Source organism: Sorex fumeus, unplaced genomic scaffold, assembly GCF_029834395.1.
Source record: "Sorex fumeus unplaced genomic scaffold, SorFum_2.1 ptg000073l, whole genome shotgun sequence".
Classification (NCBI taxonomy): domain Eukaryota; kingdom Metazoa; phylum Chordata; class Mammalia; order Eulipotyphla; family Soricidae; genus Sorex; species Sorex fumeus.
Window position 1 is genome coordinate 367,635 of NW_026606130.1, and position 72,089 is coordinate 439,723.

General features: G+C 42.1%; 1 protein-coding gene and 1 pseudogene across 1 annotated transcript; both read right to left on the reverse strand.

The window, feature by feature from the left end:
• Positions 1 to 23,118: 23,118 nt before the first annotated feature.
• LOC130038090 (histone H3-7-like) lies at positions 23,119 to 23,478 on the reverse strand. Its single transcript, XM_056130031.1, has one exon. It carries the CDS (start codon positions 23,476 to 23,478, stop codon positions 23,119 to 23,121), a length of 360 nt encoding a protein of 119 aa, XP_055986006.1.
• A 7,486-nt stretch (positions 23,479 to 30,964) lies between these two features.
• Positions 30,965 to 31,043, reverse strand: LOC130038238 (uncharacterized; annotated as a pseudogene).
• Positions 31,044 to 72,089: the final 41,046 nt, after the last annotated feature.

Genomic DNA, 72,089 nt, shown 5'->3' on the forward strand with positions numbered 1-72,089 from the left:
TAAAGTGCCAATAATGTTTCCATTTATTCCTGTTGCATGCTAGCATAGCCCAATCGCATCTATTCGTTCTAGAAACATGCAGAGCCTCAAACCGATCATTCAGGGTCTTGACGAAGAAGTCTGACCAACTTGTAGGTGGGCGTCCATGGGATCATTTGACGTCCTGTGGAATCCAGTCAGTAATAGCTCTAGTCCAGCAGTTGTCTGTAAACATCATTACGTGTCCAGCCCATCTGATTTTTGATGCCTTGGCAAATGAGACAGCGTCCCTGATTCTTGAGCATTGACGGAGATCAGAACTCCGGATTCTATCTCTCATTTGAGTGAATCGTGATATTCCAAGCATAGCTCTTTCGATTCCTCTTTGAGAGACCCGAATAGTGTTCTCATCCTGTTTTCGTAGGGCCCAGGTCTCTGAGGCATATGTTAATGCAGGAAGAACAGTGGAATCGAAGAGATGTGCTCGAAGTTGGAGGTTCTTTGTCCTCAGTTATTTCTTCAAAGCTCTTGAAGGCATTCCAAGCTGCTTTCTTCCTCCTGCGCAACTCAGGTGCCAGGTCATTCATTATGTTGATTTCTCGACCTAGGTATATATAACTGTTGCATTCGGAGATGGTGGTTCCGTTGAGAGTGAATGGAGCGTCAGGAACGTGGCTGTTTCTCATAAAAATTGTCTTCGTAAGATTCAGCTGTAGTCCGACCTTTCCACACTCACGGTCGAAGTCGGTCAGCATTTGTGCCACTTGGCTGATGTTTGGTGTTATTAGAACGATGTCATCAGCAAAGCGGAGGTGGTGTAGTTGCCGATCATTTATCTTAACTCCCATTTCTTCCCATTCCAGTTGTCGCATGATGTTCTCGAGGGTACCACTGAAGAGTTTTGGTGAAATGGTATCACCCTGCTGAACCCCTCTCTTGACATGGATGATTACTTCTTTGTAGAATGGTGAGATCCTGGTAGCGAATCCGTAATAGAGCTCATGGAGGATCCTGATGTATTGAATTTGTACGCCCTGATTGACTAGGGCTTCAATGACTGCTTCCATCTCAACAGAATCAAAGGCCTTCTTTAAATCAATGAATGTTAGACAGAGCAGCATCTTGAACTCCTGAGAAACCTTAATGAGCTTAGTAATCGTGTGGATATGGTCGATGGTACTGAATCCTTTTCAGAATCCGGCTTGTTCACATGGTTGTCCTTCACCTAGTGTTCTGCTAATCCTATTCAGGATGACTCAAGTGAACAGTTTGTAGATGACAGATAATAGGCAGATTGGGTGATAGTTGCAAATGTCGTGGATGTCTCCCTTCTTGGATAGTAGTACAGTCTTGCTGGTTTTCCATTGGGATGGAACCTTGCATTCAGACAGGTAGCGTGTGAAGAGCCAAGCCAGTGTATTGATGAGTACTGATGTTAAGTTCTTCAGGTGTTCAGGTCTGACCTTGTCTGGGCCAGGTGCTCTTTGTTTCTTTACCGACGAGACGGCATGTTGGATTTCGGAAGGGAGAACATTGGGAACGACATATCCATCATGTGGAATGTGGTATGTGGGCAAGTGGACGTGGCTATTAAAGAGATCTGAGTAGAAGTCACAAATAATCTTCTCCATTGCCCTTCTGGAAGATGTGATAGATCCATCAGGATGTCGGAGGGCAGTCATCTTGGTCTTGTAGTTGGTGAAGGACAGGCGGGCATTACAAATGCTTTTCCCGGCTTCTGCCGCATCTACCAGCACCGCTGCTCTCCTGTCTTTGAGGTTATCCTTGATGGCTTCTCTGAATTGTTTTGCCAGCTCGGACGTTTGCTTGCGGTTTCCTGAGGTATGTGCCAAGCCACGTTGGCGAATAAGTTCAAGTGTTCGAAGAAAGGCGGTTTTTTTGTGGTTATCTCTCTCTTGGCATTCCTCGCACAATCATGGAAGTGCTGAATCATTCGATCGTATTCCTCATCAATGTTGTCAATGACGGCATCTTCCCATGTTGCCACAACAGAGCCAAAGAGTTCCCAGTTGGTAGTCATTCTGGTAGTTCTCTTCTTAAACTTTGCATTCTTTTTATTATTATTATTAATTTTTTATTAGTGAAACACCATGAGGTACAGTTATAGACTTATAAATTTTGTGCTTGGGTTTCAGTTATACAATGATCAAGTACCCATCCCTCCACCAGTGCCCATCCTCCACCACCACGGGTCCCAGCATCCCTCCCACCCCCCATTGCCCCCGTCCCACCCTGCCTCTGTGGCAGGGCATTCTTCCTTGTTCTCTCTCTCTTCTTTTGGATACTGTGTTTTTCAAGAGAGGCATTGAGTGGTAATCATGTTTGGTCTATAGACTACTTTCATCATGCTTCTCCCACCCTGGGAGGATCCTCACAACACCCTTTATTTGGTGCTCTCTTCTCTATCTGAGCTTCCTTTGCATTCTTTTCTCCTCGTTCTGTGAGGTAGAATTTTGCACAAAGGAGACGGTGGTCTGATCCCGTTTGGAATTTTGGGACAACAGCAACATCGGTTAGGCAAAACCGCTGATTGAATATGATGTGGTCTATTTCATTGTGGAACCGTCCACCGGGAGACTCCCATGTCCATCGTTTAGATTCAGCCTATTGGAACTGTGAGTTACCATGGAAGGTCTTGATTGACATGATGAACTCAGACAGTCTGTCACCCTGTTCATTCCATTCTAGGCCATGGGTCCCGATGTGGAGTTCATCAGCTGATCTTCTTGGTCCTATCTTGGCATTAAAATCACCGACAATCATCTTGTAGAAGGTGTGGTCTTCTTTATAGAACTTCTCCAGCTCCATGTAGAATTTCTCAATTTCTCTTTCACCATAATTGGATGTTGGTGCATAGACAACAAAGATAGAAACTTTGGCAGTGAGCCACATCTATTCAAGTGTAATCATCTGATTCGGTTTGTTAGGCATTCGAATGAATCAATGCTCATGGCTAAGTTTGTATTGACAAGGATACTGACACCACCGATGACTCTTTTGTCACATGTTCCAAAGAACAGTTCTTCTCCAGTGTTGAAAACGGCGTGATGTGATTGATGTCTTCTTGTTTCGGTCAAACCAATGATGTCGTACTTGATCTTTCACGCTTGTACCATCAGGTCCTTGATGGATGCATCAGATGTCAGCGTATGTGCATTAAAAGTACAGACAATCATTTTTGTCTTTCTTCGTTTTGGCAGCCTATTTCTGCCTTTGGATTTTATCAACCTCTCCTTCCACATCCTTCTCGACTCTGCCTTATTCAGCATCAGGGGAATGAGATTCATTTTTTTTTTACTGGATTTGGCATATCAACTTTGACTATGATAATCCATAAACTGGAAGGGGGGGTGTTTTCATTTCCTAGTGTCCTCTTCTATTTCTTAAAGCAGTGTTTTGCAGTTTTCTTAGTTTAGGTCTGCCACTTCCTTAGTTAAGCTGGTTCTGAGGTACTTGATTTTCTGAGGCACAGTTGTGAATGAGATTGTTTTTTAATAGCTCTCATGTCTATTTTATTATTTGCATTTAGGAAAGTCAAGGAATTTTTCGTGTTAATTTTAATTGCCTGCCAGTTTTCTATATAAATCTGTTGATTCTATGAAGTATTTGTAGATAGTTAGGGCTTTTGGAATATGTAACATGTCATCTTCAAAAACTGAAAGCTAGATTTCTTCTCCTATCTGGATGCCCTTAATATCTTTTCCTTGCCTAATTGCTACGGCAAGTATTTTCAGTAATGTATTAAAAGAAGTGGGCAACCTTGTCTTGTGCTTGATATTAGGGGGAATGCTTTTAGTTTTTCCCCATTGAAAATAATGTTTGATCACTTCTCGGCCTTTTGACTAAGATCAAGTGTGGAAATAATGTCTTCTGTCAGTTTGTAGTAAATGACTTTGAGTATGTTGATGAAAATTTATTTAATTTCCATTTTACTGAGAGTAGATTTTGGTCATGGATAGCTGCTGGATCTTATCAAATGCTTTTTCTGCAGCCATTAATATGACCTATGATTTTATTTTTTATTGTGTTAGTACAGTACTTGAATTGAGTTGTGTATGTGAAGCCATCCTTGTATCTCTGGGATAAATCCCACTTGATTATGGCATATAACCTTTTTGATGAGTTGTTGGATTCGATGTGCTAGTAATTTGTTGAGGATTTTTGCTTCCATGTTTATTAGGGATACTGGCCTGTAATTCTCTCCTTTTTTTGGTGCAGTCTCTCCGCTTCTGATACCAGAATAATGTTTGCTTCGTTGAAACTGTTTTTGGAATGTTTCTATTTCTCCAATTTCTTGAATATGCCTGAAAAATATTGATAATAGCTCTTCTTTAAAGGTTTGTAGAATTTACTGTTGAAGAAATCTAGGCCTAGGCTTTTGTTTTGGACAAGACATTTGATTACCGTTTTGATTTCCTTGATAATGATAGCCTTGTTCAGTTGTTCATTATCTTCTTGTTTCAGCCTTAGGAAATTTTAGGAGTCCAAGAATTTATCAATTCCTTCTAGGTTATTTTGTTTTGTGGCATAAATATTTTTGAAGTAATCCATGATTATCTTTTGAATTGCTGTAGTATCCATTGTGATATCTCCTTGTTCATATCTGATTTGGTTAATTTGGATTCTCTTTTTTTTCTTTCTTTGTGACATGTGCTAGTAGTTTATTGATCTGTTTATTTTTTTTTCAGAAATCTGGTCTTTTTTGCATTTTGGCTATATTTATTCTAATTTATGAATTCATACTCTGTTTTTATTATTTCCTTCCTTCTGCCTGCTTTGGGCTCATTTGTCACTTTATAGTTTCTTTTTTTTATTTCACATCGTATCTTTATTTTTTTATTAGTGAAACACCATGAGGTACAGTTATAGACTTACAAATTTTTGTGCTTGGGTTTCAGTTATACAATGATCAAGTATCTATCCCTCCACCAGTGCCCATTTTCCACCACCCAAAAGGAGAGAGAGAGAGAGAGAACAAAAGGGAATGCCCTGCCACAGAGGCAGGGTGGGATAGGGGGGATGGTGGGTGGGAGGGATACTGGGACTTTATAGTTTCTTAAGATATGGAGTTTGGTTATTAATGTAGGCCTTTTCCTTTTTTAACGTGTCTTTTGCTGTGCCTTGCAAGTTCTGGCAACTTCTCTCCTTGTTCTTGTTTGTTTCCTAGATTCTGACATCCTCTCTGTCCCACGAGCTGTTCAGTAGTGGTCTATTTATCTCCATTTCCATTTGTAATTATCTTCTATTTTAACTGCACTATGATTGGAGAAGATAGTTTTCTTGACATATGTTTTCTATCCTCTTGACATTATGAAGGTATGCTTTGTGATCTGGCATGTCATCTCCCATGGAGAATGCCTGATGTGCATAGAAGCATAATGTATATTCAGCTTTGGGGGGATGAAAAACTGTATATATCTACTAAGCCACTCTCTTGTGTTTCTTCCTACAAAGTCAAAGTCACTATTTTCTGGATGAATTTTAGTTTAATTGATCTATAACATAGTAATAGAAGAGTGATGAGGTCTCCACCTACTATTGTGTCACTTTCAATGCCTTCCTTCGAATCTATTAACAGTGGTTTTTAATATTTTAGTATTTTTATATTAAAAGATAAAATATTTTTAATTTTTTAGAAGTGTGAGTTCTTACAATCATTGAGAAATGACCCTCAACATGTTGACTAACTCTTTTAAGCCTGAAGTCAATGTTATCTGATTCAAGTATGGTCACCCAGGCCTTTTGTGGGTGTTGTTTGCTTGAAGTATTGTCTTCCAACTTTTGATCCTGAGGCTGTGTTTGCCTAAGTCCCTGAGTGTATTTCTTGTAGGTAGCAGAAAGTTGGATTCAATTCTCTAATCCATCCTGCCATCTATGTCTCTTAATTGGTGTTTTAGGTCTTTGACAATGAGTGAGATTATTATCATGGAGTTTGTGCCATATTTCTCTAGAAGTTTGGTGTATTTGTGAGATCTATCTTGTCTCACAGTAGATTTATCCTGTCTTACCGTAGCCATATTAGTTTTTGTAATGACGATTTTGAGTCTTTGTTGTTCCTGAGTAGTTATTTATCTGTGAAATTGTGTATTGTTCTTTAAAATATTAATGTGATTTTGACTGGCTACAGTTTTCTTTGTGAATCATTTATTTCATTGAATTTTTGTTTTACTATATCTCACTATAGTCTTTGGACCTGCTTGATCTCATTTGATAGATCTTCTATAAGTCTTTTGTTTGTTTATCTTTCTTTGTTTATCTATTTGTTTACCTATTTTTTCTTTATCTTTTTGCTTCCAGTGTTCTATCTCTTATTGTGGTTTTCATCATTCTGAAAAGGATGTATCTTGGAGTCTTTTAGTTGGGTTCTTTTAGCTGGTACCCATTTGACTTCATGAATCTGGGTGCATATGGTCTTTAACTCTGGAAACTTCTCAGTGATTACTTCTTTGACTATTATTACTTCATCAAAATCACCTTTCTGGGTCTTTGGAACCACAAAGAGTGATATATTGTTATTCTTCAATTCATCCCAAAGTTCTCTATATTGCTTTTCATTTCTTTTGAGTTTTTCCCATCTTCTGATGAGGTCTGGAGGTTGTCTGCATCTTATCTCGGAGCTCACTAACTGATGCTGAGGCCCTTCAGTGAGTTTTTTTAACCTAAAATTTTACCTAAAATGTCTTTCGTTCTGTCATTTCTGTTTATATTTTTCATTTCTGTGTCCATATACTCTCATGGTTATTCCAACACCAATCCAACCACAATTACACCTTCCCATCACCATTATTTTGAATTTTTCCACCACCACCAAAGCTACCCCACAAAACAGATCCTAAATAATTTATTTTGGATTGTTTGTTATTAATAATCCACTAAAATAATCCAAAAAAGTACCCATAAAGGAAAGCATGTGAAGATCATTGTATTTCATCCTGGTGCCATTAAGCCCATGTATAAGAGATTACTAACATCTTGTTACATGTTGAGCCTTGTGTACTAATTTTTTATTGAAATCAGTTGTCTTCTACTTTGCCTTCCATAAAATGTGGTGTACTACTCTTGGCACATCAGCGGGAAAGATATCACATAGCTGCGCGCTCCAGGAATTCTAAAATTTTAAATAGGGTGATACAGCCGGAGTTACTTTTTTAACTGTATGGTGTCTTTGAGGGCTAAAGTGATAGCACAATGGGTAGGGCGTTTGCTTTACAAGCAGCCAATATGACCAACCCGAGTTTGATTCCTCCACCCCTCTCGGAGAGCCTGGCAAGCTACCCAGAGTATTTTGCCCACACGGAAAAGCCTGGCAAGCTACCCATGACTTATTTGATATGCCAAACACAGTAACAATTGTCACAATGGAGACATTACTGGGCACGCTCGAGCAAATTGATGAACTATGGGAAGACAGTGGTGTCTTTGAGGTCCAGAGGCATCTCTGCAGTAGATTGCTCTCTTCCGAGATTTGTTTGTGAATCTCTGGATCATGGCCATTAATGAGATTATATGGTGCCAGAGGCAGTTTATAGCCAGAGGCAGTTTATAGCTGCCAGGCTCCCAGAGGAACATGATCATGATTGGAGTGGGAGCCAGAAGTTCAAGGCAGAAACAGTTAAGACATGTGCACTACATGGCGAGGCAATCTGCCTTTGACTGGGTGACTGCACAGGGAAGTGCCTCGTGCTTTGGGCCTGCTTTGGAATATTCACATTGGATTGTGGCCTTAACATTCACTTGCAGAGGTCAGGAATGGAGTCAGAGCAAGAAAAGGACATCAGAAATGGGGAACAGAGAGTAAGTTCTGAAAATCTTTATAAGCTTTATATGCACGCAACTTGAACTGGAAACACCACTAGGTTTCCAATGTGCAAGACCCCTCAATCACATAGTGGGATGCCAGAGACACTGATGCATAAAACAATGTGAAAGGATGAAAGGAATGCATAATCCATCCTGTGTCATGATATTTTGAACACCTCCTAATTTGAATAATCTATTTTCTGGTTGGTAGTATTAGGCCTTGAGATCATGTCATTAGACATAAGCCCCTTGTAGGGCATTTTGACACTAAGGTGGCATAAGGATCCCATTCTTGAATTTTCCCACAAGGTTCTCCGGGGCCAAAAGAAGTTGCCTTCAGCTCAACACAGATTAAGGGGTGTTTTGCTGGCAGATACAGTGCTCCTCCATTTTGAACCTATGAATATTGAGTCTCAGTAAAGTTCTGCAACATGGACCCACAATTATTTAAGCCAGACTGAAAAATTAAGTTGCTGTTGTTCAATGATTTGTTGAAATTCTACTCTGGTAGAAGGTTTGATGTTAGCACATCATATGGATGTTTACATATGCTTAATACCATTTACAATCATAGTGTCAAAAATTGAAACAGGTCATTAGTTAATTAAACTGTTGCCATATACAGTCAATCAAATGGATTCCTTACTATTTCCCTAAGAGAAGCCCCATCTTTTAAAATCATTAAAATCACTTTAATAATAGAAACTAAGATAGGACTTGGTAAAAATCACTGGGTACTGACAAACTTTGGGAAATAAGAAAGAGATGTGTTGGGTCTTAAACATAGAAGTAGTAGGAACCCCAACATTTGATGTTGAGTGGGTCTTATAATCTAATTTTTTCCAGTTCTGCTGTTCAGAGCATATATACAAAAGGTATTATGAAATCTTTGTCATAAACTTCAAAATCCCTATAAGAATATTCCCAAGAAAGTATCTATAACAAGAAAATTGCACCAAAATTCTGAAGAACTTGAAAAAGGACTTCAACTAGGCTCATTTTCTAGCCTTGTAGTTTTGTTCATCTTTCACTTTGTTTCCTTGAATTTATTGAATTTATTAAATTCAATTTTGAAGTGCCACTTTTCAAGTGTTATATAGATTTTAAGTATCTAATCTAAACTATCTAAACTCACAAACTCCTTTTAATTCTTCACTAGGAAGTCCCTTTTTGTCAAACTGGCTACTAAAGAAAAGTTATAATAGTTGGAGTTCCTCAGAGCCCTACTAAAGCAGTAAGGTGATCTTGGTTAGATCCATAGGTGTATATTTGCACTATAAAGCTGGGGAACACTGTGATTGGGTGTGCTCCCTGTCATCACCTAGTAACTTCTTATGACCCAAAATTCTTTTCATGGCTACTGAATTTTCCCTTTTCCATTTTATGCTTTTTTCTTTCATATTTGTGAACAGTGTTTGCTTTTTTTCTTCTTTTTAAAAAATTTTTATTAGTGAAACACCATGACGTACAGTTGTAGACTTACAACTAACTTTTTGTGCTCGGGTTTCAGTTATACAATGATTAAATACCCATCCCTCCACCAGTGCCCATTCTCCACTTCCAGTTCTCCCAGTATCCCTGTCACCCCCCAAATCCCCACATATCAACCCAACCCTGTGGCATTCCCTTTTGTTTTCTCTCTCCTTTTGGGTGCTGTGGTTTGCAAAAGAGGCATTGAGTGACAATCATGTTCGGTCTATAGTCTACTTTCAGCATGCATCTCTCATCCTTGGAGGATCCTCCAAACACCCTGAATTTGGTGCTTCCTTCTCTATCTGAGCTGACTTCCCCCTACCATATGCGGCTGGCCTCCAAGCCACGGAGTGAATCTCCTGGTACTTATCTCAGCTATTCTTGGGTGTTAGTCTCCTATTTTGTTACTTTATATTCCCGAGATGAATGCAATCTTTCTATGTCTGTCCCTCACTTTCTGATTCATTTCACTTAGCATGATACTTTCCACATAGTACTACTTGTATGTAAATTTCATGACTTCATTTTTTCTAACAGCTGCATAGTACTACATTGTGTAGATGTACCAAAGATTCTTTAACCAGTCATTTTTCTCGGGCACACGGGTTTTTTCCAGATTTTGGCTATTGTGAATAGTGCAGCAATGAACATAGAAGTACAAATGTCATTTCGAGTGCATTTTTTTACCTCTCAGACATACATTCCCAGGAGTGGTATTGCTGGGTCAAATGGGAGCTCAATTTCTACTTTTTTGAGAATTGTCTATACTGTTTTCCAAAAGGGCTGAACAAGTCGGCATTCTCACCAGCAGTGAAGGAGAGACCCAACACCAGTTGCTTTTGTTCTTTTGGATGTGGGCCAGTCTCTGTGGTGTGAGATGATACCTCATTGTGGTTTTGATCTGCATCTCCCTGATGATTAGTGATGGAGAGCATTTTCTCATGTGCCTTTTAGCCATTCGAATTTAGTCTTTGAGAAAGTTTCTGTTCATTTTGACACCCCATTTTTTTGATGGGGTTAGATGCTTTATTCTTGTAGAGTTCAACCAGTGCTTTGTATATCCTTGATATCAACCCCTTATCAGATGGGTATTGGGTAAATATCCTTTCCCATTCTGTAGATTGTCTTTGTTTTCTGGACACTATATCTTTTGAGGAGCAGAAGCTTCTTAATTTAAGATAGTCCCATTTGTTTATCTCTGTTTCCATTTGGTTGGTCAGAGGAGTGTCGTCTTTGAAGATACCATTAGCCTCAATATCCTGGAGGGTTTTGCCGATCTTGTCTTCAATGTACCTTATGGATTTTGGCCTGATGTTGAGATCTTTAATCCTTTTGATCTGACTTTTGCGTATGATGTTAGGTAGAGTCTAAGCCCACTTTTTTGCATGTGGTTGTCCAGTTATGCAGGCATCATTTGTTAAAGAGGCTTTCCTTGTTCCACTTCATATTTCTTCCTCCCTTATCAAAGATTAGATGTTCATACATTTGGAGTTGTGTGTACGAATATTCCACCCTGTTCCATAGGTCTGTGGCCCAGACTTTTTCCAGTACCATGCTATTTTAATTATTACCTCTTTGTAGTAGAGTTTGAAGTTGGGAAGCGTGATGCCTCCCCACATCATTTTCCCAAGAATTGCTTTAGCTATTCGTGGGCATTTGTTGTTCCATATGAATTTCAGGAGTGCTTGATCTATTTCTTTGAAGAATTTTATGGGTATCCTTATAGGGATAGTGTTGAATCTGTATAATGCTTTGGAGAGTATTGCCATTTTGACGATGTTAATTCTTCCTATCCATGAGCAGGGGACATGTTTCCATTTCCTCATGACCTCTTTGATTTTATGGAGTAGCGTTTTGTACTTTTCATTGTAGAGGTCCTTTACCTCTTTAGTTAGGCTGATTCCGAAGTATTTGAGTTTCTGGGGCACAACTGTTAATGGGATTGGTTTTTTTTATGTCATTTTCCTCTCTCTCATTATTTGCGTATAGGAAAGCCATGGATTTTGGGGTATTGATTTTATAGCCTGCGACTTTACGGTACAAGTATATTGTTTCTAGGAGTTTCTTGGTGGAGGATTTAGGATTCTCGAGATATAGGGTAATATCATCTGCGACTAGCGAAAGCTTGATTTCTTCCTTTCCTAACTGGATGCCTTTAATGTCTTTTTCTTGCCTAACCGCTGTTGCAAGTATTTCCAGCACTATGTTAAACAGAAGTGGTGATAATGAGCATCCTTGTCTTGTCCCTGATCTTAGAGAAAAAGCCCTTCGTTTTTCCCCATTGAGGATAATGCTCGCATGGGTTTGTCGTAGATGGCTTTGACTATCTTGAGGAAAGTTCCTTCAAAACCCATTTTGGTGAGAGTTTTCATCATAAATGGGTCCTGGATCTTGTCAAAATTTCTTTGTGTCTATTAATATGATCATATGGTTTTATCTTTACTTTTGTTGATATGATAAATTATGTTGATTGATTTTTGAATGTTAAACCATCCTTGCATCCCCAGGATGAATCCCACTTGGTCATGGTGTATGATCTTTTTGATGAGTTGTTGGATTCTATTTGCTAATATTTTGTTGAGGATCTTCCCATTCGTGTTCATCAGGGATGTTGGCCTATAGTTTTCTTTGTTGGTGGTGTCTTTGTTCGCTTTTGGTATTAGGGAGATATGTGCTTCATAGGAGCTGTTTGGAAGAGTTCCTGTTTTTTCAATTTCCTGGAAAAGCTTGAGGAGAAGTGACAAAAGGTCTTCTTTAAATGTTTGAAAGAATTTACTAGTGAATCCGTTTGGGCCTGGGCTTTTGTTTTGGGAAGACTTTTGATTACCTCTTCAGTTTCCTTGATATGAATGGGTCTATTCAGGTATCCCACGTCTTCCTGGTTCAATCTTGGGAGATTCAGGAATCTAGGAATTTATTCATTTCTTCTAGGTTCTCTTGTTTCGTGGCATACAGATTCTCAAAATAGTCTCTGATGATCTTTTGAATTTCATTGGTTTCTGTTTTGATGTCCCCTTTTTCACTTCTGATTCGGTTTATTATGGTTTTCTCTCTCTTTGTGAGTCTTTCTAGTGGTTTATCAATCTCATTTATTTTCTCAAAGAAACAGCTATTGGTTTCGTTGACTGTTTTTTGGGTTTCATGTCGTTAATTTCTGCTCTTAGTTTTATTATTTCTTTCCTTTTGTCGGGATTCGGTTTCTTTTGTTGGTCTTTTTCTAAGATATCTTAGACAGACATCTTAGGTATCTTTTTTCTTTATTAGTGAGACTCCATGAGGTACAATTGTAGACTTACAAATTTTGTGCTTGGGTTTCAATTATACAATGATCAAATACCCATCCCTCCACCATTGTGTATTTCCCACCACCACGGATCCCAGTATCAATCCCACCCCCACCCCCATCCCACCCTGCCTCTGTGGCAGGTCATTCCCTTTTATTCTCTCTCTCCTTTTGGGTGTTGTGGTTTGCAAAAGAGGCATTGAGTGGCAATTATGTTTGGTCTATAGTCTACTTTCAGCATGCTTCTCACATCCTGGGAATATCCTCCCAACACCCTGTATTTGGTGCCCCCTTCTCTATCTGAGCTGCCTTTTCCCCTAGCATGTGTGGCTGGCCTCCAAGCCATGGAGCAAAATTCCTGGTACTAATCTCAGCCATTCTTGGATGTTAGTCTCCTATTTTGTTACTTTATGTTCCCCAGATGAATGCACACTGCACTCGGAACATTTTCCGAAATAGACTACATGCTAGGACACAAAACATACCTCAATAGAATCAGGAACATAGAAGTATATATCAACAATCTTTTCAGACCACGATGTGCTAAAGATAGAATCGAATCACACAAAGAACAGAGAAACAAATCAAACACCTGGAAATTAAACAACTCACTGTTGAACAATGAGTGTGTCAGGAAGGAAGTCAAAGACGAAATAAAAAGATACCTGGAAACAAATGAGAATGAAGACACGAGCTACCAGAACCTATGGACACAGCTAAAGCTGTGCGAAGAGGAGAATTTATAGTGTTGCAAGCATTCCTAAGGAAAGAAGGGCCTACATAGATCACCTAATTACACAGCTCAAGATCTTAGAAAAAGACGAACAAAAGGAACCCAATTCAGACGACGGAAAGATATACTAAAACTTAGAGCAGAAATTAACGACATGAAACCCAAAAAACAATCTGAAAGGTCAATGAAATCAAGAACTGGTTCTTTGAGAAAAGAAATAAAATTGATAAACCACTAGCAAGACTCACAAAGAAAGAGAGATAGATAGAGAACCCTAATAAACCGAATCATAAATGAAAAGTGGGACATCAAAACAGAAACCAATGAAATTCAAAAGATCATCAGAGATTACTTTGAGAATCTGTATGCTACGAAACAAGAGAACCTAGAAGAAATGGATAAATTCCTGGATTCCTGAATCTCCCAAGATTGAACCAGGAAGACGTGGGATACCTGAATAGACCCATTCATATCAAGGAAACTGAAGAGGTAATCAAAAGTCTTCCCAAAACAAAAGCCCAGGCCCAAACGGATTCACTAGTAAATTCTTTCAAACATTTAAAGAAGACCTTTTGTCACTTCTCCTCAAGCTTTTCCAGGAAATTGAAAAAACAGGAACTCTTCCAAACAGCTCCTATGAAGCACATATCTCCCTAATACCAAAAGCGAACAAAGACACCACCAACAAAGAAAACTATAGGCCAACATCCCTGATGAACACGAATGGGAAGATCCTCAACAAAATATTAGCAAATAGAATCCAACAACTCATCAAAAAGATCATACACCATGACCAAGTGGGATTCATCCTGGGGATGCAAGGATGGTTTAACATTCAAAAATCAATCAACATAATTTATCATATCAACAAAAGTAAAGATAAAACCATATGATCATATTAATAGACACAAAGAAATTTTGACAAGATCCAGGACCCATTTATGATGAAAACTCTCACCAAAATGGGTTTTGAAGGAACTTTCCTCAAGATAGTCAAAGCCATCTACGACAAACCCATGCGAGCATTATCCTCAATGGGGAAAAACGAAGGGCTTTTTCTCTAAGATCAGGGACAAGACAAGGATGCTTACTATCACCACTTCTGTTTAACATAGTGCTGGAAATACTTGCAACAGCGGTTAGGCAAGAAAAAGACATTAAAGGCATCCAGTTAGGAAAGGAAGAAATCAAGCTTTCGCTAGTCGCAGATGATATTACCCTATATCTCGAGAATCCTAAATCCTCTACCAGGAAACTCCTAGAAACAATATACTTGTACCGTAAAGTCGCAGGCTATAAAAGCAATGCCCAAAAATCCATGGCCGTTCTATACAAAAATAATGAGAGAGAGGAAAGCGACAGGAAAAAAATAACCCCGTTCACAATCATGACCCAGAAAATCAAATACCTCAGAAACAGCCTAAAAAGAGGTAAAGGACCTCTACAGTGAAAAGTACAAAACACTACTCCATAAAATAAAAGACGTCACGAGGAAATGGAAAAATATCCCCTGCTCATGGATAGAAAGAATTAACATCGTCAAAATGCAATACTCCCGAAAGCATTATACAGATTCACATGATCCCCATAAGGATACCCATGAAATTCTTCAAAGAAATAGATCAAGCACTCCTGAAATTCATATGGAAAAACATACGCCCACAAATAGCTAAAGCAATTCTTGGGGAAAAAGGCATGGGGAGGCATTACCCTCCCCAAACTCAAACTCTACTACAAAGCGGTAATAATTAAAACAGCATGGTACAGGAACAAAAGCAGGGCTGCAGACCAATGGAACAGGGTGGAATATCCGTACACACAACCCGAAATGTATGAACATCCTATCTTTCATAAGGAAGCAAGCAATGTGAAGTGGAACAAGGAAAGCCTTTTCAACAAATGGTGTTGGCATAACTGGACAACCACATGCAAAAAAAATGGGCTAGACCTCGACCTAACACCATTCGCAAAAGTGAGATCAAAATGAATTAAAGATCTCAACATCAGGCCAAAATCTATAAGGTACATTGAAGACAAGGTCGGCAAAACCCTCCAGGATATTGAGGCTAACAGTATCTTCAAAGACGACACTCCACTGACCCACCAAGTGGAAACAGAGATAGATAAATGGGACTATCTTAAACTAAGAAGCTTCTGCACCTCAAAAGATATAGTGACCAGAATAGAAAGAAAATCTACAGAATGGGAAAGGATATTTACACAATACCCATCCGACAAGGGGTTGATATCAAGGATATACAAAGCACTGGTTGAACTCTACAAGAAGAAAACATCTAACCCCATCAAAAAATGGGGTGATGAAATGAACAGAAACTTTCTCAAAGAAGAAATCTGAACGGCTAAAAGGCACATGAAAAAATGCTCTACATCACTAATAATCAGGGCAATACATATCAAGACAACAATGAGAAATCATCTCACACCACAGAGACTGGCCCACATCCAAAAGAACAAAAGCAACTGGTGTTGGTGTGGATGTGGTGAGAAAGGGTCTCTCCTTCACTGCTGGTGGGAATGCCGACTGATTCAGCCCTTTTGTAAAACGGTATGGACGATTCTCAAAAAAAATAGAAATTGAGCTCCCATTTGACCCAGCAATACCACTCCTGGGAATATATCCTAGAGAGGCAAAAAAGTACAGTCGAAATGACATCTGCACTTCTATGTTCATTTCTGCACTGTTCACAACAGCCAAAATCTGGAAAAAACTAGAGTATCCGAAAGCAGATGACTCATTAAAGTAACTTTGGTAATCTACACAATGAAGTACTATGCAGCTGTTAGTAAAGATGAAGTCATGAAATTTACATACAAGTGGTACTACATGGAAAGTATCATGCATTCATCTGGGGTATATAACGTAACAAAATAGGAGACTAACACCCAAGATTAGCCGAGATTAGTACCAGGAGGTTCACTCCATGGCTTGGAGGCCAGCTGCACATGCTGGGGGGAAAGACAGCTCAGATAGAGAAGGGAGCACCAAATAAAGTGTGTTCAGAGGATCCTCTCAGGATGAGAGATACGTGCTGAAAGTGTACTATAGACAGAACACGATTGCCACTCAATGCCTCTTTTGCAAACCACAGCACACCAAAGGAGAAAGAAAACAAAAGGGGATACTCTGCCACAAGGGTGGTATGGGATAGGGGGGTTGGGGGGTGGGTGGTATACTGGGTTCATAGGAGGTGGAGAATGGGCACTGGTGGAGGGATGGGTACTCAATTATTATAACTAAAACCGAAGCACAAAAATTTGTATGTCTACAACTGTACTTCATGGTGTTTCACTAATAAAAATTAAAATAAATAAATAAAATTAATTTCAATGCCTTTTGCTTTTAATTTAAAAAATTTAAAAAGTCAACAAAATACACTGCTACTGTCACTGTCCTCCCATTGTTCATCAATTTTCTTGAGCCGGCTCAGTAACGTCTCCATTGTGAGACTTTGTTGTTACTGTGTTTGACATATTGAATACATCATGGGTAGCTTGCCAGACTTTGCCGTGCAGGCAAGATACTCTGGGCAGCTTGCCGGGCTCTCCGAGAGGGGCGGAGGAATCGAACTCGGGTCGGCCATGTTGGCTGCGTGCAAGGCAAATGCCCTACCCGCTGTGCTATCACTCCAGCCCAACAAAATACAGATAAAAGAAATATATCTCAAGATAATAATGGCTATCTACTACAGATTCGCAGCCAACATCATATTCAATGGCAACAAAAGGAAAGATTTCCCTCTAAGGTCAGACATGATGGAAAAGTGTACACTTCCTGCACTATAGTTCAATATAGTTGTAGAAGTCTTTGACAAAACAAAAAGCAATGAAAAAGAAGTGAAAGTCATATAGATTGGGAAAAAAGTAAGCTATTGCTATTTGCAGACTGCATGATAGTATATACACAGAGAACTTTACAATTGCATTTAAAGCTCTTACAAACCCTAAGCCAATACAAAAAGTAGCAAGCTACAAAATCACTGTCACTGTCCTCCTGTTTTTCATCGATTTGCTCGAGCGGGCCCAGTAACGTCTCCATTGGAGACTTTGTTGTTACTGTGTTTGGCATATCGAATATATCACGGGTAGCTTGCCAGGCTCTGCCATGCGGGCGAGTTACTCTCGGTAGCTTGCCGGGCTCTCCAAGAGGGGCGGAGGAATCGAACTCGGGTCAGCCATGTTGGCTGCGAGCAAGGCAAACGCCCTACCACTGTGCTATCACTCCAGCCCATGAGCTATCATTATACAAAAATACATCCTATTTCGATATGTTAGAAATTAACTAGAAATAAGAAAAATTAAAAAGGTAATTCTATTTAAAGCAGTGTGTCCACAATGTAAAATACAGGACCTTTTCCTGTGTCCCCTGGACCAAGAAAGGCCCCACCTCTACCCACCTCTCAAAATCAGGACACACCCCTGTGGACCCATAATGCGGATGCTATCCTCTTTTGTCATCCAGATGTGTCAAGGGCTCCGACTCTCTTCCTGCCCCATTGCCTCTGTCACATGACCGCTTTTTAGGTCCTCTGGACCGAGAAAGACCTTACCCTCACCCACATCTCGGGCTCAAAACAGCACAGATGTATTAATACAGTACAATAATTCCACCTCTTCAACCCCACCAACTCTGGTTTGTTGGTTGTGATATTTTGCCTCAAGTATCTCTATAGTAACTTTCTATGCAAACAAAAATATGTGCACCTCTATGACCACTGTAATAGCATCTTTGGGCACAGAAATTGGTAGACTCACAGTTTATCAGGAGTATCAGCTTGCTGAAAAATAACAAAACAAACCATAGGAAAGCTGAAGCTCAAATCACAGCACCCTCATTAAAAAAATCTTTTAAAATTGAATTGCGTGAGATGCACAGTAACAAACTTTGTCATGACTTGATTTCAGTCATACAATGTTCTAACACCTGTCCCTTCACCAGTGTACATTTTCTATCACCAATATCACCAGTTTTCCTCCAACCACCCAAACCCCAGCCTGCCTCTATGGCAAACACTTTGCTTCTCTTTGTCTCCTCTCTTCTTTCTTTCTTTCTTTCTTTCTTTCTTTCTTTCTTTCTTTCTTTCTTTCTTTCTCTCTTCTTTGTTTCTTTCTTCCTCTCTCTTCTTTCTCTCTTCTTTATTTTTATTTCTCTCTCTTACACACTCCCTTTTACTGTTGGCATTATGGTTTGCAATACTGACACTAAGAGGTTATCCTGTATATCCCTTTACCACTTTTCATCATTCAGTTCTTGTCCAGAGTTATCATTTCTAATTATCATTACCAAAATGGTCTCTTCTCTGTCCTAACTACCTATCCACCCCACCCCCACAACTTGTGGCAAGCTTACAGCAATGGATCGGTCCTCCTGGCCCTCATTCTTCTGTCCTTGGATAGTATTCTCGTACTATGTTTTTTAATATCCCACAGATGACCCTCAAATATTTTTTTTAATTTTATTAAAGAGCCATGATTTATAAAGTAATTATAGTTAAATATTAGGCACACAGTAATTCGACATCAATTTCTCCACCAGTGTCAACTTCTCTCCTGCAGTGTTCCCAGATTTCCTATTTATCCCAATCCCCACTCCACAAACACCACACACATACACAAACACACACACACCTCAATTTGACAGGCACATTGAAAAGTTTCAGAGGTTTCTGCTTATATCTCATGTTTTCATTTCTGTGTTTTGGGTATATGGCTATACAATCAACTCTTTTTTTACAATTTTTATACATTTTATTTTCATAAAGCAGTTTACATTAGTTCATTACAGATAATATTCAAACACCCACCCAACCAGTGAGCATCTTCCCACCACAATAAGAGGGAAGTGTGTGAAGGTTGTATTTCATTCTGGAGCAATTTAAGTCCGTATACACCTAACTCATGACTAGATTAACTGAAGCCCTAGTGCCTGTTCACCCATTACTCCCCCTTTTACTACATTTCCTCATCTATATTCTTTTTTTTTTAATTTTTTTCTTTTTTATTTATTTATTTATTGAATCACCGTGGGAAAGGTTACAAAGCTTTCAGGTTTAGGTCTCAGTCATGCAAATATCAAACACATTTCCCTTTACCAATACTTATTTTTTACCATGAAGAACCCCAATAAAACCCCACCCCCACCCCTCCCAGTCCCTGTGGGGCAGATGAATTCTAGTTAACACTCTATCTGCTTTGATTAGATTCATTGTTTCAATAAAAGATTCACCACTATTATTTAGAGTTTACCCCCCCCCCCAAATCAGACATGCTGAAAAAGCATTGTGAAGTGATTTGCTTTCTACAGCTGGGTTCAAGAATTAAATGTTGGTTTTGGATTTCTGCTATTTTACTTATTGACCCTGGAAGTATTTCTACTGAAAGTCAGATAGTTAAGAAATTGGTTTCTGTGCTCTGGAGTCGTGGCCGTGCTGGAGAGCCGCTAGTGGGGGGCAACTGGTGGCCTCGGGCGTGAAGGGCGGACCAAAACGCCCCCCTTCCCATGAGGTTTTAGTCACCCCCACTCCCCCGGCTCATACCTGCTGTCCACAAGGCTCCCATGCGGCCACCATCTTTCTTTCCAGAGAGGAGAAGGCGACTGGGGCAACACCCTTTCCCCTCCGGACAGACATGATGGCCTGGATTAATGCATAGTCCGTTCACTTTTCTGCTCCAAGCTGCCGGGTTCTGCATTAAGTCCTTGTGCTTTTGGGGCCGTGGCCATGCTGGAGAGCCGCTTGCGGGGGGCAACTGGTGACCTCGGTAGGGCGTGAAGGACGGACCAGAACGCTCCCCTTCCCATGAGGTTTTAGTCGCCCCCACACCCCTGGCTCATACCTGCTGTCCACAAGGCTCCCATGTGGCCGCCATCCTTCTTTCCAGAGAGGAGAAGGCGAATGGGGCAACACCCTTTCCCCTCTGGCAGACTTGATGGCCTAGATTAACGCATAGTCCTTTCACTTTTCTGCTGCAAGCTGCTGGGTTCTGCATTAAGTCCTTGTGCTTCTGGGGCTGTGGCCGTGCTGGAGAGCCGCTCGTGGGGGGCACTGGTGACCTCGCTAGGGTGTGAAGGACGGACCGGAACGCCCCCCTTCCCATGAGGTTTTAGTCGCCCCCACTCCCCCAGCTCATGCCGGCTGTCCTCAAGGCTCCCATGTGGTCGCCATCTTTCTTTGCAGAGAGGAGAGGGCGAATGGGGCAACACCCTTTCCCCTCCAGCAGACTTGATGGCCTGGATTAACGCATAGTCCTTTCACTTTTCTGCTCCAAGCTGCTGGGTTCTGCATTAAATCCTTGTGTTTCTGGGGCTGTGGCCGTGCTGGAGAGCCGCTCATGGGGGGCAACTGGTGGCCTCGGTAGGGCATGAAGGACGGACTGGAGCGCCCCCCTTCCCATGAGGTTTTAGTCGCCCCCACACCCCCGGCTCATACCTGCTGTCCACAAGGCCCCCATGTGGCTGCCATCCTTCTTTCCAGAGAAGAGAGGGCGAATGGGGCAACACCCTTTCCCCTCCGGACAGACATGATGGCCTGGATTAACGCATAGCCCGTTCACTTTTCTGCTCCAAGCTGCTGGGTTCTGCATTAAGTCCTTGTGTTTCTGGGGCTGTGGCCGTGCTCCAAACTTAACTATGATTTTCAGAGAGAAACGTTGGGTGGTTTACTTCCCATGGATCACTTTGTATATAGAGAGATTACGCGGCCGTGCAGTTTTGAGGAAAAGTCCTAGTTCCCGCATACTCGAGCTGTGCTTGTAGAGGCTTCTGGTCACCAGGGTTCCATCTGGGGGAGGCGGGATGCGGTACCTACCCCATCTGGGACTTCCTGATGATCTCGGCTCTTTTTGTAACCTGTTTTTTTTTTCCTTCGGGATCTGTGGATCCCGCCCTCCATGTAGTCCTTCTCTTCGGCTGAATGCTGTAAAGATACCTCATCTATATTCTATATTCTATATTCCACAGATAAGTGAGATCATCCTATTCATCTTAACTCTTCTGGCTTACTTCACTGAACATGACATCTTGTAGTTTCAACCATGTTGCAGCCAATTGCATGATTTCATCATCCCTTGCAGCTTCATAGAATCCCCTTGTGTGTGTGAAAACAACTTCCATTTTCATAATACATTTATATACCATTGGACAAATAGGTGGTTCTGTATCTAAGCTAATGTACTGAGTGTAGAGATGAATAATGGTGTGCATATGTCCTTTTGAGAGTGTTTTTATGTCCTGGGAACAAATGCCCAAAGTAGAATTGTTGCATTATATGACATTTCAATTCTAAATTTACTGAGAACTCTCCATACTGTTTTCCACAGGTGTTTTACTAGATAACATTCCCACCAGCAGTGGATAAGCTTTCCTTTTTCACCACAATCCCACCACCACAGATTGTTCCTACTATTTTTGTTATGTGCCATTTTCACTGGTGTGAAATGGTATCTCATTGTTTTCTTGATTTTGATTTCTCTAATGATAAGTGATGTTGAGCATTTTTTGTTCATGTGTCTATTGACCAACTGCCTGTCTTCCTCTGAGAAGTGTCTATTCATTTCCTCTCCGCATTTGTTAATAAGGTTTTTGAATTTTTTTGTTGATCTTTGTGAGTACTTTACATATCCTGAATATCAAACCTTTATTTGATGAATTCACAGCAATTTTCCCATTCAGTTAGCTGTATTTTAGTTTTAGTCTGTGGTCTTTTTTCTGCCATGCAGAATATCTTTAACTTTATGAAGGCACCTTTGAGGTCAAATCTTGAAGTGTTCTGCCTATATTTTTCTCAATGTATTTTATAGTTTCTCGTCAGATCTCAAGGTCTTTGATCCATTTGATTTGACTTTTGTGTGAAGTGTAATATATGGATCCAGCTTTAATTTCTTGCAGGTAGTTATCCAATCTTCCCTACACCATTTGTTGAAGAGGCTATCTTTACTTTATTTCATGTTCTTAGCTCCTTTATTGCAAACTAACTTCCCCTATATATGTGGTTTTGTCATAGGGTATTCGATTTTAACCCATTGATCGAAGGGTCTGTCTTTATTCAAGCACCATGTAGCTTTGATTACTATAACTATACAGTTCCAAATTAGGTAATGAAATTTTCCAAATAAGGTAATGAAAATTCCAAATAAGGTAATTAAGTTACCTCGCAATTCTTTATTTTTCAGTATGATTCTAGCTATTCACAGTCTTTTTTAATTCTATAAAAACATTTTTATTGACTTTTATAGATCCTTGAAAAATGTCATCTGAATTTGGATGGCGATTGCATTGAATCTATATAATAGCTTTTGTAGGATAATCATTTTATTTCATTTTATTTTTCTCATTAAGAGTTTGAATAAAGGGCAATCTATAAGGTAGATACCACAAAACCATATCATATATAAGAATACTCCTTTGGTCTTTGCTTTGTGTCATCCTGATTCATTTTTAGTTGCCTAAAAAGTAAAGCCTGGAACCAAAATGCAGAATTAAGGCTCATTTATAAAAACATCTGAGTGACAGTATAGTTTACTAATAATAGGCAAATTAAAAACACATTTTTGAGTATAGGTATTTTCACAAAGCAACAGGTAAATACTCCCATCTCTAAATGACTATTATTTTTTCCATAAATTTTATATTCACATTAAAGTGAAAATTAACTTGGTGGTGAAATATAGTACAATGCTGCAATTTTCTGAAAACCATTCTTCCATGAATATACTGTCACTGTCATCACTGTCATCCCATTAATCATCAAACACTCGAGTGGGCACCAGTAGCGTCTCCATTTGTCCTAGCCCTGAGATTTTAGCATAGTAAACTTTATGCTCTCTCTACGCAGATGTGGCACACCAGCTGGATTTCCTTGGGCATAATGGTGATGCGCTTGGCAGGGAATGCGCAAAGGTTGGTGTCCTCAAATAACCCCACCAGATAGGCATCATATACTTCCTGCAGCGCCATGGCGGCCGAGCTCTGAGAGCACAGGTCGGTCTTGAAATCCTTCAATATCTTGCGCACCAGACACTGGAATGGCAGCTTGCGGATCTCACATTGTGCCACGGTGTCAGGCTGGTAGTGGTGCAGCTTCTTTACGCCACCCATGGCTTGTGTGTTTTTGCGGGCCGCCTTGGTGGCCAGCTGCTTGCCGGGTGCCTTCCCGCCTGTTGACTTGCACGCCATCTACTTAGTATGAGCCCTCTCGTTCTTCCCAACTCAGCTGGAGACTCCTTCAGGGTTAGGGAAAGGAGACCCATTTTAGCTACTATTGTTGGCATATTTGGTACATCACAGGTGGCTTGCCAGGCTCTGCCATGTGGGCTGGATATGCTTGGTAGCTTGCCAGGCTCTCCAGGGGGGGAGACGGAGGCTTTTGGGGCGATCTCTAATTGTCCCTGCAGGTGTTCCCAGTCTACCGAATGTAAGCTCCTGGTGACTGCCTGCTGTAACAATTTGTATGCTGACAACAGGCACCTGCCTGTGTCTCCGGGCAGCTCCTAGAGCATCTGTGGCCACAGGTTGATCTCCTTGAGGTTGATGAAGTGCACCTGGAGGTTGTTTAATGGTTGGCAGAGCAAGATCCTATCGCATAGGGTCTGTGCCAGGTCGAACACCTGTGCTGAGTCCCAAGTCACTCCGTGGTTGGCGGACAGCGTCCTGTAGTGGACAAGTCATTTTGCGGGTTACTGTCGCTGATCCATGCTCAATGGTGTTGTGACTCAACCCAGGCAGGGGAGGTGGTGATGCTGTGGCTGCCACCACAGTCTCCTCGCCCCGCTGACACCATTCTGTATTAATCCCACAAAGCAGCCAGTGATGTCCAGCAGGAATCACGTGCAGAGTTCCAGCAGGGATCACACGCAGAATTCCATGCTCGGTGTGCTGAGTCACGTGTCACCCAGAGCGAGATGGTAAGCCGGGTTTGGGAGAGCACAAGGGGTTCAACCTGCATCGGCGCCATCACAAGACTAGAATAGTGTCATAGTGCCAGGTGGAGTAGGCAGTCATCAGTGCAGGCCATAGGTTCCTGCCACCATCTCATGGCAAAGCTTCGTTTCCTGGACCCTTCCTCAGGACTTGGAGTTTCTCTCTGTGGACCATCTTCTGGATGTAGGAAGGTAGACAGGGAAGGGCCCCAAAGCAATGCAATTTCTCAAGATCAAGGGAGACTGGGAGGGTGGTAAGACTGAGGATGACCCAGTGCCACTGGCAATTCATCCAGTGAGAAAGTCCACAAGAACTGGCCCATCTCAGACTGAGACCCAATTCTTTCTGTGACGTCACAAATTCTGGAGCTAGTCAAGTCAATCTCTTCATCAGAGTTTCCAGATAAAACCTGTTGTACTTCACTGTGTGTCTCCTCCTGAAATTCTTTTCTGAGAAGCAAATGCTTCTAAAAGTATCCTAAGCTCCTACAGGGACTTTTCTTTCCTGCAAGGAGCAAGGCTCCCAGCAGGCAGACTATTATTCACGAATATAAATGGATGGAAAACCTTATGTAATGTTATGAAGTATCTCATAACATGGCTGTGTGTAACCCCATCAACGGCCAAGATCCAGAGACTATAAAACCAAGCTCCCAGAAGAGAACAACGCAGTCTCCTTCTCCCCATGCCTGGCTGTCGTCACTGGGGCCCCTTTAGGGGGTCAGGTTGAGTTTCCTTCTCTGCCCTGAGCAGAGCCCCGGCAGCTGAAGACCTCCGGGACCCAGCCACAGCCATGCTAAGACCACTCTCCACACACTTGGATGAGCCTCACACATGAGGGAATCCACAGAGGAACCCAGGTGTGCGGGACCCGGGGCTGAGATCTCCAAGCCTGCTCAGTTGGGAACTGGGCCTCCTCTACCCAGATCCCCCATCTTCCAGTAGCTAGACAGTTACACCAACCAACTGTCGTGTAACCCCATCAACGGCCAGGATCCAGAGACTATAAAACCAAGCTGCTTAAAGCTTATTGAAGACCTCTTATTGTCTACTTTTCTCTCTCAGAGAACCCAGCAGGCTAACAAGAGTATCTTGCCCGCATATACGCCTGACTGGGAACATCTGAAAAGGTGAGTAGAGGCTGCCCCCAAAGCCTCCATCCCTCTCGGAGCGTCCAGCAAGCTACCGAGAGTATCCCGCCCACATAGCAGAGCCTGGCAAGCTACCCGTGGCATGCTCAATATGCCAAAAACAGTAACAATGATGATCCTCATTCCCCTGACCGTGAAAGAGCCCCCAATATGCCATCGGGCTACACTAGCATGTGACAGGGATGAATGGAGACGTTACTGGTGCCCACTTGAGCAAATCAATAAACAATGGGATGATAGTGATAGTGATAGTGATTTTCTCCATTTGAATTTCTTCTTTGAGGAAATTTCTGTTCATATCTTCTCCCCATTTTTATGGGGTTGGGTGTGTTTTCTTTTAATGTTCTACCATTGCCTTATATATCTTTGATATTAACTCCTTAGGTTAATATCAAAAGTTTGGGGTGAATGGTTTTTCCAATTCAATGGGCTGTCTCTGCATTTCAGTCACTGTTTCTTTTGAGTTGCTGAAGCTTCTTATTTTAATGTAATCCCATTTGTCAATCTTCGCTCCTACATACTTGGTGAGCAGTGTTTCATGTTTGAAGATAATTTGAGCTTCCTTCAATGTCTTGGAGGGTTTTGTCTATGTTTTCTTCCATGTACCTCATGGATTCAGATCTGATGTTGAGGTCTTTAATCTATTTTACTCTGACTTTTGTGCATGGTGGAGATCATGTTCATTTTTTAAAACGTAGCTGTCCAGTTTTCCCAGTACCACGTTAAAGAGACTTTCCTTGCTCCACTTCATATTTCTTCCTCCCTTATCAAGATTAGGTGATAGTGTATTTGAGGGTCTGTGCCAGGATATTCAAATTTACTCCACTGGTCTGCAGGTCTGTCTTTATTCCAATAACATTCTGTTTTAATAACAACCACTTTGTGTTAGAGTTTGATGTTGGAGAAGGTGATGCCTCCCATCTTCTTTTTCCCAATGATTACTTTAGCTATTCATGGGGGTGTTTATTGTTCCATGAACAGGGGGTGTGCCTCCATTTTCTTGTGCCTCTTTTATTTCTTGCAGCAGCGTTTTGTAGGTTTTTTTGAACAGGTCCTTCTCATCCTTAGTTAAGGTGATTCCGAGGTACTTGATTTTCTGTGCTACAATTATGGACAGGATTGTTTTCTTAATATCACTTTCTTCTCATTCATCATTTGCATATAGGAAAGCCATGATTATAGAGTATTGATTTTGTAACTTGCCACTCTACAATTGTATATTATCTATTGTTTCTAGGAGCTTTTTGGTAGAGGCTTTAGGATTCTCTAAGTATAGTATCATGTCATCTGTAAATAGTTAGAGGTTGAATTTTTCCTTTCCTATCTGGATGCCCTTAAAATCTTCTTCTTCTTCTCTAACTTCTATGGCAAGTACTTCCCGCACTATATTGAGTAGAAGTTCAAAAAGTGGGCATACTTATGACTGGTTAAAGAAACTTTGGTACATCTACACAATGGAATACAATGAAGCAGTTAGAAATGATGAAGTCATGAAATTTACAAACAAGTGGTTCTACATGGAAAGTATAATGCTAAGTGAAATGAGTCATAAAGAAAGGGACAGACAACAGTAAAGTTGCAGGATATAAAATTAATGTCCCAAAATCAATGGCCTTTCTATATGCAAATAATGAAAGAGAGGAAAGTGACATGAAAAAAAATAATCCCGTTCACAATCGTGACCTAGAAAACCAAATACCTCGGACCCAGCCTAACTAAAGAGGTAAAGGACCTCTACATTGAAAACTACAAAATGCTACTTCATGTACTCCAAAAGAGGGCACGAGTAATTGAAAACATATCCCCTGCTCATGGATAGGAAGAATTAACATTGCAAAAATGGCAATACTCCCCAAAGCACTATATAGATTCAATGCGATCCCTATAAGGATACCATGAAATTCTTCAAAGAAATTCATCAAGCACTCCTGAAATTCATATAGAACAAGAAACACCCACGAATAGCTAAAGCAATTCTTGGGGAAAAGACATGGGGAGGTATTAACCTCCCCAACCGCAAACTCTACTACAAAACGGTAATAATTAAAACGGCATGGTACTGGAAAAGGGCAGGGCTGCAGACCAAAGGAACAGGGTGGAATATCCCTACACACAACCCCAAATGTATGAACATCTAATCTTTGATTAAGGAGCAAGAAATATGAAGTGGAGCAAGGAAAGCCTCTTCAACAAATGATGCTGGTATAACTGGACAACCACAAGCAAAAAAATGGGCTTAGAACTCGACGTAAAACAATGCACAAAAGTCAGATCAAAATGGATTAATGATCTCAACATCAGACCAAAATCCATAAGATACATCAAAGACAAGGTCAGCAAAACCTTCCAGGATATTGAGGCTAATGCTATCTTCAAAGACGACACTCCACGACCAACCAAGTGGAAACAGAGATAAACAATTGGGACTCTTAAATTAAGAAGCTTCTGGACCTCAAAAAATATAGTGACCATAATACAAAGACAATCTACAGAATGGGAAAGGATATTTACCCAATACTCATCTGATGGGACCAACCTGGCTCTGTCGGCAGCTGGTGGGTGTGATGCCTACCTACTGGAAGATGGGGAGTCTGGGTGGAGAAGGCCCAGTCCCAATCTGAGTAAGCTTGGAGACCTCAGCCCCAGGAACCGTATGCCTGGATTCCTCTGCCAGTTCTTTCATGCATGAGGCCCGTCTGGACGTGTGGAGAGTGGTCCCAGCATGGCCGTGGCTGGCTCCGGAGGTCCTCAGCTGCTGGGGCTCTGCTCGGAGCGGGGGGGGGGGGGAGAGAAACTAAACCCTACCTCTTCCAAGGGGCCCCGGTGAGGACAGCCAGGCTGGGGGGCAGGAGACTGCACTGTTCTCCTCCGGGAGCTGGGTTTTATAGTCTCTGTGTCTTGGCTGTTGATGGGACCAACCTGGCGCTGTCGGCACGACATCTTATTATCTTTCCTTTGGAGAACCTGGCAGGCTACAAAAAGCATCCTGCCCGCACGGCAGAGTCTGGCAAACTTCCCGTGTCACACTTAATATGCCAAATACCAATAACAATGATGGATCTCATCCTCCTAATCCTGAAAGAGCATTGAAATGGCTCTTTCAAAATCTCAGGGCTAAGTAGAAGGAGACGTTACTGGTGCCTGCTCGAGACAATTGATGAACAACAGGGTGATTGTGATCGTGACCCATCTGATAAGGGGTTGATATCAAGGATATACAAAGCACTGGTTGAACTCCAAAAGAAGAAAACAACTAACCCCTTCAAAAAATGGGATGATGAAATGAACAAAAACTTTCTCAAAGAAGAAATCCGAACGGCTAAAAGGCACATGAGAAAATGCTCTCCATCACTAATCATCAGTGAGATGCAGATCAAAACAACAATGAGATATCACCTCACACCACAGAGACTGGCCAACATCCAAAAGAAGAGGGGCAATGGGTGTTGGCGCAGATGTGGCGAGAAAGGGACTCTCCTTCACTGCTGGTGGGAATGCTGACTGGTCCAGTCCTTTCGGAAAACAGTATGGACGATTCTCAAAAAATTAGAAATTGATATCCCATTTGATCCAGAAATGCCACTCCTGTGAATATATCCTAGAGAGGCAAAAATTAAAATAGTCGAAGTGACATCTGCACTTCTATGTTCATTGCTCCACTGTTTACAATAGCTAGAATCTGGAAAAAACCTGAGTGCTCGAGAACAGAAGACTGGTTAAAGAAACTTTGGTACAACTATACAATGGAGTACTATGCAGCTGTTAGAAAAGACGAAGTCATGAAATTTACGTACAAATGGTACTACATGGAAAGCATCATGCTAAATGAAATGAATCAGAAATAGAGGGACAGACATAGAAACATTGTATTCATCTGGGGAATAGAAAGTAAGAAAATAGGAGACTAACATCCTAGAATAGTGAAGATATGGTACAGAAGTTTTACTCCATCGCTTGAAGGCCAACTGCACAGAGTATGGGAAAGGGCAGCTCAGACAGAGAAGGGAACACCAAGTAAAAGGTGTTCGGAGTATTCTCCCGGGATGGGAGATGCATGCTGAAAGTAGACTATGGACCAAACATGTTTGACACTCAATGCCTCTTTTGCAAACCTTAACAAACACTGCCACAGAGGCGGGATGGGATGGGGGTATGGGAGGGGACGGAGGTTTACTGGGATCATTGATGGTGGAGAATGGGCACTGGTGGATGGATTGGTACTTAATCATTGTATGACTGAAAGCCAAATACAAAAACTTCTAAGGTCAACAACTGTACCACATGGTGTTTCACTAATAAAAGATTATAAAATAAAATAAGAGAATAAAAAAGAGAGGGACAGACATAGAAAGACTACACTCATCTGGGGAATATAAAGTAACAGAAAGGGAGATGAACACCCAAGAATAGTTTAGATAAGTACCAGGAGGTCTGCTCCATGGCTTGGAAGCCGGAAGTACATGCTGGGGGAAAAGGCAGCTCAGATAGGGAAGGGAACACCAAGTAAAGGGTGTTTGAAGAACTTGCTCAGGATGCAAGATATGTGTTGAAAGTAGACTATAGACCGAATACGAAGGTCATTCAAAACCTCTATTGCAAACCACAACATCCTAAAGGAAAGATGAGCAAAAGGGAATGCCCTGCCACAGAGGTGGGCAGGGTGGGGGGATGGGGAGGTGGGAGGGCCACTAGGTTCATTGATGGTGGAGAATGGGCACTGGTGGAGGGATGGGTACTTGGTCATTGTATAACTGAAACCCAAACACAAACGTCTGTAAATCTACAACTGTACCTCATGGTGTTTCACTAATATAAATAAATAGCACAGCGGGTAGGGCGTTCGCCTTACAAGCGGCCAACATGGCCGACCCGAGTTCGATTCCTCCGCCCCTCTCGGAGAGCCCGGCAAGCTACCGAGAGTATTGGATATGCCAGACACAGTAACAACAAAGTCTCCAATGGAGACGTTACTGGGCCCGCTCGAGCAAATAAATAAATAAATAAATAAATAAATAAATAAATAAGTGGGCATTCTTGTTTTGTTTCTATTGTAAATGGAAGGCATTTAGTTTTTCTCCACTGAGAATTATGCTTGCTGTGGGCTTGTGGTAGATGGCTTTGACTATATTAAGGAAAGTTCCTTCGACTCCCATTCTGTTGAGAGTTTTTATCATAAATAGATGCTGTATCTTGTCAAAATCTTTTTCTGTACCTATTTATATGATCATATAGTTTTTATCTTTTATTGATATGGTGTATTATGTTGATTGACTTGCGAATATTAAAGCATCCTTGCATCCTCGGCATTAATCCTAGTCGATCATCCTATTCATCCTTTTGATGAGTCGTTGGATTCTATTTGCTAGCATTTTTTGAGGATCATCAGTGTTCATTAGGGATATAGGTCTGAAATTTGGAATTCTTTATCCAAGAAATGCAGAGGATTTTCAAGGATCTACTCAAAGAATCAATGGAGGAGATATCCATAAAATTAAAAGAAGAAATGAAAGAAACAGTAGAACAGATAATCGAGAAAATTCAGGAAGAAATGAGAGCAGAAATATAAAAACTACAAAAAGAAGTGTCACAAATAAAGGATTCGGTAGATGAAATTAAAAACTCAATAAGAACAGATACTACACTTGATCTTAGCCAAAGGCTGAGAAGTGATGGAGCAAACACTCCTGAAATTTATATGGAACAATAAGAACCCACAAATAGCTAAAGCAATTCTAGGGAAAAGGAAAACGGGAGGAATCAACCTCCCTAACTTCAAACTCTACTACAAAGCAGTAATAATTAAAACAACATGGTACTGGAACAAAGGCACAGCTATAGACCAATGGAAGTGGAGCAAGGAAAGCCTCTGGTGGAAATGCCGACTGGTTCAGCCCTTTTGGAAAACAGTATGGACAATTCTCAAAAAATTAGAAATTGAGCTCCCATTTGACCCAGCAATACCACTCCTGGGATATATCCCAGAGAGGCAAAAAAGAATAGTCGAAGTCATAAAATTTACATAAAAGTGGTACTACATGGAAAGTATCATGTTAAGCGAAATGAGTCAGAAAGAGAGTGATAGACATAGAAAGATTGCATTCATTTGGGGAACATAAAGTAACAAAATAGGAGACTAACAACCAAGAGTGGCTGAGATTAGTACCAGGAGGTTTGCTCCATGGCTTGGAGGACAGACACACATGCTAGGGGAAAAGGAGCTCAGATAGAGAAGGGAGCACCAAATAAAGGGTGTTGGGAGGATCCTCCCAGGATGGGAGAAGGATGCTGAAAGTAGACTATAGACCAAACATGATTGCCATTCAATGCCTCTTTTGCAAACCACAACACCCAAAAGGAGAGAGAGAACAAAGGGGAATGCCCTGCCACAGAGGCAGGGTGGGATGGGGGGTTGGAGGATGGGAAGGATACTTGGACACATGGTGGTGGAAAATAGGCAGGTGGAGGGATGGGTATTTGATCATTGTATAATTGAAATCAAGCAGAAAAATTAGTAAGTCTACAACTGTACCTCATGGTGTTTTACTAATAAAAATTAAAAAATTAAAGAAAAAATAAACCTTCAAAAAAGTGAACATAAAAAAATAAGTAAGGGGTGTATGGTGCCACCAGCAGGTCAATTTGTACCTTGTAGGCGAGTGCATCAGCAGCCTGATGGCACCGTCAAGCTTTCAGATACCCCAAAATTGCTGCTGTGCCTTTGGCCAGACCCCAAAAACTTGGCGCAAAGTTTACCAAGAAAGTAAACAGCCAAAAGTTAGGTATGTGTGAGACACACCCAGAAACCACCTCCAGCTCAGCTATATAATTGGAGGCATGGCCTCTCCTCTCTGGTTCGTAATCGAACTGCTTAACAGCCATGATCCCAATGACTCAGAAACGAATCTCAGAATCCAGAGGCTTTTGGCAGAAAGGCATCCTGTTCCTGCAGTAGGTTACTGGCGCTGGGCCACTCCAGGTGGGAATAGGTTTTATGCCTTGGCCTGTTCCCCTTGGCGGCCCGGTGACCGCCATCCTCCAGAGGACACTGGACAGTCAGGTTTGGGCCTGCAGTGATGAGACACACGGGGCTTCACCACAAGTGGGTGGAACCAGCCCTTTCCTTCCTATCCCAGCAAGACCCCGAGTCAACACCTGCAAATGGCCTCTCTGGCTCCTGATTAAGGTAATTAACGGCCTGATCCCAGAGACTCAGGAACAAATCTTGAAACGCAGCAGCTTTTGGCAGAAATGCATCTGGACCGCATACAAGGTAGCCGCCGCCTCAGAGCTTATTGGAAAGCCAGGTTGGAGCCGGCGGTGGTGGGGCAACTGCAGTCTCATGAGATGGGGGACTGAAAAGTTACTGAAAAGTTCCCAGAGTTAAAGAATGCAGACATCCAGATCCAAGGAACCAGAAGGGTGCCAGCTAAAAGAGACCCTAATAAAAACACTCCAAGGCATATCATAGTCTGAACGATGGATGCTGTGTACAGAGACACAATACTACAAGCAGCAAGGTCAAAGAAGGAAATCACAAACAAAGGAGCACCCCTCAGATTCCCAGCAGACCTATCAGAGGAAACCTTTCAAGCCCAAGACACTGGTGGGATAGAGTGAAAAAACGCAATGAAATGAACACCTAACCAAGAATACTTTATCCAGCTAAACTCTCAATCAAACTCGATGGACCTATACACCATTTTGTAGATAGACACCAGCTCAGGAACTTCATAGACTCAAAACCAAATCTAAAAGAAGGATTAAAGGGGCTCCTATAAGATAAGAAGGAAAACACTTATAAACACAGCCAACGCCTACAGAAAGATGGCACAAAACCCCATGGCAATAATCTCTCTCAATGTCAGTGGTCTAAATACACCAATCAATAGACACAGAGTGGCGAAATGAATCCAGAAACTGAAACCAACAATCTGCTGTCTACAAGAAATTCATCTGAACAATCAGAACAAACACAGACTCAAAGTTAAAGGATGAAAACAATCCTGCAAGCAAACAGCTCCCTCAAAAAAGCTGGGGCGGCCATACTATTATCAACAACATATTTCAGGTTGAAAAAGATTAGAAAGGAGAGCCAAGGCCATTTTTTATTTATCAAGGGATATGTACAACAGGAAGAAATCACATTCTTAAATGTATATGCACCAAATGAGGGACCAGCTAAGTACTTAAAACAACTGCTACCAGATTTTAAGGGGGACAATGCTAGCAACCCAATAGTAGTTGGAGACTTCAACATTACCTTATCACCTCTGGATAGATCAACAAGAATAGTACTCAACAAGGAAACATTGGCTTTGAAGGTAGAACTAGAAGATAGAGGGCTAATAGACCTATATAGGGCTTTACACCCCCAAAAGAAAGAATACATATTCTCCTCCAGTGCACACAGAACATTCTCCAAAATAGACCACATGCTAGGCCACAAAACATACCTCAATAGAATCAGGAAGATAGAAGTAGTATCAACAATCTTCTCAGACCACAATGCACTCAAGATACAAGAGAATCACACAAAGACATCGAAAAACAAATCAAGCACCTAGAAATTAAACAACTCAATGTTGAACAACGAGTGGGTCAGGAAGGAAATAAAAGACTAAATCAAAAGATACCTGGAAACAAACGAGAGTGAAGACACTAGCTACTAGAACCTATGGGATGCAGTTAAAACCGTGCGAAGAGGAAAATTTATAGCGTTGCAATTCCTACGGAAAGAAGAAAGGGCCTACATAGATAACCTAACCACACAGCTCAAGATCTTAGAAAAATACCAACAATTGGAACCAAAAATTGGCCGTAGTAAAGAAATAATAAAACTTAGAGCAGAAATTAACGACATGGAAACCTAAGAAACAATCTGAAAGGTCAATGAAACCAAGAGCAGATTGTTTGTGAAAATAAATAAGATTGATAAACCACTAGCAAGACTCACAAGAAAGAAAGAGAACCCTAATAAACCGAATAAGAAATGAAAAAATGGGACATTACAACAGAAACCAAAGAAATTCAAAGATCATCAGAGACTACTTTGAGAATCTATATGCCACAAAACAAGAGAACCTAGAAGAAATGGATAAGTTCCTGAATTCCTGTAATCTCCCAATACTGAAACAGGAAGACTTGGGATACCTGAATAGACCCATTCATATCAGGAAGATGAAGCGGTAATCAAAGTCTTCCCCAAAACAAAAGCAGAGGCCCAGACAGGTTCACTAGTGAATTCTTTCAAACATTTAAAGAAGACCTTTTGCCACTTCTCTTCAAACTTTTCCAGGAAATTGAAAAAACAGGAACTTTCCAATACAGCTTCTATGAGGCACATATCTCCTTAATACCTAAAGCAAACAAAGACACCAGCAACAAAGAAAACTATAGGCCAATATCCCTGATGAATACAGATGTGAATATCCTCAACAAAATATTAGCGAATAGAATCCAACAACTCATCAAAAAGATCATACACCACAACTAAGTGGGATTCATCCCAGGGATGCAAGTTTGGTTTAACATTCAGAAATCAATCAACATAATCCATCATATCAACAAAGGTAAAGATAAAAACCACATGCTCATATCAATAGACACAGAGAAAGCTTTTGAAAAGATTCAGCACCCGTTTATGATGAAAACTCTCACCAAAATGGGTTTTGAAGGAACTTTCCTCAAGATAGTCAAAGCCATCTACGACAAACTGATGGCAAGCATTATCCTCAATGGGGAAAAACTAAGGGCCTTTCCTCTAAGATCAGGGACAAGACGGGGATGCCCACTATCACCACTTCTGTTTGACATGGTACTGGAATTACTTGCAATAGCGATTAGGCAGGAAAAATACATTAAAGGTATCCATATAGGAAAGGAAGAAATCAAGCTCTCACTATTGGCAGACAATATGATACTATATATCGAGAATCCTAAAGCCTCTACCAAAAAACTCCTAAAAACAATAGCCTGGTATAGTAAAGTCGCAGGCTACAAAGTCAACGCCTGAAAATTCATGGCCTTCCTGTATGCAAATAATGAGAGAGAGGAAAGTGACATGAAAAAAATAATCCCGTTCAGAATTGTGCCCCCCAAAAAAATCAAATACCTCGGAATCAGCCTAATTAAAGAGGTAAAGGATCTCTACAATAAAAACTACAAAACGCTACTCACTGAAAAAGAAGAGGACACGAGGAAATGGAAAAACATCCCCTGCTCATGAATAGGAAGGATCAACATCGTCAAAATAGCAATACTCCCAAAAGCATTATACAGATTCAATGCGATCCCTATAAGGATACCTATGAAGTTTTTCAAAGAAATAGATCAAGCACTCCTGAAGTGCATATGGAACAACAAACGCCCACGAATAGCTAAAGCAATTCTTGGGAAAAAGACATGGGAAGGCATTATCCTCCCCAACCTCAAACTCTACTACAAAGTGGTAATAATTAAAACAGCATGGTACTGGAACAAAGCTAGGGCAGCAGACCAATGGAACAGGTTGGAATATTCGTACACATAACCCCAAATGTATGAACATCTAATCCTTGATAAGGGAGCAAGAAATGTGAAGTGGAACAAGGAAAGTCTCTTCAACAAATAGTGCAGGCATAAATGGACAACCACATGCAAAAAATGGGCTTAGACCTCGACCTAACACCGTGGGCAAAAGTCAGATCAAAATGGATTAAAGATCTCAACATCAGGCCAAAATCCATAAGATACAATGAAGACAAGGTCGGCAAAACCCTCCAGGATATTGAGGCTAATGCTATCTTCAAAGACGACACTCCACTGATCAACCAAGTGGAAACAGAGATAAACAAATGGGACTATCTTAAAATAGGAAGCTTCTGCACCTCAAAAGATACAATAACCAGAATGCAAAGACAATCTACGGAATGGGAAAGGATATTTACCTAATACCCATCTGACAAGGGGTTGATATCAAGGATATACAAAGCACTGGTTGAACTCTACAAGAAGAAAACATCTAACCCCATCAAAAAATGAGGTGATAAAATGAACAGAAATTTTCTCAAAGAAGAAATCAGAATGGCTAAAAGGCACATGAGAAAATGCTCTACACCACTAATCATCAGGGCGATGCAGATCAAAACAACAATGAGATATCAACTCACACCACAGAGACTGGCCACATCCAAAATAACAAAAGCAATTGGTGTTCCCATGGATGTGGCGAGAAAGGGACTCTCCTTCACTGCTGGTGGGAATGTCGACTGGTTCAGCCCTTTTGGAAAACAGTATGTATGGTTCTCAAAAATATTAAAATTGAGCTCCCATTTGACCCAATAATACCACCCCTGGGATTATATCCCAGAGAGGCAAAGAAGTACAGTCGATATGACATTTGCACTTCTATGTTCATTGCTCCACTATTCACAATAGCCAAACTCTGGAAAAAACCCGAGTGCCCGAGAACAGATAATTGGTTAAAGTATCTTTGGTACATCTACACAGTGGAGTACTATGTAACTGTTAGAAAAGACGAATTCATGAAATTTACATACAAATGGTCACTGTCACTGTCCTCCCGTTGTTCATCGATTTACTCGAGCAGGCCCAGTAACGTCTCCATTGGAGACTTGGAGAATTTGTTGTTACTGTGTTTGGCATATCGAATACATCGTGGGTAGCTTGCCAGGCTCTGCCGCGTGGGCGAGATGCTCTCGGTAGCTTGCCGGACTCTCCGAGAAGGGCGGAGGAATCAAACTTGGGTCGGCCATGTTGGCTGCATGCAAGGCAAAAGCCCTACCGCTGTGCTATTGCTCCAGCCCATACAAATGGTACGAAGTGGAAAGTATCATGCTAATCAAAATGAGTCAGTAAGAGAGGGACAGACATAGAAATATTGCATTCATCTGGGGAATATAAAGTGACAAAATAGGAGACTAACACCCAAGAATAGCAGACGTAAGTACCAGGAGGTTCACTCCATGGCTTAGAGACAAGCTGCACATGCTAGGCGAAAAGGCAGCTCAGATAGAGAAGGGAGGATCAAATAAAGGGTTTTGAGAGGATCCTCCCAGGATGGGAGATGCATGCTGAAAATAGACTATAGACGGAACATGATTGCCACTCAATGTCTCTTTTGCAAGCCACAGCACCCAAAAGGAGAGAGAGAACAAAAGGGAATGCCCTTGGGTTGGAGGAGCCCAGCGAAGCCCCGCCCCTGACCCCAGACGTGCCGCCCGCCCACCGAACCCTGCCGGAGGACATTGCGGACCCCAGCCCCCAGCGCGCGTCCAGCTCTGGGACCGGTGCGCCCAGCAGCCCACTGCCCCCCCCATTCCAGGTGGGTTGGAGGAGCCCAGCGGAACCCTGCCCCTGACCCCAGATGTGCCGCCCGCCCACCGAGCCCCGCCGGAGGACAGCGCGGACCCCAGCCCCCAGCGCGCGTCCAGCTCCGGGACCTGCGGGCCCAGCAGCCCACCGGCCCCCCCAATCCAGGTGGGTTGGAGGAGCCCAGCGGAGCCCCGCCCCTGACCCCAGACGCGCCACCCGCCCACCAAACCCCGCCAGAGGACAGCGCGGACCCCAGCCCCCAGCACGCGTCCAGCTCCTGGACCGGCACGCCCAGCAGCCCACCGCCCCCCCCCATTCCAGGTGGGTTGAAGGAGCCCAGCGGAGCCCCGCCCCAGACCCCAGACATGCCGCCCACCTACTGAGCCCCGCCGGAGGACAGCGCGGACCCCAGCCCCCAGCCCCCAGCGCGCGTCCAGCTCTGGGACTGGCGCGCTCAGTAGCCCACCGCCCCCCCCCCCTTCCAGGATCCTGGGAGGGAGTGGCCTGGGAATGGCTAGGGGCATGGCCTCTAAGAAGGGGGCATAGCCTCCTAAAAGTGGGCGTGGCCTGCTTCCGGGCGGGTGGACGCTTACGCGGCCGCAGGTATATCACTCACTCCAAGCAATTTGGACCTTCATCCTTTCATCCTTTTCATCAACTTGTCACCTAATACCAACCAAAAATTTCTCACCTCTTCTACTACAATTCAACAAAATCCCACTCGCCTACTCCATTTCCAACAAAAGTCCTGTTTGAAAATAGCTATACAAGCTCAGAAGTAAATAGCACGTCCTCCAAAAGTTTCACTCAATGTCAGTTATAAAACAAAGAATAACGCCTGATTGAGAAGAAGGTCAGACTCAGAAAGGTAGAAGAGGCGCATCTAGCAGCAACAAAGCTGAACGGCTCCTGGCAGTCTCTCCTCACTCAACCAGAACAGTAACAGCGAGTGTGAAGGACCAAACCACACTGGTCACAATGGTAAAGCAACGCAAAAGCCCACCAAACTTTCTTATTCACGAGGCTAGCCCAGAAGACACCAACAGTACTATAGCGTTAGACAACCTCTCTGACAAGGAATTCAGAATGGAGCTACGCAGGATGCTTAGGGAACTAAAAGAAACAATGGAAACCAATGCCAATAAAAGACAAGAGGATTTGAAGGCAGAAATGAGGAAAATGCAATCGGAAATGTCGGACCTGAAAAACCTGGTAGCCGAATTGAAAACCTCAGTGGAAGGCCTCAGCAGCAGAGTAACAGCAGCTGAGAAGAGAATCAGTGAGCTCGAAGATCAAGTTCATAGACTTGTCAGAAAAGAGCAGAAAATGGAAAAGAGACTCACAGTTCGAGAGCAGATGGCAAGAGAAGATCGTGATGAAGCCAAGAGGGGTAACATAAGATCATTGGAGTCCCAGAGGGACAGGAAGAAAACCCTGATGAGAAGAAACTGTCAAAGAAATCATTGCTACAACATTTCCAGAGCTGAAGAAAACTTGTGACCACATCCAGGAGGCCCAAAGGGTACCGGCTAGAAGAAATCCGAATAACAATACCCCAAGACACATCCTGATCAAAATGACCAAAACCCTAGACAGAGAGAAAATTCTGAAAGCAGAAAGATTGAAGAAAGAAATCTCTTACAAAGGAGCATCCTTAAAATTCACAGCTGATTTTTCTGATGAAACCCTCAGGGCCCGAAAACAGTGGTCGGACTTAGTGAAAAAACTCAATGAAATAAATGGTTCTCCCAAAATACTTTACCCAGCGAGACTCTCATTCAAAATAGAAGGAACAACACACAGTTTCACAGACAAACAACAGCTCAGGAACTTCATAGACTCAAAACCATGGTTACAAGTACAACTAAATGGGCTACTTTAAGGCAAGACAGGCCTCTCAAATACACAAAATTTCAACAGAACAATGGGACAAAATCCCATAACAATAATCTCTCTCAATGTCAATGGGCTAAACGCACCAATTAAAAGACATAGAGTGGCAGGATGGATTAGAAAATTGAACCCAACATTCTGCTGCCTGCAAGAAACACATCTCAATAGTCAAAGCAAACGCAGACTCAGAGTCAAAGGCTGGAAAACAATCCTACAGGCAAACAGCTCCCAGAAAAAAGCTGGGATAGCCATCCTAATATCAGACCACATTGATTTCAGAGTGAAGAAGGTCATAAGAGACAGTGAAGGCCATTTCCTATTGATCAAAGGATCTGTACCACAGGAAGAACTTACAATAATAAATGTATATGCACCTAATGAGAGACCAGCAAAGTACTTAAAACAACTACTCATAGATGTGGAAAAAGACATCGATAGCAAAACAATACTAGTGGGAGACTTCAACACTGCCTTGTCACCTCTTGATAGATCAACCAGACTCAAGCTTAGCAAGGACATACTTCATCTGAGGGAAAGTATGGAAGAAAGGGACTTAGTAGATATATACAGGACACTTCATCCACAAAAAGCTGAATACACATTCTTCTCAAACGTACATGGAACGTTCTCCAAGATAGACCACATGCTGAGCCACAAAACATGCCTCCATAAAATTAAGAAGAGATTATAACAACAATCTTCTCAGACCATAATGCCCTGAAATTAGAAGTAAATCACACACAAAAACAGAAAACTAAATCAAACACCTGGAAATTAAACAGTGCGCCATTAAACAACGAGTGGCTTAGACAGGAAATTAAAGAAGAAATCAAAAGATTCCTAGAAACGAATGAAAATGAGGACACGAGTTACCAAAACTTATGGGACACAGCAAAGGCTGTGTTAAGAGGAAAGTTTATAGCTCTACAAGCATTCCTCAGAAAGGAGGAGCGAGCCCACATAAATAAACTAACCTCACAGCTTAAGAACTTGGAGAAGGACCAACAAAAGGAGCACAACCCTAACAGGAGAAAGGAAATAATAAATCTCAGAGCAGAGATTAACGAGATGGAAACCCAGAAAACAATCCGAAAGATCAATGAAACCAAGAGCTGGTTCTTTGAGAAAATTAACAAAATCAATAAGCCCCTAGCAAAACTCACAAAGAAAGGGAGAGAGAAAACCCTAATAAACCGAATCAGAAATGAAAAGGGGGTCATTACAAGAGAAACTACAGAAATTCAAAGGATCCTCAGGGAGTACTTTGAAAAGCTTTATGCCACGGAACATCAAAACCTCGAGGAAATGGATAAATTCCTAGACTCCTACAGACTCCCAAGGCTGAACCAAGAAGACCTGGAATACCTGAACAGACCTATCACCATCAAGGTAATTGAAATGGTAATAAAAAGTCTCCCCAAGCACAAAATCCCTGGCCCAGATGGATTCACCAGTGAATTCTTCCAAATCTTTAAAGAAGACGTACTCCCAATCCTCTTTAAGCTTTTCCATAAAATTGAAATATCAAATACACTTCCGAACAGTTTCTATGAAGCAAATATCACACTGATACCAAAAGCAGACAGAGAAACCACAAAGAAAGAGAATTACAGGCCGATATCCCTGATGAACACAGATGCAAAGATCCTCAACAAACTACTAGCAAATAGAATCCAACTACTCATCAAAAAGATCATACACCATGACCAAGTAGGATTCATCCCAGGGATGCAAGGATGGTTTAACTTTCGGAAATCAATCACCATAATCCACCATATCAACAAAAGAAAAGATAAAAAGCATATGATCATATCAATAGATGCAGAGAAAGCATTTGACAAGATCCAGAACCCCTTTATGATGAAAACCCTAGCCAAAATGGGTATAGAGGGGACTTTCCTCAGCATAGTTAAAGCCATCTACCACAAGCCTACAGCAAGCATCATCCTCAATGGGGAAAAACTGAGAGCCTTCCCTCTAAGATCAGGGACGAGACAAGGATGCCCACTCTCTCCACTGCTGTTCAATATAGTTCTGGAAGTACTTGCGATAGCAATTAGGCAAGAAAAAGATTTTAAGGGCATTCAGGTAGGAAAGGAAGAAATCAAGCTCTCACTATTCGCAGATGATATGTTACTCTACTTAGAGAACCCAATAATCTCCACCAAAAAACTCCTAGAAACAATAGACTTGTATAGTAAAGTTGCAGGCTATAAAATGAATACCCAAAATTCCATGGCTTTCCTATACGCAAACAGTGAGAGAGAGGAAAGCTATATGAAAAAATCAATTCCGTTCACAATTGTGCCCCAGAAAATCAAGTACCTAGGAATCAGCTTAACTAATGAAGTAAAGGACCTGTACAAAGAAAACTACAAAACGCTACTTCAGGAAATAAAAGAGGACATGATGAAATGGAAAGACATTACCTGTTCATGGGTCCGGAGACTTAACATTGTCAAAATGGCAATACTACCGAAAGCACTGTATAAATTCAATGCAATTCCTATAAGGATACCCATGACATTCTTCAAAGAAATGGAGCAAACACTCCTGAAATTTATATGGAACAATAAGCCCCCACGAATAGCTAAAGCAATTCTTGGGGAAAAGAAAATGGGAGGAATCAACCTCCCTAACTTCAAACTTTACTACAAAGCAGGAATAATCAAAACAGCATGGTACTGGAACAAAGGCAGAACTGCAGATCAATGGAACAGAGTTGAATACAATGACATCTCCCCTCAATCATATGATCATCTAATCTTTGATAAAGGTGCAAGAAATGTGAAGTGGAGTAAGAAAAGCCTCATTAACAAATTGTGCTGGCATCACTGGATGGCTACATGAAAAAAATGGGCTCAGAACTCTGCCTAAGACCATGTACAAAGGTAAGATCAAAATGGATTAAAGACCTCAACATCATTCCAGAAACCATAAGGTACATTGAAGACAAAGTTGGCAAAACCCTCCATGACATTGAGGCTAATGGTATTTTCAAAGATGACACGCCACTGGCTGAGCAAGTGAAAACAGAGATAGATAAATGGGACTATCTTAAACTAAGAAGCTTCTGTACCTCCAAAGAAACAGTGACCAAAATACAAAGACAGTCTGCAGAATGGGAAAGAATATTCGCCGAATACACATCTGACAAGGGGTTGATATCAAGGATATACAAAATACTGGTTGAACTCCACAAGAAGAAAACATCCAACCCCATCCAAAAATGGGGCAATGAAATGAACAGAAACTTTCTCAAAGAAGAAATCCGAATGGCAAAAAAGCACATGAGAAAATGCTCTACATCATTAATCATCAGGGAGATGCAGACCAAAACCACAATGAGATACCATCTCACACCTCAGAGACTGGCACACATTCAAAAGAACAAAAGCAACCGTTGCTGGCGCGGATGTGGCGAGAAAGGGACACTCCTTCACTGTTGGTGGGAATGTCGACTGGTTCAGCCCTTTTGGAAAACAGTATGGATGTTCCTCAAAAAATTAGAAATTGAGCTCCCATTTGACCCAGCGATACCACTCCTGGGAATATATCCCAGAGAGGCAAAAATGTGTAGCCGAAGTGACATCTGCACTTGTTTGTTCATTGCAGCACTCTTTACAGTAGCCAGAAACTGGAAGAGACCGGAGTGCCCAAGAACAGATGACTGGTTAAAGAAACTTTGGTACATCTACACAATGGAGTACTATGTAGCTCTTAGAAAAGATGAAGTCATGAACTTTACATACAAGTGGTACAATATGGAATGTATCATGCTAAGCGAAATGAGTCAGAAAGAGAAGGATAGACATAGAAAGATTGCATTCATCTGGGGGATATAAAGTAACAAAATATGAGATTAATACCAAAGAATAGCTGAGATCAACACCAGGAGGATTACCGCATAGCTTAGAGTCCAGCTGGGTATTCTAGGGGAAAGGACAGTTCAGATAGAAAAGGGAACACCAAACAGAGGGTGTTTGGAAGATCCTCCCAGGAGAGGAGATGCAGGTTGAAAGTAGACTGGACTGAACATGTTCGCCACTCAATGCCTCTTTTGCTGATCACAACACCCAAAAGGAGAGAGAGAACAAAAGGGAATGCCCTTCCACAGTGGCACGGGGGGGGGGGGATGGGGGGATGGGGGGAGGGATATTATCCTGGTGGTGGAAAATGGGCACTGGTGGAGGGATGGGTATTTGATCGTGGTATGACCGAGATCCAAGCACAAAAATTTGTAAATCTACAACTGTACCTCATGGTGTTTCACTAATAATTAAAAAAATTTAAAAAGAAAAAGGGAATGCCCTGCCACAGGGGTGTGGTGAGATGAAGTGGCGGGGGTCGGAGGGATGCTGGGAGCATTGGGGATGGGGAATGGGCACCAGTGGAGGGATGTGTACTCAATAATTGTATAACTGAAACCCAAGCACAAAATTTGTATACAACTGTACCACATGGAGTTTCACTAATAAAAAATTAATTAATTAATTAATGAGAGACCGGCTGGGTACTGTGTTCTTGGTGAAGCGTTCTTTTCACTGAGGTTGTTCACTATATCCCACCAGTGTCTTCAGGACTAGGTTTCATCTGATACATTAGCCGTGAATCTTAGGAATGCTCCATTATAAGCTATTTCCTTCTTTGATCTTGCTGCTTTCAGTATTCTACCTATGGCTTTCATTATTCTGATTAGGATATGTCTTGGGATAATTTTATTTGTATTTCTTTTAGCTGGTACCCTTCAGGCCTCCTGGATTTGTTTGTATGCACTCTTCAGCTCTGGGAACTTCTCAACAATAATAGCTTTGACTGTTCCTTCTTCATCAGGGTTTTCTTCCTGCCCCTCTCAGATTCCAATGATTCTTATGATGTTACTCTCGGCATCATCCCGATTTTCTCTTGTCATCTGTTGGTTTGTTTTGAGAGTCTTTTTCATCTTCTACTGTAGTCTGAAGATTCTCTGCACCTCACCCTGGAGCACAATGATTCTATCCTCAGCAGCTACTCTGCTGGTGGGGCTTTCTAGTGAGTGTTTCATTTCATCACGTTCTTAAGGTCTGTCATTTCTGCTTGTATTTTTGTTTGCATTTTCCTCAATTCTGCTCTTATATCCTTCTGTGTTTTATTAGCTTTGTGTTCCATGGTTTCTTTGAGCTCTTTATGCATCCTGAACAATTCCGTTCTAAATTTCTTATGAGAAAGGTAATATAGTTATTACTCGTTATTACTCGTTGGATCATCTGGGCTAGCTTCTTCACTCACTAGGCCTGGTGGGTTTCTGCATTGCTTTACCATCATGACTTTTGCCATTTAGGGTTGTTATCTGTGTGTTGTTGTGTGGTTAGGAACCTAAATTAGGATGTATATATGTGTAGGATGAGTAACAAAGCGGTGAAGAAGTACACAACCGCGGTGCAAAGCAGAGCTTCTCTCTTACTTCTTGTGTGCTCTTTAGTCTGGATTTGGGATCTACCTGAGAGACACAAAGAGTGCCCTGCAATGTTAATGCAACTGCCCTAAAGTCCTAATGCAACTCCTCTCTCTCACTTCTCAATCCCTCTTCAGGGAAGTCTGGATTGGAGTGCTACCTGAGAGAGACATGAAGAGTGCCCTCCAATGTCCATGCACTAGCCCTGAAGTCCTAACACCATCCCCTCTCTCACTTCTCGCACACCCTTTGGGGTGTTCTGGATTTAGATAGTCACTTTAATGATGTTGATTCTTCCAATCCATAAGCATGGGATGTTTTTCCACTTTCTGAGTTCTTCCTTTTCCTCTTATTTAAGTGATTTAAAGTTATCACAGTATAGATTTTTTTGTTAAGTTTACTTCTAGGTACTCGATCTTTTTGAATACTAGTTTAAATGGGATGAACACCTTAATTGCTTTCTTCTCTGGTTCATTCTTTATATATAAGAATGTGACTGTTTTTTTGTATTGACTTTGTACCCAGTCACATTGCTGTATTGGTTTAATGTTTCCAGGAGGAGTTTTGTGGACTCTTTAGGGTCTTCTATATATATTATCATGAGATGACCCTCAAATCTTTAAGAACAATGGGGTAAACAAAAGAATTCACCTGCAAAGGCAAATAGAGATTCTAGTCTCAAAAAAATTATTGGGCTCAAATAAAGCCTCAATATTCATCAATAAGGAATGTAAATCAATGCTCTGTGCAATTACCATGGAAATAAAGCAATCACTGGATGAAAAATTCAATCTACTCAGAAGTGAATAGATCCAGAATATCAAAGCTTCAATATAAATAGAATTGAAGGAGTTATAAATAAATAAAAAGCCAGAGCAAAAGAATTCAGCATGTGGAGGACTGTATCAGTAATTTTATTTTTATTTATTTTTTTTCAAATTTTTATCAGTGAAACACCATGATGTACAGTTGTAGACTCAGAAATTTTTGTGCTTGAGTTTCAGTTATACAATGATCGAGTACCCATCCCTCTACCAGTGCCCATTCTCCACCACTGATCCCAGTATCCCTTCCCACCTCATCCACCCACCCCACCCTGCCTCTGTGGCAGGGCATTCACTTTTCTTATCACTCTCCTTTTGGGTGCTGAGGTTTGCAAAAGAGGCTTTGAGTGGCAATCACGTTCTGTCTATAATCTACTTTCAACATGCATCTCCATCCTGCGAAGATCCTCTCAACACCCATTATTTGGTGCTCCCTTCTCTATCTGAGCTTCCATTTGCCCTAGCATGTGCGACTCGCCTACAAGCCATAGAGTAAACCTCATGGTACTTTATCTCAGCTATTCTTGGGTATTAGTCTCCTATTTTGTTACTTTATGTTCCCCAGATGAATGCAATCTTTCTATGTCTGTCCCTCTCTTTCTGACTCATTTCGCTTAGCATGGTATTTTCCATGTAGTACCACTTGTATGTAAATTTCATAACTTTATCTTTTCTAACAGCTACATAGTACCCCATTGTGTAGATGTACCAAAGTTTCTTTAACCAGTCATCTGTTCTCGGGCACTCAGGTTTTTTCCAGATTCTAGCTATTGTAAACAGTGCTGCAATGAACAAACTAGTACAGATGTCACTTCGACTATACATTTTTGCCTCTCTGGGATATATTCCCAGGAGTGGTATTGCTGGGTCAAATGGGAGCTCAATTTCTAATTTTTTGAGAATTTTCCATACTGTTTTCCAAAAGGGCTGAACCAGTTGGCATTCCCACAAGCACTGAAGGAGTGTCCCTTTCTCGCCACATCTGCGCCAACACTGGTTGCTTTTGTTCTTTTGGATGTGGGCCAATCTCTGTGGTGTGAAATGCTATCTCATTATTGTTTTGATCTGCATCTCTCTGATGATTATTGATGTAGAGTATTTTCTCGTGTGCCTTTTAGCCATTCGGAATTCTTCTTTGAGAAAATTTCTGTTCATTTCGTCGCCCCATTTTTTGATGGGGTTGGATGTTTTCTTCTTGTGGAGTTCAACCAGTACCTTGTATTTCCTTGATATCAACCCCTTGTTGGATGTGTATTCAGTGAATATTCTTTCCCATTCTATAGACTGTCTTTGTATTTTGGTCACTGTTTTTTTTTAAGGTGCAGAAGCTTCTTAGTTTAAGACAGTCCCATTTGTCTATCTCTGTTTTCACTTGCTTGGTCAGTGGCGTCACATCTTTGAAGATACCATTAGCTTCAATATCATGGAGGGTTTTGCCAACTTTGTCTTCAATGAACCTTATGGATTCCAATATGATGTTGAGGTCTTTAATCTATTTTGATCTTACTTTTGTACATGGCATTAGGTAGAAATCTGAGCCCACTTTTTTGCATGTAGCTGTCTAGTTTTGCCAGCACATTTTCTTAAAGAAGTTTTGCTTGCTCAACTTCACATTTCTTGCTCCCTTATCAAAGATTAGATGATCATATGTTTGGGGGGATATGTCAGTATATTCAACCCTGTTCCATTGGTCTGCAAGTCTTCCTTTGTTCCAGTACCGTGCTGTTTTAATTATTACTGCTTTGTAGTAGAGTTTGAAGTTAGGGAGGTTGATTCAGTGATTTTAAAGATAAAATACTAGCTACCACCAATAACAAAGTGACAAAAAAGAGAAGTAAACAAATGGAAGAGAATGTAACACTCATGAAAGTAATAGCAAGAGACAGGAATAATCTTCATATCACAGGATTACCAGAAGGAGAATGATGACTGTTGGAAGATAAAAATAACCAAAAGCTTTCCTGTTCTCTGGGAGAGAGACCCATGCATGTATTCAAGCCCAAAGAGTATAAAACAAAATACTCAAAACAACACCAATATACATAGTAAACAAACTTGTATAATAAAAAATAAAGACAGACTATAAAGCTTTTAAATACAAGAGAAACTACATAAGAATCACAGCCGACCTTCCATATGATATCTTTGAAGCCTAGAAAGAATTGAATGACACGTTCAAAATATTGACTGAAAAAAATCCAGGCTAGAATACACTACTCTGCAAAACTATTATTTGTTTATTATTGAATCACGGAGATATACAAAGTTACAAATTTGTACATGATTGGATTTCAGTCATACAATGTTTCAACACTCATCCCTTCACCAGTGTATACATCCCACCACCAATGTCCCAGTTTCTCTCCCGCCAACACCCCTCCCAACCTGCCTCTATAGCAGGCAACTTTCTTCTTTCTCTCTTATTCTCTCTCTCTTTTCTTCTGTGCAATACAGGTACTTTAAGGCTATCATGTGTATTTTTCAGTATGCAAATTCTTGTCTAGAGTGATAATTTTCAACTATCATAGACATAGTGGTACATATCCATCCTAAATGCACTCACACCATCTCCCATTTGTAGTAAGCTCCCAACAGTGGAGGAGCATTTCTGGACCTTGTTTCTATTGTCCATGGGTATTAGAGTCATACTATGATTTTTATATCCCCAAAATGGGTGCAATAATTCTGTCTGTCCCTCACCTTCTGACTCATTTCACTTAACCCAATATTCTCCATGTCCACCCATTTATAAGAAAATTTCATAACTTCACTTTGCCCGATTGTCACAGTATTCCATTGTATAGATATACACACAGTTGCCTTACCCAGTTGTCTGTTCTCCTGCACTTAGGTTCCTTTCAGGGACTGTGAATAATGCTGCAATGAACATAGAAGTGCAGAAGCCTTTTCTGCTATGTGGTTTTAGGCCCCCAGGATATAGTCTCAGAAGTGGTATTAGTGGGTCAAATGGAAACTCAATTTCTAGTTTTTTGAGGAATGCCCATATTATTATTTTCCAGAAAGGCTGGACCAGTCAACATTCTCATCAACAATGAAGGAGAGTGCCTTTCTTCCTGCATCTGCGCGGCTTGTTATTTATGATGTGTGCCAGTCTGTTGTGTAAGATGATATTTCACTGTTAGTTTGATTTGCATTTCCATGATGATTAACAATGTAGAACATTTTTCCATGTGCCTTTTAGGCATTTGTATTTCTTATTTGAGCAAGTATCTGTTCATTTTTTCTAGACATTTTTGATGAGGCTGGATATCTTTTTCTTGTAAAGTTATACCAGTGCCTTATATATCTTTGATATTAAAAAGTTATTGGTGCCTACTCCAGATGGAAACCCGGCGACCAAGAGCTTCCACAAGCATGGCCCAGGTATGCAGGTTCCAGAACTAAATCTCTATGCCGCATGGTGACAGAAGTGCTGAGCTGTCTGTCCCTCCACAGGCCCCCACCCATTCATTGGCCTGGCTGTTACCCCCACAATGTGCCTTCAGGTACTATCTTAGCACACCAACAGCCCTGGTCCAGAGACAGTCGAGAATCCCAGAAGACACACAGAGCCAGATATCTCTCTAGGCCCCATACTGAACCAATTTCACCGGGGCACCCCCAATGGATCAGGTGTGGTCACCCCGCCTACTTCAGATGGAATCCCAGCAACCAAGAGTTTCCACAAGCAAGGCCCAGTTATGCAGGTTCCAGGACTAAATCTCCTTGCCACTTGGCATCAGAGATGACAGGCTGTCCCTCCCCAACTCCTCGCCTGCACCTCAGCCTGGCTGTCAGCCCCACAATGTGCCTCCAGGAACCATCTTAGTGCATCAAGAGCCCTGGTCCAGAGATACCCTATTGAATTTCAAAATGGATTAGTGCCCTACATAAATGTCTCTGGAACCCAACCATTTACAATATAGAATTCCAGAAGCACATTGCCGTGGCACCCATGATATTCAAAGTGAGAAATGGAAAATAAATGATCTACATCTGCCTTTGGCAGGCAGGCTTGAATGGTGGTGGGGAAATTCGAGCAAAACACAATGCCCGAAAGTAGAGAGAGAGTATTGGGAAAATTGCCTGCCATGGAGGCAGGGTGAGGACTGGGATGGGGGGATGTACTGGGGACACTGATGGTGGAAAGTGTGCACTGGTGGAGGAATGGGTGTTCAATCATTGTGCAGCTGAATCTCAAACATGAAAACTTTGTAACTGTATCTCACGGTGATTCAGTTAAAAAAGGAATATAGAGTTCATGCCCAATTCAATCAGCTTAATCAATGCCTGAATAAATAGCAGTACTCCTACATTAATAAAATGAAAACAAAAAATAAAAAGTTATTGGGGGGAGTCAGTGTGGCCAGACCTTCAGCTTTGCACTGTGCAGTCCGGCTAATGATCTGAGCACTAAAGCCCAGCAAGCGAGGCATTGGGGCTATGGAGCAAACTCAGAAATGCCATTTTTGGCCCTCAGGTCAGGAACAAACTCTGCCCAGAAACGAGCAATCATTCTGCTTTGTACTGAGATCTAGCCTTTCTTCACCTCTCTGTAATACACTGTAAACATACAAAGACACCCTAACTGTAGATTCCTAAGCAAAGAACAGAAAACTAGAAACAATTCCAAACTTCAAAGGTCACAATGGTAAAACAAAATAAAAACCTGCCAGGCTTAGTGAGTGAAGATGCTAGTCCAGATGACTCAACTTATAATAATAAGCTTTGTAGACTCTGATAGGCTGGAGCGATAGCACAGCGGTAGGGCGTTCGCCTTACAAGCGGCCAACATGGCCGACCCGAGTTCGATTCCTCCGCCCCTCTCGGAGAGCCCAGCAAGCTACCGAGAGTATTTGATATGCCAGACACAGTAACAACAAAGTCTCCAATAGAGACGTTACTGGGCCCGCTCGAGCAAATCGACGATCAACGGGAGGGCCTTTACCTTTTACCTTTTATAGACTCTGATAAGGAATTTAGTATGGAATTGTTGAGGATACATAAGAAGCTCAAAGAAACAATGGAGCACACTGCCAATAAACTACAAGAGGATATGAGACAGAAATGAGGAAAATACAAATGAAAATATGAGCAGGAATGACATATCTAAAATATCTGGTAGGCAAAATGAAAGATCTCACTGAGTTTCATTGCATGTCAGTAGCAGAGTAAAAGCTGCTGACAACAGAATCAACTGAGCTCCAAGATGAGGTGCAGGAAAAACTCCAGACAATGGCAGAAGATGAAAGAGATCCTCAAAATAAACCACCAGGTGACAAAAGAACATCAAAATAAGTTAAAGAAATAGCATAGGGGGTATGGTGTCACCAGCAGGTCAATCTGTACCTGTGAGATGAGTGCATCAGCAGCCTGATGGTGCCCTCAGACTTCAAAATACCCCAAAATTGTTGCTGTGCCTTTGGTCAGACCCCAAAAACTTGGAGCAAAGTTTACCAAGAAAGTAAACGGCCAAAAGTTAGGTGTGTGGGAGACACACCCACAAACCACCTCCAGCTCAGCTATATAATTGGAGGCATGACCTCTCTGGTTCCTGATCGAACTGCTTAATGGCCATGATCCTAGAGACTCAGAAACAAATCTCGAAATACAAAGGCTTTTGGCAGAAATGCATCCAGTCCCTGCAGTAAGTTATAGGCGCTGGGCCCTCCCAGATGGGAATAGGTTTCGTACCTTGGCCTGGTCCCCCTGGCGGCCCGGTGGCCGAAATCCTCCAGAGGCCACTGGACGGTCAGGTTTGGGCCCACAGTGACAAGACACGTGAGGCCTCACGGGATGGGGCTGGAGCCGGCCCGTTCCTCCCCGTCACAACGAGACCCTGAGTTGTGGCCCATGAATGGCCTCTCTGGCTCTGATCAAGCTGTTTAATGGCCATGATCCCAGAGACTCAGAAACAAATCTTGAAACCTAGCAGCTTTTGGAAGAAATGCATCCAGACCACGCAGAAGGTTACTGTCGCTGGGCCACCCCAGGGGGGAAATGGTGCTGTCCCTCCTCCTGTTCCCCCTTGGCAGCTTGGTGGCCGTCATCTGCCAGAGGCCATTAGACAGTCAGGTTTGGGGCCACAGTGACAAGACACGTGGGTCCTCACAGGATGAGGGTGGAGCCGGCCCTTTCCTTTCCATCGCAACAAGACCCCGAGTCGCCACCCACAAACGGCCTCTCTGGCTCTTGATCAAGCTGCTTAATGGCCATAATCCCAGAGACTCAGAAACAAATCTCGAAACCCAGCATCATTTGTCTGAAATGAGTGTGGACTCTGCAGTAGGTTATTGTCGCCGGGCCACCCCAGGGGGGAAAGGGTGCTGTCCCTCCACCTGCTCCCCCTTGGTGGCTCGGTGGCTGCCATCTGCCAGAGGCCATTGGACAGTCAGGTTTGGGCCCGCAGTGACAAGACATGCTGGGCTTCACGGGATGGGTGTGGAGCCGGCCCTTTCCCCCACACCCCAGTGAGACCCCGAGTCGCCGCCCACAACTAGCCTCTCTGGCTCCTGATCAAGCCATTTAATGGCCATGATTCCAGAGTCTCAGAAACAAATTTTGGAACCTAGTGGCTTTTGGCAGAAATGCATCCAGTCCCTGAAGTAGGTTACTGGCTCTGGGCCGCCCCAGGTGGGAATAGGTTTCGTGCCTTGGCCTGTTCCCCTGGCAGCCCAGTGGCCGTCATCCGCCAGAGGCCACTGGACCATCAGTTTGGGCCTGCAGTGACAAGACACGCGGGGTCTCATGGGATGGGGTGGAGCAGGCCCTTTCCTCCCCACCTCAACGAGACCCCAAGTCGCTGCCCACAAACGGCCTCTTTGGCTCTTGATCAAGCTGCTTAACAGCAATAATCCCAGAGACACAGAAACAAATCTTGGAACCCAGTGGCTTTTGGCAGAAATGCATCTGGACCCCACAGTAGGTTACTGTTGCCAGGCCATTCCAGGAGGGAAAGGTTGCTGTCCCTCCACCTGCTCCCCCTAGGCGGCTCAGTGGCCACCATCCTCCAGAGGCCATTGGACAGTCAAGTTTGGGCCGGCAGTGATGAAACTTGTTGGGCCTCAGGGGATGGGGGTGGAGCCAGTCCTGTCCTCCCTGTCCCAACGAGACCCAAAGTCATTACCCACGAACAGCCTCTCTAGCTCCTGATCAAGCTACTTAACGGCCATGATTCCTGAGACTCAGAAACAAATCTTGAAACCCAGTGGCTTTTGACAGAAATGTGTCTGCACCCCTCAGTAGGTTACTGTTGCCGGGCCACCCCAGGGGGGAAAGGGTGCTGTCCCTCTGCCTGCTTCCCCCTGGCAGCTCGGTGGACGTCATCCTCCAGAGGCCATTGTACAGTCAGGTTTGGGCCCGCAGTGACGAGACATTTTGGGCCTCACAGGATGCAGGTGGAGCCAGTCCTGTCCTCCCCACCCCAACGAGACCCCAAGTCATTGCCCACAAATGGCCTTTCTGGCTCCTGATCAAGCTGCTTAATGGCCATGATCCCAGAGACTCAGGAGGAACCCAGCAGTTTCTGGCAGAAATCCCTCCAGATTTAAGTGTTAAAATTTCGGAATTTCAAAATCATACGGCCACTACTCCAGCCGCACGACATCATATGTTATTCATAACAAGCAATAGAAAACAAATTGTCTACTGTTGCCTTTTCAGCATATCTGAGTTTTGGGGTAAAATATCAAATAATAATGGTCGGTCTGGTGTCAGAATATTGAATGTGATCGAAGTAGAGAGAGTAATTTTGAAATCATCTGCCCCACAGGTAGGGGGAGGGTGATGAATGGGGGTATACTGGGGTTGTTGGGGGTGGATAATGGGCACTGGTGAAGGTACAGGTGTTTCAATGTATGACCAAGACTTAGACCCGAAAACTTTGTAACTGCTCTCATGGTGATTCAATAAATAAAATTATAAAAAATGAAAAAAAAGTAAGGAGGAGTTCATGCACAATTCAATCAGCTAATCAGTGGCTGAATAAATATCATTAGTCCTACATAAAAAAAGAATCATTGGGTTTCCAGAGAGGCAGAAGTAAATCTTGATGAAGAAGCAACTGTTAAAGCCATCATTGCTGAGAAGTTCCAGAGCTAAAGAGTTCTTATATGCAGATCCAGGAGGCTCGTAGTATACCAGCTAAAAGAAATCCAAATAAAAACTTCAATACACAGCCTAATCAGAGTGACAAAAACAATAGATACAGACAAAATAGCAAAAGTAGCAAGATCAAAAACAAAATTACTTAAAAGAAACATGCTTAAGATTTACAGCAGTCTTTTTAAAATTTTTTAATGAATCGCCATGAGACACAGTTACAGACTTACAAACTTTCATGCTTACATTTCAGTCATACAATGATTGAGTACCCATCCCTCCACCAGTGCCCATTTTCCATTACCAATGTTCCCAGTATCCCTCCCACCACCCCCCCATCCCATCCCACTAGCACCATACCCCTGTCTCTGTGGTGATGAGCAGATTCCCTTTTACTCTCTCTCTCTTTTAGGGTGTTGTGTTCTGCAATCCAGGTATTAAGTGGCCATCATGTTCGGTCTATAGTCTACTTTTGGTACACATCTCCCATCCTGAGCGGGTACTCCACACATCCTTTACTTGGTGGTCTCTTCTCTATCTGGGCTGCCTTTTCCCCCAGTGTGTGAGGCTGGCTTCTAAGCCGTGGAGCAATCCTCCTGGTCCTTATCTCTACTATTCTTGGATGTTAGTCTCCCATTTAGATTTACAGCAGTCTTATCAGACAAAACATTCTAAGCCCAAAGTGGGATATAGTGAAAAAAAACTCAATTAAATGAGCACCTCAATAAGAATACTTTCCCCAGCCAGACTCTCATTCGCATTTTATAGAACAACGGACAACCTTACAGATAAACTCAGGAACTTCATAGACTCAAAGCCATTGTTACAAAAAATAACTGGGCTACTTTTAGATAACACAAGTCCCACAAACATGGCAAACTCCTGCAGAAAATGAATGGCAAAAAAGCCATAATAATAATCTCTCTCAATTTCAATGGGCTAAATGCACCAATTAAGAGACACTGAGTTAGCAGTACGGATTAAAAAATTGAGCACAATACTCTGCTGCCTATAAGAAACACATTTGAACAGTTAAAACAAAAGAAGACTCAAAGTCAAAGGTTGGAGAACAATCTTTCTAGCAAACAACCTTCTCAAAAATTCCATGGTGGCCATACAAGTAGCTGATGACATAGACTTCAACCTGAAGAAAGTTATAAGAGACAGTGAAGGACATATCTTAATGAGAAATCTCTCTGTACATCAGGAAGAACTCACACTCCTAAACGTATATGCACTTAATGAGGGACCAGCAAAATACTTAAAAGATCTGTAATAGACTTGAATAAAGACATGCATAGCAACACAATTAATAGAGATTTCAACACAGCTTTGTCACTTCATGATAGATTAACTAAAGTTAAGCTCAGCAAGGAAAAACGTTATTTTGAGTAAGAAATGGAATCAATGGAGTTAATACATACATTCGTATATATAGCTTTTCATCTCTAAAAAAATGAATACACATTTTTCTCCAGTGCACATGGGACATTATCAAAGATAGACCACATGCTGGGCCACAAATAAAGAGGATAGAAATTGCATCAATTATCTTTTCATACCATGATGTATTGAATATAGAAGTTAATCAGAAACAGAAATGGAGAATCAAATCAAACACCTGGAAATTAAACAGCTCTCTACTGAACAACCAATGGCTTAGAGAGGTAATCAGAGGAGAAATCAAAAGATTCCTGGAAAAAATGATAATTATAGCATGAGCTACCAGAACTTGTGTTACACAGTAAAAGCAGTGTTAATAGTGTACAGCAATGCAAGCATTCAAAAAGAACAAAGAAAGGGCCCACATAAATCACTATACTTCACAGCTTAAGGTCGTAGGAAATGATCTACAAAAGGAACTCAAACCAGGGAGGAGGAATGAAATAATAATACTTAGAACAGAAGTTAATAAAGATGAAATTCCAAAAAATAATCCAAAGATCAACAAAACCAAGATCAGGTTCTCTGACAAAATAAACAAGATCTAGGAACCACTAGCAAGACTCACAAAGGGAGGGAGGGAGGGAGGGAGAGAGAGAGAGAGAGAGAGAGAGAGAGAGAGAGAACCCTAATAAACTGAATCAGAAATGAAGGGGTGACCTCACAACAGAAACCACAGAAATTCAACGGATCATTAGAGATTACTTTGAGAATCTTTATGCCATGAAACAGGAGAACCTTGAAGAAATCGAAAAATTCCTGGATTCCTATAACCTCCCAAGGCTGAACCAAGAATATTTGGAATACTGAAGACCTATCACCATTGAGTGAATTGAAATGGTATTCAAAAGTATTCCCAAAAACCAAAATCTCAGACCCAGATGGATTCACTAGTGAATAAATTCAAACCCCTAAAAGAACCTACTGCCAATCCTTTTCAAGCCTTTCCAGGAAATTGTAGAAACAGAAACACTTCCAGTTTCTATGAGGAAAATATCACCTTGATACCAAAAGCAGAAACACAACAAAAAGTGAGAAACACAGACCAATATCCCTGATAAAGTCTCTTTAACAAGTGGTGCTTGGAAAACTGGGGAGCAACATGCAAAACAAGTCTCTAGCACCAGGTAAAAAAAGTCAGATGATAATGGATTAAGGACTACATTGAAGAAAGTTCTTTCAAGTCCATTTTATTGAGAGTTTTTGTCATGAATGTGTGCTAGATCTGTCAAATTCGTTCTTTGCATCTATTGATATGATCATATGCATTTGATTTTTTCTTTTATTGATATGGTGTATTATGATTTTTTCTTTTATTGATATGGTGTATTATGTTGACTGACTTGCAAATGTTAAACCATCCTTGCAATGCCCAGAATGAATCCTATTTGGTCATGGTATATGACCTTTTTGATGAGTTGTTGGATTCTACTTGCTAGAATTTTGTTGAGGATCTTTGTATTTGTGTTCATCAAGGATATTGGCATTTAATTCCCTTTTTTTCTAGTTTCTTTGTCTTCTTTTACTATTTTCCTCGTAGAAACACTCCCATATGCTTGGGAATGTTTCTGTTCCTTCAATTTCTTGGAAAACTTGAAAAATATTGGTAGTGGTCCTCTTTAAATGTTTGAAAGAATTACTAGTGAATTCATCTGGGCCCAGGCTTTTGTTTCAGGGAAGACTTCGGATTACCATATCAATATTCTTGATAGTTATAGGTCTCTTTCGGTATTCCAAATCTTCTCCCAATTTCTTTTATGTTCTCTTGTTTTGTGTCATAAGGATTCTCAAAGTAATCTCTGATGATCCTTTGAATTTCTGTGGTTTCTGTTGTGATTCCCCACCCCCTTTCATCTCTGATTTGGTTTATTAAGATTCTCTTTCTTTGTGAATCTTGACAGTGGTTTATAAATTTTGTTTATTTCTCAAAGAACCAGCTCTTGGTTTCGCTGATCTTTTGAATTCGTTTTTGGGACTCCAGTGCATTAATATCTACTGTAAGTTTTATTACTTCCTTCCTCCTGCCTGCTTGGGCTCCTTTTGTTGGTCATTTTCCAAGATCTAAAAATGTGAAGTCATGTTATGGGCCCTTTCTTCCTTCCTGATGAATATTTTCTGACCTACAAAGTTTCCTTTTGTCACTGCTTTTACTGTGTCTCACAAGTTCTGATAGCTCATGTCCTCATTCTCTTTTGTTTCCAAGAAATCTTTCAATTTCCTTTCTAAACCACTGGTTGTTCAGTATTGAGCTGTTCAGTTTCCAGGTATTGGAAACTGAACTTTTTTACTGGAAACTTGATTCTTCATTTTGTGTGTGATTAACTTCTATTTTCAGTGCATCATAAAAGATATTTGATACACTTAATATTCTTTTAATTATGTGGAGTTATATTTTGTGTGCCAGCCTGTGATATATCTTGGAGAATTTTCCTTGTGCACTGGATAAGAATGTGTATTCTGCTTTTTGTGTATGAAATGCCCTGTATATATTTACTAGCATCATCTCTTCCATTTTGTCTTTCAAAGTGAGTATTTCTTTGCTGAGTTTTAGTCTTGTTGATCTAACAAGGGGTGACAAAGAGGTATTGAAGTTTCTACCTACTATTGTAGAATGTCCTCTTTGAAGTTTATTGGCAATTTTTTAAGTATTTTTCTGGTCCATATTTGGGTGCATATATGTTTAGGAGTGTAATTTCTTCCTGGTGTACAATCCCTTGATTATTAAGAAATGACCTTTGCTGTTTCTTCAAATCTTTTTCAGTCTGAAATCTATGTCATCAAATAGTCAAAGCTATCATTTAGACGTGATGAAGGGATAAACTATTTTTCAGACAAACAAGAGCTGGCAATATTTACAACAACTAAACCAATCTTTCAATAATTACTGAAAGACCACCTAGAAAAACAGACTCTTGCATAAGCAGCTTGATTCACACACATACACAGTAATGTCAATACAACCCTTCATATCATTAATCTTTCTGAAAAATCAATGGACTAAACTCCCCTACAAAAAGTATACTCTAGCTTGATGTTTAAGGAAATAATAGCCATCATTCTGCTTCCTACAGGAAACACATCTAAACTCAATATAAATACAGACTTAGAAGTGGAAGACAAACATACAAGCCACTTAAAGAAAAAAGAAAGCTGCCCACCCATACTTATATCTTACCAAATCTCATTCAATATAAAAAAAGCAATTACAGACAGTGATGGATACTATTTATAGGTTAAGACAAGAGTAGATTAATATATACTGTCATCAACATTTATGCACCAAATGAAGGCTCAGCAAAGTTCATAAAGTTTGACTCACAAGCCAATGGATCACACAGTACTGGGAGACTTCAACACTCTACTTTCTCCACTTCACAGATCAACCAGATTAGATATTAGTAAAGTGACAAGAGCCTTAAACGAGAAGCTAAAAGAACAATGATTGTTGGAAATATATGGGGCTCTTGTCCTCCAGTACAAGAAAATGTTCTCTAAGAGTGCACAATGGAACTTTCTCCAGGATAGATCACATATTAGGGTACAAATCAAACACACATAAATTTACAAATATAGAAACTTTACAAAGTACCTTCTCAGAACATAAAATGATATAAAAATAGTAATTAACCACAGGAAAAAAATGGGGAAAACTTCCAACACTAGGAAGCTAAACAAAACACTCCTAAACAGGGGGTATGGTGCCACCAGCAGGTCAATCTGTCCCTGTGAAGTGAGTGCATCAGCAGCCTGATGGTGCCCTCAGACTTCAAAATACACCAAAATTGCTGCTGTGCCTTTGGCCAGACCCCAAAAACTTGGAGCAAAGTTTACCAAGAAAGTAAACGGCCAAAAGTTAGGTATGTGGGAGACACACCCACAAACCACCTCCGGCTCAGCTATATAATTGGAGGCATTGCCTCTCTGGTTCCTGATCGAACTGCTTAATGGCCATGATCCCAGAGACTCAGAAACGAATCTCGGAACCCAAAGGCTTCTGGCAGAAATGCGTCCTGTTCCTGCAGTAGGTTACTGGCGCTGGGCCACTCCAGGTGGGAATAAGTTTCGTGACTTGGCCTGCTCCCCCTGGCGGCCTGGTGACCACCATCCTCCAGAGGCCACTGGATAATCAAATTTGGGCCTGCAGTGATGAGACACACGGGGCCTCACCACATGGGGATGGAGCCAACTCTTTCTCCCCATCCCAATGAGACCCCGAGTCGCAACCTACAAACGGGCTCCTGATCAAGCTGATTAATGGCCATGATACCGGAGACTCAGAAACAAATCTTGAAACCCAGCAGCTTTTGGCAGAAATGAATCTGGACTGCATACAAGGTGGCCTCCGGCTCAGAGCTTATTGGAAAGCCAGGTATGAGCCGGCAGTGACAGGGCAACTGCAGTCTCATGGGAAGGGGGATGGTACCAGCTTGTCCTTCACGCCCTACCGAGATCATGAGTTGCCCCCCACGAGCGGCTCTCTGGCACAGCTATGGCTCCAGAGGCATAAAGACTTAATCCAGAGCCCGGAAGCTTGCAGCAGAAAAGTGAATGGACCATGCATTAAACTACAGTGCCCTGCCTCTCCAGGACTCCAGGAGGGAAAGGGTATTGCTCCCTTCCGCCTTCCCCCCACTCCCCGGCAGCAAGGTGGCCACTACCTCAGAACTTATTGGAAATCCAGGTATGAGCTGGTGGTGACGGGGCAACTGCAGTCTCATGGGAAGGAGGGTGGGACCGGTTCATCCTTCACGCCCTACCGAGGTCACAAGTTGTCCCCCACAAGCGACTCTCTGGCATGGCCATGGCTCCAGAGACAAAATGACTTAATCCAGAACCCAGCAGCTTGCGGCAGAAAAGTGAATGAACCATGTGTTAAACTCTGGCGCCATGCCTTCCCGGGAGGGAAAGGGTGTTGCTCCCTTTCGCCTTTTTCCCCCCTGGCAGCAAGGTGGCCACCACCTCAGAGCTTATAGGAAATCCAGGTGTGAACCAGCAGTGAAGGGGCAACTGCAATCTCATGGGAAGGAGGACGGTACCGGCTCGTCCTTCACGCCCTACCGAGGTCATGAGTTGGCCCCCATAAGCGGCTCTCCGGCATGGCCATAACACCAGACACACAGAAACCAATCTTGTAATTATCTGGCTCTTTACATAAATCCAAAACCGTGGCCGTGTGACATTATATGATTCTTATAACCAGCTATAGAAAATAAAATATTTCACAATACCTTTTCAGCAATTCTGATTGTTTTGGGGGGAAATTCTAAACAATAATGGTGCATCTTTTGTCGAAATAGTGAATGTAGTCAATGTGGAGAGGAATTAAGTAGAAATCATCTGCCTCACAGGCATTTGGAGGGGTGGGAGGGAGGTATACTGGGGTTCTTGGTGGTGAAAGATGAGTACTGGTGAAGGGAGGGGTGTTTGATCATTGTATGACTGAGACTTAAACCTGAAAGCTTAGTAACTTTTCCCACAGTGATTCAATAAATAAATATTAAAAGAAAAAAATAAAATAAATTAAGGTGGAGTTCATGCCCAATTCAATCAGCTAATCAGTGGTTGAATAAATAGCAGTACTCCTACAAAACAAAACCACTCCTAAACAACCGAATAAAAGAAGAAATCAAGGAAGAAATATAAAGATTCCTTGAAACATATGAGAATGTAAACACAAGCTATCAGAATCTATGAGATATGACAAAAGATGTATAATAGGGGAAATTCCTAGCAATGTAGGCCTAAATTAAGAAGGAATAAAAAGCACAAATACAATCTAAGCACACATTTTAAAACTCTGGAGAAGGAACAGCAAATGAACCCCAAACTAGTAGGAGGGAAATATTTAAAACGAGATCAGAAGTCTACAACACAGGCATCAAGAAAGAAATTCAAAGAATTAATAAAAAAGAGGCAATGGGTGACAATCATGTTTGGTCTATAGTCTACTTTCAGCATGCTTCTCCCATCCTGGGAGGATCCTCCCAACACCTTTATTTGGTGTTCCCTTCTCTATCTGAGCTCCCTTTTCCCCTAGCATGTGTGGTTGGCCTCCAAGTCATGGAGTAAAATTCCTGGTACTAATCTCGACCATTCTTGGGTGTTAGTCTCCTATTTTGTTACTTTATGTTCCCCAGATGAATGCAATCTTTCTATGTCTATCCCTTTCTTTCTGAGTCATTTCGCTTAACATGATACTTTCCATGTAGTACCACTTATATGTAAATTTTGTGACTTCGTCTTTTCTAACAGCTACATAGTACTCAGGGGCTGGAGCGATAGCACAGCGGGTAGGGCGTTCGCCTTACAAGCGGCCAACATGGCCGACCCGAGTTCGATTCCTCCGCCCCTCTCGGAGAGCCCGGCAAGCTACCGAGAGTATTGGATATGCCAGACACAGTAACAACAAAGTCTCCAATGGAGACGTTACTGGGCCCGCTCGAGCAAATCGACGATCAACGGGAGGGCCTTTACCTTTACCTTTACATAGTACTCCATTGTGTAAATGTACCAAAGTTTCTTTAACCCCCAATAAGAGAGAGAACAAAAGGGAATGCCCTGCCACAGAGGCAGGGTGGGATGGGGGGCATGGGGGGTGGGAGGGACACTGGGATCCGTGGTGGTGGGAAATGGGCATTGGTGGAAGGATAGGTATTTGATCATTGTATAATTGAAACCCAAGCACAAAAAATTGTAAGTCTGCAACTGTACCTCATGATGTCTCACTAATAAAAAAAAATTCCAGAAGCCTGCATATTGGAAACCCTTCTCCCATTCCAATGACAACAGACGTAAAGATGACAGTAAGTGATACAACTTTGAGAACTAGATCGAATCATAAAATGGTACACTAAGGAATGATGGAGAAATGAAAAGAATTTGACCTCGCTATAAGGAGTCATATGTCAGCACAGAGGAGGCAGAAGTAACTTCACTTTGCTTTTTCTTAAAAGCGAGGTTGTTCATGTGAAGAATATTTTAAAGTACACAAAAGGGGTTGGTGTTGGAACAATGAAAGCCTGAAACTTAAAAAAAAATAATGAAGCCAGGGGTCTGTTTTTCAAAATAATAAACAACCTAGATAAATCTTTAGCTAGATTCATGAGGAAAAAGTGAAAATATTCAAATAAATCAAATCACAGATGAAAGAGAAAAGAATTTCAACTGATTATCCAGAAATTCAAAATACAATGATGGGTTACTCTGAACAAATTTGTAGTCTTAAGCTGCAAAACCTAGAAAAAAATAGGTAGATTCTTAGAGTCATGTGATCTCCCAAAGCTGAACGAGGAGGAAGTTGAAATTGAAACAATAATTAAAAATCTTCCCCAAGAAGTCTCAGTCCAGATGCATTCAGGGGTATTTTCTATCAATTTTTCATAGAAGATTTACTGCCTTTACTTTTTATTTTTTTAGGATATAAATGTTTGCCATGTATTTATAATATATGACACATATAAGATATAATATTATAATGCATGATACATTGTTTACAGGTTTTTTATCTTTTTTAATTATTTTTATTAGTGAGACACCATGAGGTACAGTTGTAGACTTACAAATTTTTGTGCTTGGGTTTCAGTTGTACAATGATCAAGTACCCATCCCTCCACCAGTGCCCATTCTCCACCAACACGGATCCCAGTATCCCTCCCACCCCCTAACCCCCCCATCCCACACTGCTTCTGTGGCAGGTCTCTCCCTTTTGTTCTCTCTCTCCTATTGGTTGTTGTGTTTTTCAAAAGAGGCAATGGGTGGCAATCATATTTGGTCTATAGTCTACTTTCAGCATGCTTCTCCCATCCTGAGCGGATCCTCCCAACACCCTTTCTTTGGTGCTCCCTTCTCTATCTGAGCTCCCTTTTCCCATAGCATGTGTGTCTGGCCTGCAAGCCATGGAGTAACACCCAAGAATGGCCGAAATTAGTACCAGGAATTTTACTGCCTTTACTTTTTAAGTAAAGCTGTTCCAGGATATGAAATACTAAGGAACAATTCCTAACATCTCTATGAAGATAATATTATACAAATATCCAAAGCAGAGAGAAACACTTTCAGAAAAAAAAAATTTCAGGCCAGTCTCCCTGATGAATGATCACGATCACGACCATCCTGTTATTCGTTGATTGCCTCGAGCAGGCCCCAGTAACGTCTCCTTCGTCCTAGTCCTGAGATTTTTGAATACCAGTAACAATGATGTGTCTCATTCTCCTAACTCTGAAATAGCCTGATGAATGCTGATGCAAAAATCCTTAGCAAAATTTTAGCCAACCGAATCCAACAACATATCAAAAAATTATACCCCTTGATCAAGGGCGATTCAAACTAGGGATGATAGAATGGTTCAACAACAGAAAGCAATTAGCATATGCTACATATTAATAAAATCAAAGATAACATAATATGATCATGTTGATACAGAGATATCTCTTGAGAAGTTTATGATAAAACCCTCCACAAAATAGAAGTGGAAGCACCTTTCCTCAAGACAGTAAACACTATCTACAATAAGCCCATAGCAACTATTAATTCTTTAATAATCAAAAATTAAAAGCATTCCACTGAGATCAGATTCAAGGTAAGGATTACGCTTTCTCAACTCTTATTTAATATTGTATTAGAAGTCCTAGCTAAGACTATCAGGGAAAACAGAAATCAAGGTGGTCCAAATGGGAAAAGATATCAAACTTTCTCTATTTGCTTATGACATGATAATATACATTATATAAAGAGTCACACCAAACAAAAAGCTCCTAGAAACAACAAACCAGTACATCAAAGCAGCTGGCCTCAAAGTCAACACACAAAAATAAGTTTCATTTGTATATACAAGAAATTAATCAGAAAGAGAAAGCAGTTACGGAGTCTATTTCATTTGAAATAATATCCTAAAATCAAATATTTTTTCCCCCTTTATTTTATTTTATTTTTTTTTAAGTTGTAGATTTACAATTTTTTGTGCTTTGGTTTCAATTATACAATGATCAGATACCCATCCCTCCACCAGTGCCCATTTTCCACCACCATGGATAATATCCCTCCCACCCCCATCCCCCCATCCCCCCTGTCTCTGTGGCAGGGCAATCCCCTGTGTTCTCTCTCTCCTTTTGGGTGTTGTGGTCTGCAAAAGAGGCATTGAGTGGCAAACATGTTCTACTTTCGACATGCATCTCCCCTCCTGGGAGGATCCTCCAAACATACTTTATTTGGTGCTCCCTTCTCTATCTGAACTGCCCTTTCCTCTAGGATACCTGGCTGGCCTCTAAGTTATGGAGTAATCCTCCTGGTGCTGATCTCAGCTATTCTTGGGTATTAATCTCATACTTTGTTACTTTATATCCCCCAGATGAATGCAATCTTTCTATGTCTATCCCTCTCTTTCTGACTCATTTCGCTTAGCATACTTTCCATATTGTACCACTTGTATGTAAATTTCATGACTTCATCTTTTCTAAGAGCTACATAGTACTCCATTGTGTAGATGTACCAAAGTTTCTTTAACCAGTCATCTGTTCTTGGGCATTCAGGTTTCTTCCAGTTTCTGGCTATTGTAAAGAGCGCTGCAATGAACAAACAAGTGCAGATGTCACTTCGACTATACATTTTTGCCTCTCTGGGATAAATTCCCAGGAGTGGTATTGCTGGGTCAAATGGGAGCTCAATTTCTAATTTTTTGAGAATCGTCCATACTGTTTTCCAGAAGGGCTGAACCAGTGGACAATCCCACCAACAGTGAAGGAGTGTCCCTTTCTCGCCACATCCACGCCAGCATCGGTTGCTTTTGTTCTTTTGGATGTGGGCCAGTCTCTGAGGTGTGAGATGGTATCTCATTGTGGATTTGATCTGCATCTCCCTGATGATTAATGATGTAGAGCATTTTCTCATGTGCTTTTTTGCCATTCGGATTTCTTCTTTGAGAAAGTTTCTGTTCATTTCATTGCCCCATTTTTGGATGGGGTTGGATGTTTTCTTCTTGTGGAGTTTAACCAGTATTCTGTATATCCTGGATATCAACCCCTTGTCAGATGTGTATTCGGTGAATATCCTTTCCCATTCTGTAGACTGTCTTTGTATTTTGGTCACTGTTTCTTTGGAGGTGCAGAAGCTTCTTAGTTTAAGATAGTCCCATTTATCTATCTCTGTTTTCACTTGCTCGGCCAGTGGCGTGGCATCTTTGAAGATACCATTAGCTTCAATGTCATGGAGGGTTTTGCCAACTTTATCTTCAATGTACCTTATGGTTTCTGGTCTGATGTTGAGGTCTTTAATCCATTTTGATCTTACTTTTGTACATGGTGTTAGGCAGAGTTCTGAGCCTATTTTTTTGCATGTAGCCGTCCAGTGATGCCAACACAATTTATTAAAGAGGCTTTCCTTACTCCACTTCACATTACTTGCACCTTTATCAAAGATTAGATGAGCATATGATTGAGGAGAGATGTCAGTGTATTCAACCCTGTTCCATTGGTCTGCAGTTCTGCCTTTGTTCCAGTACCATGCTGTTTTAATTATTACTGCTTTGTAGTACAGTTTGAAGTTCGTGAGGTTGATTCCTCCCATTTTCTTTTTTCCCAAGAATTGCTTTAGCTATTCGTGGGGGCTTATTGTTCCATATAAATTTCAAGAGTGTTTGTTTCATTTCTTTGAAGAATGTCATGGGTATCCTTATAGGGATTGCATTGAATTTATACAATGCTTTCGGTAGTATTGCCATTTTGACAATGTTAAGTCTCCCGACCCATGAGCAGGGGATATCTTTCCATTTCCTCATGTCCTCTTTTATTTCCTGAAGTACCGTTTTGTAGTTTTCTTTGTACAGGTCCTTTACTTCCTTAGTTAAGCTGATTCCTAGGTACTTGATTTTCTGGGGCACAATTGTGAATGGGATTGTTTTTTTCATGTTGCTTTCTTCTCTCTCACTGTTTGCGTATAGGAAAGCCATGGACTTTTGGGTATTGATTTTATAACCTGCAACTTTACTATACGAGTCTATTGTTTCTAGGAGTTTTTTGGTGGAAGTTATTGGGTTCTCTAAGTAGAGTATCATATCATCTGCGAATAGTGAGAGCTTGATTTCTTCCTTTCCTACCTGGATGCCCCTAATATCCTTTTCCTGCCTAATCGCTATTGCAAGTACTTCCAGTACTATATTGAACAGCAGTGGAGAGAGTGGGCATCCCTGTCTCGTCCCTGATCTTAGAGGGAAGGCTCTCAGTTTTTCCCCATTGAGGATGATGCTTGCTGTAGGCTTGTGGTAGATGGTTTAATTATGTTGAGGAAGGTCCCCTCTATACCCATTTTGGCTAGGGTTTTCATCATAAAGGGGTGCTGGATCTTATCAAATGCTTTCTCTGCATCTATTGATATGATCATATGCTTTTTATCTTTTCTTTTGTTGATATGGTGGATTATGTTGATTGATTTCCGAATGTTAAACCATCCTTGCATCCCTGGGATGAATCCTACTTGGTCATGGTGTATGATCTTTTTGATGAGTAGTTGGATTCTATTTGCTAGTAGTTTGTTGAGGATCTTTGCATCTGTGTTCATCAGGGATATCGGCCTGTAATTCTCTTTCTTTGTGGTATCTCTGTCTGCTTTTGGTATCAGTGTGATATTTGCTTCGTAGAAACTGTTCGGAAGTGTTTTTGATATTTCAATTTCGTGGAAAAGCTTAAAGAGCATCAGGATTAAGTCCTCTTTAAAGATTTGGAAGAATTCACTAGTGAATCCATCCGGGCCAGGACTTTTGTGCTTGGGGAGACTTTTTATTACCATTTCAATTTCCTTGATGGTGATAGGTCTGTTCAGGTATTCCAGGTCTTCTTGGTTCAGCCTTGGGAGTCTGTAGGAGTCTAGGAATTTATCCATTTCCTCGAGGTTTTGATGTTCCGTGGCATAAAGCTTCTCAAAGTACTCCCTGAGGATCCTCTGAATTTCTGTGGTTTCTGTTGTAATGACCCCCTTTTCATTTCTGATTCGGTTTATTAGGGTTTTCTCTCTCCCTTTCTTTGTGAGTTTTGCTAGAGGCTTATCGATCTTGTTAATTTTCTCGAAGAACCAGCTTTTGGTTTCATTGATCTTTCGGATTGTTTTTTGGGTTTCCATCTCATTAATCTCTGCTCTGAGTTTTATTATTTCCTTTCTCCTGTTCGGGTTGTGCTCCTTTTTTTGGTCCTTCTCCAAGCTCTTAAGCTGTGAGGTTAGGTTACTTATGTGTGCTCGCTCCTCCTTCCTGAGGAATGCTTGTAGAGCTATAAACTTTCCTCTTAACACAGCTTTTGCTGTGTCCCATAAGTTTTGGTAACTCGTGTTCTCATTTTCATTCGTTTCTAGGAATCTTTTGATTTCCTCTTTGATTTCCTGTCTAAGCCACTCGTTGTTCAATAGTGCACTGTTTAATTTCCAGGTGTTTGATTTAGTTTTCTGTTTTTGTGTGTGATTTACTTCTAATTTCAGCGCATTATGGTCTGAGAAGATTGTTGATACAATCTCTACCTTCTTAATTTTATGGAGGCATGTTTTGTGGCTCAGCATGTTGTCTATCTTGGAGAATGTTCCATGTACGCTTGAGAAGAATGTGTATTCAGCTTTTTGTGGATGAAGTGTCCTGTATATATCTACTAAGTCCCTTTCTTCCATTGTTTCCCTCAAATGAAGTATGTCCTTGCTAAGCTTGAGTCTGGTTGATCTATCAAGAGGTGACAAAGCAGTGTTGAAGTCTCCCACTAGTATTGTGTTGCTATTGATGTCTTTTTCCAAATCTATGAGTAGTTGTTTTAAGTACTTTGCTGGTCTCTCATTAGGTGCATATACATTTATTATTGTAAGTTCTTCCTGTTGTACAGATCCTCTGATCAATAAGAAATGGCCTTCACTGTCTCTTATGACCTTCCTCACTCTAAATCGATGTGGTCTGATATAAGGATGGCTACCCCAGCTTTTTTATGGGAGCTGTTTGCCTGTAGGATTGTTTTCCAGCCTTTGACTCTGAGTCTGTGTTTGCTTTGACTATTGAGATGCGTTTCTTGCAGGCAGCAGAATGTTGGGTTCAATTTTCTAATCCATCCTGCCACTCTATGTCTTTTAATTGGTGCGTTTAGCCCATTGACATTGAGAGAGATTATTGTTATGGGATTTTGTCCCATTGTTCTGTTAAAGTTTGGTGTATTTGAGGGGCCTTTCTTGCCTTAAAGTAGCCCATTTAGTTGTTCTTGTAACCATGGTTTTGAGTCTATGAAGTTCCTGAGCTGTTGTTTGTCTGTGAAACTGTGTGTTGTTCCTTCTATTATGAATGAGAGTCTTGCTGGGAAAAGTATTTTTGGGGAGGCATTTATTTCATTGAGTTTTTTTACTATGTCCCACCACTGTTTTCAGGCCATGAGGGTTTCATCAGAAAAATCAGCTGTGAATTTTAAGGATGCTCCTTTGTAAGAGATTTCTTTCTTCGATCTTGCTGCTTTCAGAATTTTGTCTCTGTCTAAGGTTTTGGTCATTTTGATCAGAATGTGTCTTGGGGTATTTTTATTCGGATTTCTTCTAGCTGGTACCCTTCGGGCCTCCTGAATGTGGTCACAAGTTTTCTTCAGCTCTGGAAATGTTGTAGCAATGATTTCTTTGACAGTTTCTTCTTCATCGAGGTTTTCTTCCTGTCCCTCTGGGACTCCAATAATTCTTATGTTACCCCTCTTGGCTTCATCACGATCTTCTCTTGCCATCTGTTCCCGAATTGTGAGTCTCTTTTCCATTTTCTGCTCTTTTCTGGATAGTCTCTGAACTTCATCTTCGAGCTCACTGATTCTGTTCTCAGCCGCTCTTACTCTGCTGCTGAGGCCTTCCACTGAGCTTTTCAATTCGCCTAGGAGATTTTTCAGGTCTGACATTTCTGATTGCATTTTCCTCATTTCTGCCTTCAGATCCTCTTGTCTTCTATTGGCATTGTTTTCCATTGTTTCTTTTAATTCCCTAAGCATCCTAAGTAGCTCCCTTCTGAATTTCTTGTCAGAGAGGTTGTCTAACAGTACAGTACTGTTGGTGTCATCTGGGCTAGACTCTTCAATATGAAAGTTTGATGGGCTTTTGCGTTGCTTTACCATTGTGAGAGGTGTGGTTTAGTCGTTCACGTTCACTGTTACTATTCTGCTTGATACGCAGTGTGAGTTAAGATAGGCTTATGAGTTATTGGCTACTGTGTTTCTAGTGGCTGAGCTAAAATAGAGAAGTTTCCATCTAAGAAGTTAGCTTATGGTTCCTATGGCATATGTAGTGGGAAAATATTTTGCAGCCACGTTAGCGGCCGCGGCTCCGGAAACAGTCCCTGGCACTGGGCGAGGAGTTTGGAAGGTCTCCTGTTTGGAATTGGAGCCGTTCAGCTTTGTTGCCCAGAGCTGGGCCTCTGTGCCCGTCCCACGCAGATCAGGGGTTGAAAACCGGCTGTCTAGGGGCTGTTTCTAGCTGCGCGTGCCCAGAAAGGAACCCAGGCCCTTGGGGGCGGGCTGTACCTGTTGGAATTGGAGCCGTTCAGCTTTGTTGCCCAGAGCTGGGCCTCTGTGCCCGTCCCACGCAGATCAGGGGTTGAAAACCGGCTGTCTAGGGGCTGTTTCTAGCTGCGCGTGCCCAGAAAGGAACCCAGGCCCTTGGGGGCGGGCTGTACCTGTTGGAATTGGAGCCGTTCAGCTTTGTTGCCCAGAGCTGGGCCTCTGTGCCCGTCCCACGCAGATCAGGGGTTGAAAACCGGCTGTCTAGGGGCTGTTTCTAGCTGCGCGTGCCCAGAAAGGAACCCAGGCCCTTGGGGGCGGGCTGTACCTGTTGGAATTGGAGCCGTTCAGCTTTGTTGCCCAGAGCTGGGCCTCTGTGCCCGTCCCACGCAGATCAGGGGTTGAAAACCGGCTGTCTAGGGGCTGTTTCTAGCTGCGCGTGCCCAGAAAGGAACCCAGGCCCTTGGGGGCGGGCTGTACCTGTTGGAATTGGAGCCGTTCAGCTTTGTTGCCCAGAGCTGGGCCTCTGTGCCCGTCCCACGCAGATCAGGGGTTGAAAACCGGCTGTCTAGGGGCTGTTTCTAGCTGCGCGTGCCCAGAAAGGAACCCAGGCCCTTGGGGGCGGGCTGTACCTGTTGGAATTGGAGCCGTTCAGCTTTGTTGCCCAGAGCTGGGCCTCTGTGCCCGTCCCACGCAGATCAGGGGTTGAAAACCGGCTGTCTAGGGGCTGTTTCTAGCTGCGCGTGCCCAGAAAGGAACCCAGGCCCTTGGGGGCGGGCTGTACCTGTTGGAATTGGAGCCGTTCAGCTTTGTTGCCCAGAGCTGGGCCTCTGTGCCCGTCCCACGCAGATCAGGGGTTGAAAACCGGCTGTCTAGGGGCTGTTTCTAGCTGCGCGTGCCCAGAAAGGAACCCAGGCCCTTGGGGGCGGGCTGTACCTGTTGGAATTGGAGCCGTTCAGCTTTGTTGCCCAGAGCTGGGCCTCTGTGCCCGTCCCACGCAGATCAGGGGTTGAAAACCGGCTGTCTAGGGGCTGTTTCTAGCTGCGCGTGCCCAGAAAGGAACCCAGGCCCTTGGGGGCGGGCTGTACCTGTTGGAATTGGAGCCGTTCAGCTTTGTTGCCCAGAGCTGGGCCTCTGTGCCCGTCCCACGCAGATCAGGGGTTGAAAACCGGCTGTCTAGGGGCTGTTTCTAGCTGCGCGTGCCCAGAAAGGAACCCAGGCCCTTGGGGGCGGGCTGTACCTGTTGGAATTGGAGCCGTTCAGCTTTGTTGCCCAGAGCTGGGCCTCTGTGCCCGTCCCACGCAGATCAGGGGTTGAAAACCGGCTGTCTAGGGGCTGTTTCTAGCTGCGCGTGCCCAGAAAGGAACCCAGGCCCTTGGGGGCGGGCTGTACCTGTTGGAATTGGAGCCGTTCAGCTTTGTTGCCCAGAGCTGGGCCTCTGTGCCCGTCCCACGCAGATCAGGGGTTGAAAACCGGCTGTCTAGGGGCTGTTTCTAGCTGCGCGTGCCCAGAAAGGAACCCAGGCCCTTGGGGGCGGGCTGTACCTGTTGGAATTGGAGCCGTTCAGCTTTGTTGCCCAGAGCTGGGCCTCTGTGCCCGTCCCACGCAGATCAGGGGTTGAAAACCGGCTGTCTAGGGGCTGTTTCTAGCTGCGCGTGCCCAGAAAGGAACCCAGGCCCTTGGGGGCGGGCTGTACCTGTTGGAATTGGAGCCGTTCAGCTTTGTTGCCCAGAGCTGGGCCTCTGTGCCCGTCCCACGCAGATCAGGGGTTGAAAACCGGCTGTCTAGGGGCTGTTTCTAGCTGCGCGTGCCCAGAAAGGAACCCAGGCCCTTGGGGGCGGGCTGTACCTGTTGGAATTGGAGCCGTTCAGCTTTGTTGCCCAGAGCTGGGCCTCTGTGCCCGTCCCACGCAGATCAGGGGTTGAAAACCGGCTGTCTAGGGGCTGTTTCTAGCTGCGCGTGCCCAGAAAGGAACCCAGGCCCTTGGGGGCGGGCTGTACCTGTTGGAATTGGAGCCGTTCAGCTTTGTTGCCCAGAGCTGGGCCTCTGTGCCCGTCCCACGCAGATCAGGGGTTGAAAACCGGCTGTCTAGGGGCTGTTTCTAGCTGCGCGTGCCCAGAAAGGAACCCAGGCCCTTGGGGGCGGGCTGTACCTGTTGGAATTGGAGCCGTTCAGCTTTGTTGCCCAGAGCTGGGCCTCTGTGCCCGTCCCACGCAGATCAGGGGTTGAAAACC

Excerpts from the sequence above, each read along its gene's own strand:
- LOC130038090 (XM_056130031.1), bottom strand. The coding sequence starts at position 23,478 with ATGGCGTGCAAGTCAACAGGCGGGAAGGCACCCGGCAAGCAGCTGGCC.